The 71,128-nt window shown below is 41.9% G+C and overlaps 4 protein-coding genes and 1 long non-coding RNA gene across 10 annotated transcripts; all 5 read right to left on the bottom strand.

Annotated features, from left to right (window-relative positions):
• Positions 1-11,162: 11,162 nt before the first annotated feature.
• On the bottom strand, positions 11,163-22,805 carry LOC117970440 (serine/threonine-protein kinase ULK1-like). Its single transcript, XM_059016681.1, has 13 exons — positions 22,697-22,805; positions 20,763-20,861; positions 20,054-20,095; positions 19,277-19,309; positions 17,788-17,824; positions 16,548-16,721; positions 16,195-16,268; positions 15,662-15,763; positions 15,251-15,309; positions 14,649-14,731; positions 14,061-14,111; positions 13,354-13,419; positions 11,163-13,164 (listed from the first exon to the last, which is right to left on the bottom strand). The coding sequence occupies exons 1-13, from the start codon at positions 22,784-22,786 to the stop codon at positions 12,629-12,631; spliced, it is 1,446 nt and encodes a 481-aa protein (XP_058872664.1). The 5' UTR covers positions 22,787-22,805; the 3' UTR covers positions 11,163-12,628.
• Positions 22,806-36,971: 14,166 nt separating this feature from the next.
• Positions 36,972-43,245, bottom strand: LOC117969216 (tripartite motif-containing protein 16-like protein). The gene is made up of 6 exons (XM_059016732.1): positions 42,642-43,245; positions 40,598-40,693; positions 40,215-40,448; positions 39,901-40,060; positions 39,048-39,113; positions 36,972-37,889 (listed from the first exon to the last, which is right to left on the bottom strand). Exons 1-6 carry the CDS (start codon positions 43,221-43,223, stop codon positions 37,357-37,359), a joined length of 1,671 nt encoding a protein of 556 aa, XP_058872715.1. The 5' UTR covers positions 43,224-43,245; the 3' UTR covers positions 36,972-37,356.
• A 1,863-nt stretch (positions 43,246-45,108) lies between these two features.
• LOC117432766 (tripartite motif-containing protein 16-like protein) lies at positions 45,109-52,472 on the bottom strand. 2 transcript variants are annotated; one of them, XM_059016698.1, is made up of 6 exons: positions 52,242-52,472; positions 51,843-52,076; positions 51,529-51,688; positions 51,001-51,057; positions 47,885-47,950; positions 45,109-46,848 (listed from the first exon to the last, which is right to left on the bottom strand). In XM_059016698.1, the coding sequence occupies exons 1-6, from the start codon at positions 52,365-52,367 to the stop codon at positions 46,319-46,321; spliced, it is 1,173 nt and encodes a 390-aa protein (XP_058872681.1). In that variant the 5' UTR covers positions 52,368-52,472; the 3' UTR covers positions 45,109-46,318. The 2 variants fall into 2 exon arrangements, with proteins under 2 accessions (XP_058872681.1, XP_058872682.1); XM_059016699.1 differs by lacking the exon at positions 51,001-51,057.
• LOC117962882 (E3 ubiquitin/ISG15 ligase TRIM25-like) lies at positions 52,272-55,783 on the bottom strand. 5 transcript variants are annotated; one of them, XM_059016724.1, is made up of 3 exons: positions 55,437-55,783; positions 53,091-53,676; positions 52,272-52,337 (listed from the first exon to the last, which is right to left on the bottom strand). In XM_059016724.1, exon 2 carries the CDS (start codon positions 53,669-53,671, stop codon positions 53,114-53,116), a length of 558 nt encoding a protein of 185 aa, XP_058872707.1. In that variant the 5' UTR covers positions 53,672-53,676; positions 55,437-55,783; the 3' UTR covers positions 52,272-52,337; positions 53,091-53,113. The 5 variants fall into 5 exon arrangements, with proteins under 5 accessions (XP_058872707.1, XP_058872704.1, XP_058872705.1 ...); XM_059016721.1 differs by having other exon boundaries at positions 53,091-53,998; positions 55,437-55,777; XM_059016722.1 differs by having other exon boundaries at positions 53,091-53,998; positions 55,441-55,777.
• A 6,162-nt stretch (positions 55,784-61,945) lies between these two features.
• LOC131723210 (uncharacterized) lies at positions 61,946-66,369 on the bottom strand. Its single transcript, XR_009320172.1, has 3 exons — positions 66,285-66,369; positions 63,770-63,830; positions 61,946-63,162 (listed from the first exon to the last, which is right to left on the bottom strand). It is a non-coding gene; the product is annotated as an uncharacterized LOC131723210 (long non-coding RNA).
• Between the last annotated feature and the right edge of the window lie 4,759 nt (positions 66,370-71,128).

Here is a 71,128-nt window from a genome sequence, read left to right as displayed (position 1 = left end):
CTATGCTTTACCAGACCTCTCTGTGCTTTACAATGCTTCCCTGTGCTTTACCAGACCTCTATGTGCTTTACAATGCTTCCCTGTGCTTTACCAGACCTCTCTGTGCTTTACAATGCTTCCCTGTGCTTTACCAGACCTCTACGTGCTTTACAATGCTTCCCTGTGCTTTACCAGACCTATCTGTGCTTTACAATGCTTCCCTATGCTTTACCAGACCTCTCTGTGCTTTACAATGCTTCCCTATGCTTTACCAGACCTCTCTGTGCTTTATAATGCTTCCCTATGCTTTACCACACCTCTCTGTGCTTTACAATGCTTCCCTATGATTTAGCAGACCTCTCTGTGCTTCACAATGCTTCCCTATGCTTTAGATTTTACTGTGCTGCTGTATTACACTTTGCTGTGCTTGTACTGTGGAACACATTTATAATGCTCTCTCTCATGCTCACAAGGGGTTTTCTCTGTCCTTCTAATTAGGTAGCAGGCTACAGACACTGCAGCTATTTCTGCTGCGTATCTCTCCCCCTTTCATCCAGAAACCTCCTTCTTTTTACTGCCAGCTCCCTGAGAGTGTTTGTGTCAGGGTTACTGCTCTGTGTTTGATACAGACTGTGAAGAACGAAGCGCGTCTCACATTGATTCCCTCCACTGTAACACTGCTTACAGAGTCCGTCTCTCTGTGCTTCCTGTTTCATTCCTGTCTCTCTGGTTCACGCTCCCTGATTCTCCCACCAGCAAAACAAACTGGCGAGAAAAAATGCTTGCTTTGAGTCTCTTGTTTTCCATGGTAAATGTGTTATTTATTAACACAGTTCAGATCAGATTATTGACAGTGTCACAAGCTGTCGGAGCAGGATTGTGATAGAGACGGCTTGCTTTGAGTCTCTTGTTTCCCATGGTAAATGTGTTATTTATTAACACAGTTCAGATCAGATTATTGACAGTGTCACAAGCTGCTGGAGCAGGATTGTGATAGAGACGGCTTGCCTTGATTCTCTTGTTTTCCATGGTAAATGTGTTATTTATTAACACAGTTCAGATCAGATTATTAACAGTGTCACAAGCTGCTGGGGCAGGATTGTGATAGAGACGGCTTGGTGCCTCGTCTTGTGGGTTTCCTCTTTGTTTTATTAAGAATGTTCTTTTTGAAATATTGGATTGCTGTTGATTATAACAGAAGATTGACAAGCAGTCAAACAGACCCCTGCTCTGTCCATGGTTATGTGTTTAACTAAAATGATTTCATGAAGTGTGTAAAGTATTTGAAAAGGACGTGTTGCTTTATAGTGTGGACTTCCAAACTGTGAGACAGGGTTTAGGGGCTGTGAGGAAGTCTGGTCACACTTTATTGTAATGAACACTGTATTAGTTTATTCATTGTGAGCATCTAGCTCAGTCATTTTAAGTGTGGTTTGCTTTGTGTTAATGGTTGGTTAATGACGTGATAACTACGAGGAACACTGAGTGTACTGGGAGACATCAGCTTTACAAGCAGATCAATACCAAACAGAGTCGAGGTTTTTCTACAAGTCTTCACAGACACTCGGTCATGTGACAATAGCTTTGGACTTTTTTAAGGTCCGATATTTTAATAAAAAGACGGTCAGTTATAAGTTTTTCAAAATGAACAGTAATCTGAAAATATCTGATCAAAACAAAATGTGTTTGATGAAGGGGGTCAGGAGGTGGGGTCCTATTACCTGTAACACAGGAAGGAAGGAAGTGAACGGGGAGAGGAAACCAGTGTGGGGGCTGCAGGATCAATGGACTTCACCTGAGTCAAAGAGAGTGGAAATAAAGAAGTGTGGAAAACAAAACGAGCAACAGCAAAACAAGAAGGGACTTGAGAGAATGATGTTCTGCTGATGAGAGGGAAGACATTGATTGAAATCCTTGACACCTGTGCAATATTTCTGTAAAAAAGTTTTGTCATATGAAATCATGTTATTGTTTTTTATTTGCTCTGCCGTGCATTACTGGTAAATGTCATATTTATTGTTGTTGTTCAGTGGCCAAGAGTTGCGTCACACAGTGAAGAACTTATCTGAAGGAGCAGCAACTGGCTGTGGTTGAGACGGAAAGATTCTGGCTGGGGATCTCAAGCACAATAGAAAGAAAGCAACGCTGATGTACGGGTAAGTAAGCTGGGCTGAGTTGAGTGGGGGACGGAGGGGGGTGATGCTGGGACGCCAGTATCACCGTCGAGCCCTCTTGAGGTGTTGTGGGCTAGTTGACGAAACACAGAGGATGGAAGGTGCCCACTTGAAGACCCCAGAGATGTACCCTACTTCGCTCAATCCAGACGGTTGTCATGCTGATGCGCTGGGGAGGCCGCACTGTGGTTGATCCCCGGAGCCAACATCGCAGCCGTTGTGTGTGCTGATGCGCCAGGGAGGCAAATAAGATGATCCCTGGAGCCAGCATTACACTTCAGCCATTAACACCAGACAGAAGGATATCTACATCATCATATGGAAGGAAACGCAAATGGATAGAGACACAGCTGGATCACATTAGTTTACTGTAAAGCTATGTCTTAGTTGGTGCTTATCTTGACGAGAACCGAGTTCAAATCAGCATGAAGTTTTAACATCTACTCTCGTGTAATGGAAATCAATAATCGTTGTTTTATTGTTTTGTATTCTATAACTGTGTTTGTTTTCTAATTAATGTTCATTGAGAAACCTGATCTCAGAGCTGCTGCCCTTTTCACTATTTTTCTCAAAAGTCTGCTTTGCAGATAAGACACGAAAGCAGAGCTTCATTATAAGAATATACAACAATAACCCTGTGTCTTTGAGTGTCTGTTCTGTATACAATAGTGTCATGGATTGCAGAGTGGTGATGTCAGAACAAGGAAGTAAATACAGACACGACTGGTGAAATGAAATGATGGATGCGCTTGCTTGTGCCAGTTTATTGCAAAATAAAAGGTTTGAACACAAAACACAAGACACGGCACTTTAGCCAAAATAAACAGACAAACAAAATGAACAGACACTAACAAACAGGGACGAATACTAAACAAACACATACCACGTAGCAATTGCCTATAATTATCTCTCCTCACTCTCTCCCGTTCTTTCGCCCTGAACACACAACCCAGAGTGTACCGAGACTCGATTGGTAGTCAATCATTCAATTAGAATCTCGGTACAACTGCCTGTGAATTAAGTGCAATTCCCCGTGTTCACATACTAATACATTTTACCTGCACGTGAAGTAATGTGCAATCCTCGTGCCTAAATACAAATATACATTTTGAATCACTCGTGTTACACGGACCCATTTATATCCCGTGCACCAATATCTATACACCAACATTTACACACAACACGTAACATATAACCCACACATGCACAGAGGGGCGGGGCACATTGCCAAAAATAGTTTCAACACTCATAAAATCAGCACTGTATAAATAAGTACAGTATGTCAGTAACGTACATACCCTCTCTGATAATACTGAGCTTGTGCTAAACAATGTCAGCTTCTCAGAATATCTGGAGGGAGCAACTTTCTCTTAGGGGTGAGGGAGGGAGCAGTTCAGTCTCCATGCCTCAAGCCTGCACTGGACTCTAGGGAGCACCCTTTCTCTTAGGGAGAGAGCAGTTCAGTCTCTTTTGTACACAAGTGAAAGCCCAGTGCAGTCAATGTATATCTTTTAATAGTAATATTTGTTGGGGGATTTAGAAACGGTATCATATAATATACTGTGCTGAATCAATCTTTCATTATTAAATGAGGGACTTGGTGGAAACAAAGAGAAGGGTTACTGTGACAGTCCCACTCCTAACTCTCTCCTCTCTGCACCTCTCACACTGAATTATCAGTTTCTGCTCCCCCTGCTTGTCTAAATCTGGCCTCAGTCCAAAATCCTGCCTTAGAGCTTTACACAACTGCAGGAAATCAGCACAGTTTGTTGTCAAATCATCAATCTCTCTGCCTCGCTGCTGCAAGAATGGCTTCAAACTTGTGGTCAGAGGATCACTTCAGCTGTCCAGTGTGTCTGGAGATATTGAAGGACCCAGTCGCTATTCCATGTGGACACAGTTACTGTATGGGGATGTGGCAATGTGCCCCGTCCCTGTGTGCATTTGTGTATGTTGCGTGTGTTAATGTCGGTGTATAGATTGGTACACGGGATATAAACAGGTCTGTGTTTCACGTGTGTTTAAATTGTAGATTTGTATTTAGGCACGAGGAGAGCACAAATCACTTCACGTGCTGGTTAAATGTAATATGCGAGCATGGGGTTGCACAGAATTAATTCACGTGCTGGGATTCAAGTGAATAATTAATTAGTAATTGAATCCCAGCACAATAGTATATATAGACGCACATTTCGTTCAGTCAGGGTTGGTGTTCGGTGAGTGGAGAACGGGAGAGAGAGGAGAAACTAAAAAGTGAAAGAAAGAAAGAACGTAAATATTGCTTTACTCACCGTGTTTGTTCGTCCCTGTTTGTTAGTGTGTGTTCGTTTTTGTTTGTCTCTTTATTTTGGCGCAAGTGCCGTGTCCAGTGTTTTTTGTCGTTTCAAACCTTTTATTTTCTGTTCCGTTATTAAATGCTGAGCGCAATCACGCGCTCAGCTTTACCAAAACCCCATCTCTCTGTTTATTTATTTCCTGCATCTGGTCTGACGCCACCCACTCCGGCCGTCTTTGTGACACGTGGTGTCATCGTGGGATAGCCGCGCCTCCAAGCGTCAGACCAGGAGGGGTTTTGTTTAAAAAAAAAAAAAAAAAAAAATTATATATAATGGCAGAGGACGCCATCAAACTACGGGGCTGGTTCCTGGAGAATGCTGGGCTGGAGGCCCAGTCTCTGCCCATAGTCGTCCGTGCCCTGTGGATGATGGACAGTGAGAGATGGGAGGCCTATCAGCAGGAACACACCCCAAACACCTTGGAGGAAGGTGTGGAGTTTGTCCTCAGCTACCTGGAGGCAACCATAAACGGAACAGCAGCCCAGGTAGCAGGACCACCAGCAGAGGAGTACCTGCTGTCCCCATCTCCACCAGCAGAGGGTGAGTACCTGCTGTCCCCATCTCCACCAGCAGAGGGTGAATGCCTGCTGGTTTTGCCTTCACAGCCCAAGCGGGAGGAGCCCGAATGTCCTACGCCTGAGTGGGAGGAGCCCGAACGTCCTACGCCTGAGTGGGAGGAGCCCGAACGTCCTACGCCTGAGTGGGGGGAGCCCGAACGTCCACAGCCCAAGAGGGGGGAGTCGGTGCGTCCACAGCCCAAAAGGGAGGAGTCGGTGCGTCCACAGCCCAAAAGGGAGGAGTCGGTGCGTCCACAGCCCAAAGGGAGGCAAGTCGGGGCTTCCACAGCTCTGGGACTGTAACAGGGCGAGCAGCCCTGTACATTGTTTTGTGTTATTTTTAGAACGAGGGTTCATCCTCCGCCCCTGTGCAAAGTATTGTTTTTGTTTTATTATGATTTATTGTATTTATGACGGCGAGCGCCGTATGTTTGTTATTGTTTCGTTTATTTTTAAAACGTGTCCTGGCAGAGGCGAGATCGGTGCTCGTCCTCTGCCAGGAGTAATAATTAATAAACTCGTGCAGAAGGTGAACCATCTCCCGAATTAATTACGGGATTAATTTTGTTGCTAATTGGGAGATGGTTCACCTTAATAAAAGCCTGCAGCTCTCCAGTTCAGGGTGGGTGATAGAGACGGAGAGCGAGAGAAGGTTTATTTAAAAACGAAACTAAAGCATAGCCTACAGGAACAGTGACAGCGACTGCCCAGCCTGACCTGTATGGTTTATTTATTTTGGATTTTGTGTTCGAGATTTGTTTTTGTTTACACTTTTATTTTGCTCTGTGAGCAAGTGTTCTTTTGTTTAAATATTTATTTTATTTTTGGATTCATTAAATAAAACGGCGCCCGCGCCACTGCACAATACCTTTTTGTTTTTGTTGTCCCTTCTTCTGCCGTGACGTCAGACCACTCAGCCGTTCCTGCCACACGTGGTGTCCTAAGTGGGATTGCAGCGCCTCCAGGACGCAGGCAGAAGTAGGGTACTGCATCTTTTTAATTTTTTTTTCGTTTTTTGATTGGGTGGAGTGAAGAGGAGGAAGGAAGATGGGAGGAAAGAGGTTGGAGGAAGCTTCGTGGTGCCTGCACTTCACAGAAGTGAGGCACTACCAGAGGGAAAGTGCTCCACAGAGGCCACCTCTCCAGAGAAGGATGGAAAGGTATGAGAGCTGGCTGAGGGACCCCAGCGCCCCGCTGTGGTTAAAAACAGAGGGGAGACATCTGCGGGGGGACAGCAACCTGGATATCCTCTTGGACTTCGTTAGGCTGGAGCCAGAAGTTCAGAAAAAAGCCATCACCAGAGGATATCCAGGGCTCATAGAGGCCTTGGAGAGGATGACCCAGATGGTCGACTGGGTCTACCAGGAGCGAGAGGGGAGAGAGCGGAAGGTGAGGAGAAGGAGGCAGAGAGGGAACACGGACCTGGAGTGGGAGGAGCCCGAACGTCCTGCACCTGAGTGGGAGGAGCCCGAACGTCCTGCGCCTGAGTGGGAGGAGCCCGAACGTCCTGCGCCTAAAAGGGAGGAGCCCGAACGTCCTGCGCCTAAAAGGGAGGAGCCCGAACGTCCTGCGCCTAAAAGGGAGGAGCCCGAACGTCCTGCGCCTAAAAGGGAGGAGTCGGTGCGTCCACGGCCCGAGAGGGGGGAGTCGGTGCGTCCACGGCCCGAGAGGGGGGAGTCGGTGCGTCCACGGCCCGAGAGGGGGGAGTCGGTGCGTCCACGGCCCAAGAAGGGGAAGGCCGAAGGTCCACAGCCCAGGTACCGGCCAGCAGAGGGGGAATACCTGCTGGTGCCGCCTCCATCTCCATGGGAGGACTGTGAGTCGCTCCCACCTCCGCCAGCAGAGGGAGCATACCTGCTGGTGCCATCTCCACTGCCCTGGGAGGACTGTGAGTCGCTCCCACCTCTGCCAGCAGAGGGAGCATACCTGCTGGTGCCACCTCCGTCTCCATGGGAGGACTGTGAGTCGCTCCCACCTCCACCAGCAGAGGGAGCATACCTGCTGGTTCAACCTCCACCGCCGTGGGAGGACTGTGAGTCACTCCCACCTCCGCCAGCAGAGGGAGCATACCTGCTGGTGCCACCTCAGTCTCCATGGGAGGACTGTGTGTCGCTCCCACCTCCGCCAGCAGAGGGAGCATACCTGCTGGTTCCACCTCCACTGCCGTGGGAGAACGACGTGTCACTCCCACCACCAGCAGAGGGAGAATACCTGCTGGTGCCACCTCCGTCTCCATGGGAGGACTGTGTGTTGCTCCCACCACCACCAGCAGAGGGAGCATGCCTGCTGGTTCCGCTTCCACCACCGCCAGCAGAGGGAACATGCCTGCTGGTTTCCCTGTTGCTGCCAGAAGGGGAGGAGCCGCCTTCGCTGCCAGAAGGGGAGGAGCCGCCTTCGCAGCCTGAAGGGGAGGAAGCCCTGCCGCCTTTGCAGCCTGAAGGGGAGGAAGCCCTGCCGCCTTCGCAGCCTGAAGGGGAGGAAGCCCTGCCGCCTTCGCAGCCTGAAGGGGAGGAAGCCCTGCCGCCTTCGCAGCCTGAAGGGGAGGAAGCCCTGCCGCCTTCGCAGCCTGAAGGGGAGGAAGCCCTGCCGCCTTCGCAGCCTGAAGGGGAGGAAGCCCTGCCGCCTTCGCAGCCTGAAGGGGAGGAAGCCCTGCAGCCTGAAGGGGAGGAAGCCCTGCCGCCTTGGCCGCCTGAAGGGGAGGAAGCCCTGCCGCCTTGGCCGCCTGAAGGGGAGGAAGCCCTGCCGCCTTGGCCGCCTGAAGGGGAGGAAGCCCTGCCGCCTTGGCCGCCTGAAGGGGAGGAAGCCCTGCCGCCTTGGCCGCCAGAAGGGGAGAAGCCTTGGCCGCCAGAAGAGGAGGAGCCCCTGCCACCTTTACCGTCAGGAGGAGAGGAGCAGGAGCTACCTCTATCACCACCACCACCATTGGGAGAAGTGGAGCTCCTGCTGCCGCCTTCATGGCCAGGGGCTCCCCTCCCGCCGTCAGCATCGCCTTGGGTCGCCTGTGTCTCCCTTGCGTCTCCTAGGGTTGCTGCCGGTCCTGCGTTGCCTCCCGAGGGTCCGCTGCCATTGCCTCCCGAGGGTCCGCTGCCATTGCCTCCCGAGGGTCCGCTGCCGTCGCCTCCCGAGGGTCCGCTGCCGTCGCCGTCGCCTCCCGAGGGTCCGCTGCCGCTGCCGTCGCCTCCCGAGGGTCCGCTGCCGCTGCCGTCGCCTCCCGAGGGTCCGCTGCCGTCGCCTCCCGAGGGTCCGCTGCCGCTGCCGTCGCCTCCCGAGGGTCCGCTGCCGCTGCCGTCGCCTCCCGAGGGTCCGCTGCCGTCGCCTGGGGTCGCCAGGGATCCTGCTTCACCTGGGGTCCCTACACTGTGGTCGGAGCCCCATGGAGGGGAGCTGCCGGCCATCAAGAAAGGGGGGGAGGTCAGGAGACCAGCTCCCCCAGCCGCACTTTCGCGGCAGGATATTGTGTGGTCGGAGCCCCACGGAGGGGAACTGCCGGCTATGAAGAAGGGGGGGGAGGTCAGGAGACCAGCTCCCCCAGCCGCACTTTCGCGGCAGGAGTTTGTGTGGTCAGAGCCCCACGGAGGGGAACTGCTGGCCATGAAGAGGAGGGGGAAGGTCAGGAGACCAGCTCCCCCAGCCGCAATTTCGCGGCAGGACAGAGTGTGGAGGGAGCCCCGGAAGAGGGAGCTGTCGGCCACGAAGAATTGGGGGGTGCTGGAGATTCCACCATGGCCACCCCCCAGAAGCAACTTGCTTCCCCCTCTCCCAGGACATTGAGACTGAGGGGGGAGGTGGCCGTTGGGGCCATGTGTGCTTCGCACAAGGAGGGGGATATGTAACAGGGCGAGCAGCCCTGTACATTGTTTTGTGTTATTTTTAGAACGAGGGTTCATCCTCCGCCCCTGTGCAAAGTATTGTTTTTGTTTTATTATGATTTATTGTATTTATGACGGCGAGCGCCGTATGTTTGTTATTGTTTCGTTTATTTTTAAAACGTGTCCTGGCAGAGGCGAGATCGGTGCTCGTCCTCTGCCAGGAGTAATAATTAATAAACTCGTGCAGAAGGTGAACCATCTCCCGAATTAATTACGGGATTAATTTTGTTGCTAATTGGGAGATGGTTCACCTTAATAAAAGCCTGCAGCTCTCCAGTTCAGGGTGGGTGATAGAGACGGAGAGCGAGAGAAGGTTTATTTAAAAACGAAACTAAAGCATAGCCTACAGGAACAGTGACAGCGACTGCCCAGCCTGACCTGTATGGTTTATTTATTTTGGATTTTGTGTTCGAGATTTGTTTTTGTTTACACTTTTATTTTGCTCTGTGAGCAAGTGTTCTTTTGTTTAAATATTTATTTTATTTTTGGATTCATTAAATAAAACGGCGCCCGCGCCACTGCACAATACCTTTTTGTTTTTGTTGTCCCTTCTTCTGCCGTGACGTCAGACCACTCAGCCGTTCCTGCCACAGGGACCCAAGCCACTAGCAGAGGGAAAATGCCTGCTGGTTCCACCTCCACCAGGAGCAGAGGAGCTGGAGCTGCCTCTGCCTCCACCACCGCCAGGAGCAGAGGAGCTGCCTCTGCCTCCACCACCTCCAGGAGCAGAGGAGCAGGAGCTGCCTCTGCCTCCGCCACCACCACCGCAAGGAGCAGAGGAGCAGGAGCTGCCTCTGCCTCCGCCACCACCACCGGAAGGAGCAGAGGAGCAGGAGCTGCCTCTGCCACTTCCAGGAGCAGATGAGCAGGAGCTGCCTCTGCCTCCACCACCGCCAGAAGCAGAACAGCAGGAGCTGTCTCTGCTTCCCGTACTTCCACCACGGGGAGTACGGTGGCCGGAGCCCCAGAAAGGGGAGCTGTCAGCCACGAAGAAGGGGGAGGAGGTCTGGAGACCTGCTCCCACTGCAGCAGTTTCGCTGCCGGAGATCGTGGGGGAGGTCCGGAGACCTGCTCCCACTGCAGCAGTTTCGCTGCCGGAGATCGTGGGGGAGGTCCGGAGACCTGCTCCCACTGCAGCACTTGTGCTGCAGAAGAGACTGTGGCCAGAGCCCCGGAAGAGGGAGCTGCCGGCTACGAAGAAGAGGGGAGGTCAGGAGACCATCCCCCAAGCAGCCTTTCCGCTGCCAGGACTGCCCCTGCTGAAGGAGTCAGTCTGGGAGCTGTCGGCACGTCTGCTGACAGCATGGCCAGTAGCAGCCTGGCTACTGGCAACATTGCCACCTGTGGGCCCCTGGAAGCCTCCCTTCCCAGCCCGAGACTTTGTCCTGGACTGCTGGATTTTTAAGGGGGGAGGTGGCCGTTGAGGCCATGTGTGCTGCGCACAAGGGGGGGTATATGTGGCAATGTGCCCCGTCCCTGTGTGCATTTGTGTATGTTGCGTGTGTTAATGTCGGTGTATAGATTGGTACACGGGATATAAACAGGTCTGTGTTTCACGTGTGTTTAAATTGTAGATTTGTATTTAGGCACGAGGAGAGCACAAATCACTTCACGTGCTGGTTAAATGTAATATGCGAGCATGGGGTTGCACAGAATTAATTCACGTGCTGGGATTCAAGTGAATAATTAATTAGTAATTGAATCCCAGCACAATAGTATATATAGACGCACATTTCGTTCAGTCAGGGTTGGTGTTCGGTGAGTGGAGAACGGGAGAGAGAGGAGAAACTAAAAAGTGAAAGAAAGAAAGAACGTAAATATTGCTTTACTCACCGTGTTTGTTCGTCCCTGTTTGTTAGTGTGTGTTCGTTTTTGTTTGTCTCTTTATTTTGGCGCAAGTGCCGTGTCCAGTGTTTTTTGTCGTTTCAAACCTTTTATTTTCTGTTCCGTTATTAAATGCTGAGCGCAATCACGCGCTCAGCTTTACCAAAACCCCATCTCTCTGTTTATTTATTTCCTGCATCTGGTCTGACGCCACCCACTCCGGCCGTCTTTGTGACAGGGGTGTATTAAGAACTGCTGGGATCAGACTGATCATACAGGTGTCTACAGGTGCCCCCAGTGCAGAGAGACCTTTACCCCAAGGCCTGTTCTGTGAAGAAACACCATGCTGGCTGAAATTGCTGGAGAATTCAAGAAGAGAAGGCTCAATCCTCCTCCTGCTCAAAGTTATGCTGGACATGGAGATGTGCCGTGTGATTTCTGCACTGGGAGAAAGTTCAAAGCTGTGAAATCCTGTTTGACGTGCCTGGCCTCTTACTGTGAAACACACGTCAAGCCACACAGTGAGGTTACAAGCTGATCAATGCAATTGGAAATCTGGAGCAGAAGCTTTGTGCTGAACACCAAAAGGTTTTGGAGGGGTTCTGCAGAACTGATCAGACGTGTATTTGCTGGCTCTGTACAGAAAAGGAACACAAGAGCCATGATATAGTCTCAGTTGAGACAGAAAGGACTGGGAAGCAGGTAAGGGTTTGAACCATTTCTTTGTAGCTACCCTAGACGATAAGGATTCACCAGGATATTCAATGTGTCTATTTAAAATATTAGATCGTTTCACATTAGATCCATTAGTGTATTGATTTTTATATTCTATTGAGACATATTTTACTTTCTCAGCCCAAACTATTATGGATTAGGGTTATACTTATTTGTAGTTTGTGTTTTATTTTGATTTTATTTCATTTTGACTATTTTGATATGATGATATTACTATTTATTTTGTAACTGTAAATACAATGATAATACGAGATCAACATATTAGCACCACATTGATATTGGTATTAAATCAGCCTGCAAATGTATTTGTATGCCAGTGTAATAGCAATAATAATATATTCCTACTTACATTTAAAATAAAATATCATTACAATATAAACATATTGATATCTCAATATTATCAACCAGCAGCCACAGAGGGTCCCTCACACACACACACACACACACACACACACACAGAGGGCAATTTAGAGTGACCAATCAATCTGAACAGCATGTCTTTGGACTGTGGGAGGAAACTGGAGTACCTGGAGAAAACCCACAATGTGAACACATTGGGAGAACATGCAAACTCCACACAGACAGATCCCTAGGCAAGAATCGAACCTAGGACCCTGGCACTGTGAGGCAGCAGCGCTAACCACCACGCCACCCGTTTTAAAAAAACAGAAAGAGAAAAATGAAAGTTTCTTCAATGTAGTGGATTTCTTCTCCGCTACTCAAAGAGACTCAGGACCCCAGGCAGGTTACCAACTACAAAGTACTTTATTCAATGCACCAGGGAAGAACAGTGTACAAACTGTCTTAAAGCTGACTACAAATACAAGCACATATAAACATGTTAGTGGTGATACTAAGCAAAGAATAGGTGTGTACTAAAAGCACATCACAGGTTTGAACAGAAAGTTCTGCAAGACAAAGAGTGTTGTGACTTCAAAACTTCTTCCTCAAGATAAGTTACAAACTAGCTGACACCAGTCCTTGTGATAAGAAGATGCTGTGGAAGTGAGTACACATTCTTATTGTGGGAGACAGTTTTACTAAGCTTGAGAGTCCAGCAACCTTCCACTGAAAGCCATTGCTATGCAGAAAAAAGAAAGTCAACAGAAATTCACTCAGAAATGAACCTCTTCATTCAAACACTAAACAGATGGCTACTTCAGCTTGCAGACTCTTACACTGGAATCAGAATAAATATAAAACCCAGGATAGAGTTTCTCAGTAAATGTGGTTTGGAATCTGTGCAGGGGGGTCATTTTGTCTCCAGAGACTCCATAAAATGATAGCGTGCCAGCAGTAAAGTCCAGATACACCCCTATTCTGGGGGAGCAGAATAATTTTACTTCAGATGCATTGTTATTCTGCCAGGCAGAGTACCTGGAATCACAGCAGAACAATTTCCAGGACTTGTTATTGTGTCCAAGCTGAAAGGAAATGTCCTCTCCTTTCGGGTCGATTCCTTTATATGCGACTCCTATATCTACCCCCTCCCTGCCACTCCACTCAATCTCCCAGTAGCAGGGAGACCCAGACAAACCCTCTTTGCAAAGCACTTGGTACAATATGTCAAATCTATCTGGGTGATCAGGATATGGCTGGACCTCTCTCCGTCGTGTTACCTTTCTGTTCCCTTCAGACAGACAGAGCTCTCTATGTGCTGTGTTGGGGTCCAGTGTGAGCTGACAGTAATCTGATTGAAGAGAAGAGGAGGGTTAAAGGACAGAGATGCTTAGAAAAATCAAATCACTGAAAAACAATCTGCACTGGGTTGGAAATTGCTGTCCTCAAGCTCCACTCCTCCCTGTTCTGGAGTGTCAGCTATTCTCAAAATGGAGGGACGCATCTTTCAATCAAATGTTAGTGAAAACAGAATTCTTACATTTTAAAAAGTCAGCTCTGGTCTTTGGCTCTGGAGCCTGTCGACTTTGAATGGCAGCTTCTTTTGCTGGAGAGAAAAGAGAGAGAAATGGAATTGAAACTTCTGAATAAATTGAGAACTCCGTGTGAGTTAAAACAGATATCCCCCCCCCAAAAAAAAAAAAAGTTTGTGTAACTGAAGGAGAAGGTGGCTGGAAAGTTAAGTTTGTAATTATGCAATACATGTCTGTGATTCTCTAGCAACACAACTAATTCATTCCTCCTCCCCTCTCCCCTCTCCTCCAGTCCTCCTGTCCTTCCCCCTCTCCTCTGCTCCCCTTCCCCCTCTCCTCTGCTCTCCTCCCCCTCCTCTCCTCCCCCTCCTCTCCTCCCCCATCCTCTCCTCCCTCATCCTCTCCTCCCTCATCCCCTCCCCACTCTTCTCCACTCCTCTCATCCCCACTCTACTCCCCTCCTCCTCTCCCTCCTCTCCCTCTCTTCCCCTCTCCTCTCCTCTGTGGTCATTGACAGTGTATAACGTTCCCTTGACAACAGTAGAGAGACTGGAAGCTTTTACCAGTCCACAGTAAATGATTGGGAGTTCCACGCTGTCTCGGCTGAGTGGGACTTCATGGGAAAGAAATTCTGCTCCTAACAGCCTCTACTCTAACCAAGGAGTATAACAATTGTACCGTTATAATAATATATGGGTTCAGTAATTTCACTTACAATTTTTCTTGGGTGAGCTCACTCCGAGGAATGGGTGTCTGAAAAATGTATCTGTAAGAACGCAAGAGATTTATAAGCCTCTAGTGCAAGCAGACCGTCACAAAAAGCAGAAATGATTTTACTTGGAATCAATTTTATGAATGCAAACAATAATGATAATTGGTGGTCAATGACTAGAGATAACTGTGGTGCAGGCAATATGATGCAATATGATGGCAAATGAAAGTAAAGCTATGCAGTAATAGCACAGACTTTCACAAATTTCCCTGTCATTGTTCTCCACCTCTGGAAATTTTCTGTCGAATGCAGTTTAAATTACAAAGACAGTTTATATTAAGGTTGATTTCGGTATTAAAGGGCTAGTGTGTATGTAAAACTAGGGAGATCCATAAATCCATCCATCATCATTAACCGCTTAATCCTTTACAGGGTCTCGGTGAGCCAGAGCCTAACCCAGCATACACAGAGCGCAAGGCAAGACTACACCCTGGATGGGACGCCAGTACATCGCAGAATTAGTGAGATATATTATGTAAATTCAATGATACAACATATTGAAGAAAACTTGACAAAATAAAATTTACCCACCAAATTCAATGCGATCTTTAGGATTGCACTGCAACAGCCCGCACAGTAGGTGGCGCAAGTGAGTGGAGATCCCCTGTGGGATGCTGGCATAAAGAAAGAGGCACGTAGTTATTTAACATTTTAAATTCATTCAAAAACGGCCAACGGTACTGTTAAAAGTTTAAATAGTGAATAGGTAACTGGTAACAAATCAGTGTTTCTTTAAAACAACAAGAATACATTTGATATTTAGGATTAGTAACATATGACAGCAGTGTAGAGTAGTGGTTAGGACTGTGGACTCTTGACCGGAGGGTCTTGTGTGGGTTCAATCCCAGGTGGGGGACACACTGCTGCTATACCCTTGAGCAACTTTACCTAGATTACTCCAGTAAAAACCCAACTGTATAAATGAGTAATTGTATGTACAAAATGGGTGGCACGGTGGCGTGGTGGTTAGCGCTGCTGCCTCACAGCGCCAGGGTCCTAGGTACACAGGTAGAAGTATCGCAGTGGATGAAAATCTGATTACTAAAACATGGCAGAAAAATTGAAAAAGCATGGGTAAAAATCTAAGAGGAGTTGAGGAAAGATGTTAGGGGGTGTGAAGCAAATATACATACTTGGGAGTCAAGTTCTTGTGTTTCTCAAAGAGGCGACAGAGCTCTTGAGGGTTGCTAGCCTGAAAATTATCAACCCAAAAGTATTTAAGATGGGTGTGAAACACAAAATATCTTTAGACACATTAAAAGAAAAAAAACATTACCAGTGACTACGTTTACATGCAGGCAATACCAGAGTATTTCGAATAGCAGTATAACAACAGCCCAATAACAGCTTATGTCACTCACTTGATAAAAATACTGAATAGCACAGAGGACATTGGAAACCTAGCAGTGAACTGTTCAGGGTTCACACCGGATTGACAATGTGATGCTAGAAACTGTCCTCAGCACAATACTAATCAGCATGATTCATCTGGTATACCGGTCATAGGCAATAAGTGAACATGTCACAACAGCATGTGGACTCACCTGAAATGGGATCTGGCCAGTCAGACATTGGTACACTATGATTCCTATACTCCATAGATCAACTTTTGCATCATAGGTCTTGGCCATTATAACTTCAGGAGCCTGGAAAAAAACACAGAAAGCACAGTGAAAGAACAGTAATGCACAGAACTGCAACAGAACAGCAAAATATCCATCCATCCATTGTCATTAACCACTTAATCCTTTACAGGGTCGCGGTGAGCCAGAGCCTAACCCGGCATACACAGGGCAATGCAAGGCGAGACTACACCCTGGACGGGACGCCAGTCCATCGCAGGGCACCACACACACACTCATACAGAGGGCAATTTAGAGTGACCAATCAACCTGAACAGCATGTCTTTGGACTGTGGAAGGAAACCAAAGTACCCGGAGAAATCCCACAATGTGAAAACACATTGGGGAGAACATGCAAACTCAGCTTAAAATATTACCATCAATAATACTATGCATCTAATGCCTATGCAAATCCTAGCAATAGTAACAGCCATACAAAGTGCTAAAGCACTCACCATGTACAGAGGAGTACCACACATTGTAAGTGCCATCATATTGGTTGGCTGGAATCTGGCTAACCCAAAGTCGGCTGTAGGGTAAAAGAAAGGAAGTGAGGCAGGAATAGCAATTTGGTGTTAGTCTTTATGGGGCTCAATTTCTTGGTCCTCTAATAGTTAGACCATGTCACTAGTGATGGAGTGGGAGTGGGAGGGAAGAGAAGGAGGGGTGAGGAGGAGAGAAGAGGAGGGGGGAGGATCAAAGATGAGGAGGTGGAGGAACAGAGGAGAGGAGGAGGAGGTGGGGAGAAGGAGGAGGAAGGGGGGAGGAGGAGCAGAGGAGAGGAGGAGGGGGAGGAGCAGTAGCTCACCAATCTTCAAGCGAATGTTTCTGGGGTTGGATTTGTCCCCTCCTGTAAGGGCCAGCAGGATGTTCTGTGGTTTGAGGTCTCGGTGGATGACTCCCTTGCTCTGCAGCACTTTCATGGCAGATGTGATCTGCAGCAGGAACAGACGGATTGTGTCCTCATTTAGGGGCCCTTTGGCTATGAAAAAAAGTGAACGAAACCTCAAATAAAGAAAACCATCGCCAGGAGTTGAATCAACATGATCTTTTATTTTAGTTTTTCATCCATCCATCCATCCATTATCATTAACCGCTTAATCCTTTACAGCCGGAGCCTAACCCGGCATACACAGGGCAATGCAAGGCAGGACTACACCCTGGACGGGACGCCAGTCCATCACAGGGCACCACACACACACACACACACACCACACTCACACAGAGGGCAATTTAGAGTGACCGGTGCTGAGATCATGGAGCTAATCCACTCTCTTCTACCTCACATTAAACACTTTGATATATTAAGTCCAGTTTACTTGAATTAAGAAAATATGTAATTTCATAGGCAGGGAGTACTTCAGTGGTGTTTAAGAGACGCATGTAATATCCTTTCCTATTACTAAGTGATTTATTTACTTTGATGTCGCACTGCACCTCCGCTCGAAAATTGCTCAAAATCAGTTGATCGTTCGTTTCTGTTCACAATTGCTGTGTTGTCAGGGTACTGAGTTTCTATTTGCAAAAATACCAACGTTTTTCCACAAGTTTGGCATGTTTTGCCAGAGGGGAAATAACAGAGTGCAATATCCTGTACAATTAACCCTTTAATAAGCTATATGTTCTACATTTAACTTTAAAGACATGTAGCCTCGCATGGGTTTTCTCCAGGTATTCCGGTTTCCTCCCACAGTCCAAAGACATGCTGTTCAGGTTGATTGGTCACTCTAAATTGCCCTCTGTATGAGTGTGAGTGTGGTGCCCTGCGATGGACTGGCGTCCCGTCCAGGGTGTAGTCTCGTCTTGCATTGCCCTGTGTATGCTGGGTTAGGCTCTGCTCACCGCGACCCTGTAAAGGATTGAGCGGTTAATGATAATGGATGGATGGACATGTAGCCTGGCTTTCAGCACCTATTACAAAAATAAAAAGCAATCATATCACCTCTCAAAGGACATTTAGTTGTATTTGACACAAAAACTTAAAACTAGGAGTTTAAAAAGAGATACACAAACTAAACCAGGTATCAAAGTTTTCAAATGTAACTTACATTTCAGGTAGTCTGCCAGATCCCCTCCATTGCAGTACTAGCAAGAAAAAAACAAATCAAAACAGGATCACATCAGATAACTACCACACAGGAGCTTAAAGGGGAGCTCAAGCTGTTTACTTAATGTTGCTACAACTATTTAAGTAAGATGTGTATATTGTTTTTTATTAATATATTTTGATATCCTGATATCCACTTTGTTTACACTATTAAACTGCAGTCTACAGTGCTCGGTTTTCAAGATGGCTTTCCGAATGTATCCTTTAAAAGAACTTTTCAGAACTACATTTCCCATCATCTTCCTACTCATGTATCTATAATGGGAGTGATAGGAAGTGTAGTTCTGAAGTTCTTCATCTGAAGGGTATGTTTAGAAAGCCATCTTGGAAACTGAGTGCTGCAGAAGACTGCAATTTAATAATAGTGTAAAAAAAATGGTCAGGATGTCAAAAATACATAAATAAACACACCTTACTTAAACAGTTGTAGTGACATATGGGAACATGTAACACACAAAAGTGATGAGTGGGGAACTTTAATAATTCATCAAATAAAGTACAAAGTCAAAAATTCACAGAAAACATTGCATAGAAATAAAAGACCATTAAACAGCTTATTTTATGCTCGTTCTGAGTGTACAAACAGTATGTTTCATAAAAGAAAGATTCAAAACACACAGTGCATGTCAAAAGAAATAACCAGAAATTATCAGTATAACTGGATTATAAATGAAAGTAGGATCATGTTCTTTTTTTATAAGAAAAATCACAATCAAACTGTTGATTTTAGGCTATAACTATAAGTGATTCACACACTTTAATGCATCAAAGCTATGACTAAAGATTATGCACTATTCATTTTACAATGTACACAAAAAAGTCTGTGAATAAAGGACCATCATCCATCCATCCATTATCATAACCGCTTATTCCTTTAGAGGAGTCAATACAGGGAAATACATACATACACACATATAGACTCTATATAGAGAGACAAGGAGTCAATACATCCATCCATTATCATAACCGCTTAATCCTTTAGAGGAGTCAATACAGGGAAATACATACATACACACATATAGACTCTATATAGAGAGACAAGGAGTCAATATATCCATCCATTATCATAACCGCTTAATCCTTTAGAGGAGTCAATACAGTGAGCCGGAGCCTAACCCGGCAGACACAGGGCACAAGGCAGGACTACACCCTGGACGGGACGCCAGTCCATCGCAGAGAACCACACTCACACACACTCACTCAGAGGGCAATTTAGATTGACCAATCAACCTGAACAGCAGTCTTAGTACCTGGAGAAAACCCACAATGTGAACACATTGGGAGAACATGCAAACTCCACATAGACAGATCCCCTAAGCTGGAATCGAACCTAGGACCCTGGAGCTGTGAGGCAGCAGCGCTAACCACCATGTCAATATATTAATGAGCAAAAGCATACTAATCACACACAGATGGGAAAGGTGACTTACCTCCATCACCAGATAGACACAACTAGATGTTTTCTAAAAAAGAAAAGCAGGTAAAGATGAGTGTGAATGCCAAGCACTGTTAAAGGGAACGGCAGAATTAAGACTTAATCAATTTCAACAAAAATGATGCATGTGATAATAGTTTGCATTTGTTTTTTTGCATATGTATTACGTAAGAAATAACCCATGACAGGTTGTGTGGTAAGACCATTATTACCACATGTATATGTATATATCTACACAGAGGCTGGCATTCGTTTATTTGTCTAGACCAGGGGGTTCTAATATTTTTGGGTGTGCAGACCATTATTCAACCAAAGGTTTTGCAGAGTGACATGTAGTTATATGCCATATATGGAAAACTCCATTCATTATCATTAACTACTTATTCTTTTACAGGGTTGCGGTGAGCCGGAGCCTAACCTGGCAGACACAGGGCAATGCAAGGCGAGACTACACCCTGGACAGGACGCCAGTCCATCGCAGGACACCACACACTCACACACTCACACCACACTCACACACACACACACACACGGCAATTTAGAGTGACCAATCAATCTGAACAGCATGTCTTTGGACTGTGGGAGGAAACTGGAGTACCCAGAGAAAACACACAATGCGGAAACACATTGGGGAGAACATGCAAACTCCACACAGACAGACCTCCAAGGCCAGATTTGAAATCAGGACCCTGGCACTGTGAGGCAGCAGCACTAACCACCACGCCACCGTGCCGCCCCTATAAAATGATCAGATAAATGAAATTAATATTACCTGGAAATCATACAATCTCACAAAATTGTCATGTTTCAGCCCCTAAGGAAAAAAAATAATAATAATTGTATTGATATGTGACAGGGTGGCTGGGCGGTGTGACATCAGGACAGAAACAGGAATAGAAACTGACACCAGGTATTGCAGTTTAAAAGGCTTGCGCCCTTTTAATTAAATAATAAAAAAATAAATAAAAGGTTTGAACAAAAAGAAACTTGCTCACAGAGCAAAATAAATATTGAAACAAAACAAGTCACAAACCCAAAAATAATACGATCCCAGGTCAGGCTGGGCAGTTGCTGTCACTGTTCCAGGAATCGTTTTAAATAAAGTTTTGTTTTGTTTTGTTTTGTTTTTCTCTCACTCCTCTCGCTCACTCTCTCCTGCTAACACCCACCCCGAGTGCAGCGAGCTGCAGGCTTTTATAGTGTGGCCGAGGGGTTTAACTGGCTGGTAATTAATCCATTACCCCCCGGCCACAATCTGCACAAGCTTTTAAATTACCGTGGATGGGGCTAGCCATCCACGCTACTAAACAATACAAACAAAATCGGCTACGCCGTCATCTATAAATACAGTAATAACCCTGTTCTAAAAATAAATAAATCCGTATAGGGCTGCTCGCCCTGTTACATGATATAACATTAATTGTGAAGGAATCTATTACCATGGGCAAATACAGTGAAAACAAAATTGCCAATGTTCTTACCTTTAAAATCTGTATCTCCCTGTCTAACTGTGTCCAGTAAGTTTGATCAAAAGAGAGGTTTTTCGTGTGTATACATTTGATGGCAACTTCACCGTTTTTCTTGTAAAAAAAGAAAAATGAAAGATGTACCTCATTTACATTCATTTCATCCATGTGCACTTTTGTATATATCATCAGGTGCATTCATGTAACACTTTTTTCCATCAATCTATCCATTATCATAACCGTTTATTCCTTTAGAGGGTCACTGCAGTGAGCCGGAGCCTAACCCGGCAGACACAGGGCAATGCAAGGCAGGACTACACCCTGGTCGGGACACTGCCAGTCCATCGCAGTGTTTCACACTTTTTAATAAAGAATATTCCACTTCAATTAAAATACATTTATTTAAACTCCAAAAACTGTAAACTTTTTAAAAATGTACAGCTTTTTTTTGTTGTTGTTGTATATTTTGGACCAAATTGAATTCTCTATTCATGTTGTACCACTGCTAACAGATGTTAGACAGCACGTGTCTTTGAAACTTGTCTGTACTTGGTGACAATACTTTAAATATATATTTTTACTAAGCTTTGTATCTTCTGTGGGTTTGACAATCAAAAGTCACAGTACATATAGCCATGACGTAACAACAGACAACTGCAGAACAGGCAGAATACATGCTGCGTTCAGTGTGAATGGCCCTTTAGGCTATTGGCTCATATTTGAGTCTCAATTTGCATATTCCCAAGCAGACCACGTGACTCGCAAGCAATGCAAAGTGACTGATACATCAGCAGAGAGAGAAAGAGACCTGACAGCTGAAGTCGCCACACACTTCAGAGAGAGAGAGCAACAATGCAAGCAGTTCCTAATTAATTATCAGTTTGCAATGATATTCCAACAGCTTTAAACACTTACAAATGGTAAGAAATGTTCATATGGAGAATATGTTTTGGGGACCCATTGTCATGGGGGTGAATTGTCGACCAATTATCAGGGGGGACCTATTATCACAGGGAAGAATTTTCGCCAGGACCAATTATCAGGGGGAACCTATTATCACAGGGAAGAATTGTCGCCAGGACCAATTATCAGGGGGAACCTATTATCACAGGGAAGAATTGTCACCAGGACCAATTATCAGGGGGAACCTATTATCACAGGGAAGAATTTTCGCCAGGACCAATTATCAGGGGGAACCTATTATCACAGGGAAGAATTGTCGCCAGGACCAATTATCAGGGGGAACCTATTATCACAGGGAAGAATTGTCGCCAGGACCAATTATCAGGGGGAACCTATTATCACAGGGAAGAACTGTCGCCAGGACCAATTATCAGGGGGAACCTATTATCACAGGGAAGAATTGTTTCTGGGACTAATTATCGGCAGGACCAATTGTAGGCAACAATTTATCATTGACCCAAAAATGTCAGCACTCTTTAGTGAATAAGCTTGCATATTAAGTGACTTTCTTCGCTGTATTTTTGATGTAGGTGTATACATTTCCACTATTAACATAATTCATTAAATCCCCAGTACTCGGTACTTTTCCTGTGCATTGTTTACCTCACGTTTACTGCTTAGTCAAGGTGCGCACAGTACGAGGTAAGTGGCTTACTGCATGGCAAACTGGTTACCGCTGTTTAGTGCATGTCCCAAAATGTTCAAACTCCTTCTTAGAAATTCTGTATAGCCATAGAAATGTAGCTATACATTAAAGTAACACATCTGCATATTCTTTATGATTATCATAGATTTTTATTCTTTCCAAAAGGTACATCGATCTTTGACAGCAAACCCTATATAGTAGGCCCAGAAGATTTAGTGTACTGAATTTTAGTAATTCGGTATTGAATTGCAGTTTTAAATGACATTACATGAAATGAAAACAATCTAAAAAAAGACAATAATAAACAAATGTTTAGAAATATAAACAGTAGGCTACTTACCTCTTTGTGCCTTCCCTTAAATACCATACCAAATGCACCTTGTCCTAGGACATCTTTCATGCTGTACTCAAATTTCCCCACTGTCTCCATTTCCCTCTACTTGTGGATGCTGCAATTTGAAGGGAAAATATAAATGAGGCTCTAGGGATGTCTTCTAAGTAACCCCGGGTTGTTCCATTGTCAAACCCTCGACAGCTAGAAAGTTACCCCTTTTCCTCCCAATTCCGTGGGCTACCTTCGCGAAAAAGAAAAGTTGGTACCATCATGTGTGTCAGAGCTGTATCTCTGTCATTGTTTAAATGCTTGTGTTTTAGTTCCTGTGTGTGGGTGTCTGTGTGTGTCAACTGAGCGTATCAATCATCCATCCCATCCATTATCATTACCCGCTCAATCCTTTACAGGGTCGCAGTGAGCCGGAGCCTAACCCGGCAGACACAGGGCGCAAGGCGAGACTAGACCCTGGACGGGACGCCAGTCCATCGCAGGGCACCACACTCACACACACTCACACACTGAGGGCAATTTAGAGTGACCAATCAACCTGAACAGCATGTCTTCAGACTGTGGGAGGAAACCGGAGTACCCAGAGAAAACCCACAATGCAAACACATTGGGGAGAACATGCAAACTCCACACAGACAGATCCCTAGGCCAGAATCGAACCCAGGACCCTAGCACTGTAAGGCAGCAGCGCTAACCACCACACCACCGTGACACCCACTAACACTGATAGTCTGTACAGCCTATGCGCCAGAACATAATATTGTAATTAAAAACATGCAACACATTAAAAAATAACAAAATAAAAATGAATATACAATAAATAACATTTAAAAGTATGGATGAAATAAATAAAGCAAGGGTTAATATGACAATGATGTACTCACCCTAATTTTCTCAAATGAGCAGCTGATGGTCGGTGAGAATTTTTTTATTTTAAATTTTTGCAATTGTAATATTTACAGCTGGAATTAAAAGGCAATTTTAGTCACTATTTTATACCCTCAAGACCATACTCTGTTGGTTAGTATTTCTATAGAACTCTCTGTGAGCCCCCTTTGTTGAGTGGGGGCTATAGTCTCACTAGGTCCTTTTTCTGTCCTGGCCAAACGTATTCTAACATTATGAGTATTATTTAAATCTAAAGACACTAAAGTTTCTGTTTTCTGTCCAATCTTCTCTCTTCAGGCTCTGTCTTTTTATTGGAACAGAGTATTGATTGGCAGTGTGAGCCGAGCCTCTTTAAAATATGTGTCTCTGTGAGGAGAGAGTAAGGAGAGCTGAGCTGACAGGTAAAGTGCTCCAGGGGGAGGAGCGACCGGTTTTACTCCATGAAGCATTCGAGTCTTCATATCCCTACACTGTACTGTCTGTAAAGAGGGGAAACGCACTATTTACTGTGGTTACTCGTAATGCACATCCGTCCTTACAGTGTTATAAAATTGAACTTTCATTTACAGAAAACATTGCCACAAATTAAAAAAAAGATACAAAATATTGTTTATTTTATTGCGTATTGTATTATTATTCAAAATATACAGTCTAGAAATCTCATGGATTTTTTTTTTTTTTTTTTACACAAATAGGCTATGTATTTCAGTGAAAAAAGCACCAAAACAGTATTATTTTTCTATTTGAATAACTCCAAGATTTACTCAGCTACTTCAATGACTAAAACACTGAGAACGGCTCTTTTTGTGTCGAAACAAGTCTGTTATTGTTGTTTTCACAAATTGATTGAAATAACTTTAACAAACGGTTTGAGGTTACAATATTTTTGGAATTAAATTCACTTTGTGCCTCCAACCCAACTACACCCGTCTGTTAATGCACCACAACCCACATCCCTTACGTAACACACTGGAACAGCACTATTAAAAAAAAAAAAACTCTGTAACACAAGAATTCTAACTAAATACATTACCTTGTCTTGAGTTTAGGAAAAGAAGCAGAATGTCTCTGTGACTCGATGCACTTTCTGAAGACTTGTGTGAAAAATAAATAAACCTGATTGTCAGAAGCTGTTGTTTTGCTTTTACTTACAACCAGTCTTTCAAGATTAATTGAAACTATTTTCCATGGTAAAATTATGTTGACCCAGTTCTTCCGTTTTACCATTTATAGGGCACACATAAAATTTAAATTACTACCATTTTTCTTCGCTGATTGTATGAAAAAAAAGGCTCTAGACCAGAGTGTTGTGTTCAAATCCCAGGTGGATAAGACGGCTGCTGCTGTACCCTTGAGCAAAATACTCCTCAAGTGTCCGATCAAGAAAGCATTGTAAAATCACTTAAATGACAGGAAACTGAAACACAGTTACGCCAAGTGCTGGGTTAACTACCGAGCCAGCCCAGATCAGAGCTTAGTCTGCTGCTACATTAACACCAGATCCCCCCAACTGAGAAACTGATTGATAAAAGTATAAGTTAATGCTTTAAGTGAAAGAGTAGACCAATGCAGTATTTGCAGATGTCAGTGACATGGCTGTGTCTGTTTAACTCTTGACTCGCTTTCTGTTCTGCTCATGGTCATATTCAATCAAGAGATTTAGTAACTTGTCCAATACCGGCTAATAAGGACCTTTTGCAAATGAGGCCCCGCATTGCTAAGAATTAAGCCAACACCCTGTTTCCATAGAACAATACATGGCTTCAGGGTAAAGACAAGTTCTAACAGAAATGCAATGGCTGCTGACAAAGAAGTTCAATCAACTTGTTTTTTTGTTTTTTTACTGGAGGAATCTAAGTAAAATACCTTGCTGAAGGCTACAGCAACAGTGTGTCTCCCCCATCTGGGTTAATAATTGTAAAGGCTATTGATTCTGAAATGTGCTAACAATTAGATTTACTCTGAATTGTTTTCATTTTGATGCAATCTGTAGCGCGTAACTTCTTATCGAGTTAGAAATCAGAAATTTGCATATAAGGCAGGCGTGGGCGAGCAATGCAGCACTCCCTGTTCTTTGGTATTCCCCCTTGGTGTTTGATTAGTTTAATTTGCAATAGTAAAGGACCAGAATAAGGGTGTCTGTCAGACATTTTAAACAAAATGTATGTGTGACAGAAAGACAATGAGTTCTGGTTTGAAATCTCTCTCCTGACCTGTGAGGCGCTAAATAGCAAAAGGAGAAGGGTCTGGACGGGCTGGCCTGACGGTTCATTTCTGGGGCTGGGAAGTCGGTCAGCCTGGAAGGAAGCGAGACTCTGTTGCCGGAAGGTATTGACCTGGAAGGTAAACGAGGTAGCAGCTGCAAGTAATAAACGCAGCTGCAGTCGTTTACCAAGGGGTCATGAGGGATAGCATTTAGGGGCCAGAGAAACGCTAATCTTTTCCTTCGCTTGGGTTGTGTGCATGACCTAGAAGGACGTAGAGCCGCAGTAGTTACTGCTTGTGAGGAAAGAGTATTCGTGAGTGTTTGTTTGTTTGGTCTTGTCAGTAATTGTCTTGTTTATTCAATCACCAGATGGCTACACACGTTCCAGAGCTGTCGCTAAAGGCCAGCAATAAAACCCGGAACAGCACTTCACTGTATTGTCACTATAAACTGTATCACCCACCACGAGCACTACAGCGCGCACCCAGGACTGGTGACCGCGTTTGTACATTGTGGGAGAGATATACGTGTGTTTCTTGTTTGGGACTGTAACCCTGTTCTTATCTCCGTGCAATACACATCGTTGTGTATTTCCGGGGTTTATTATTTGGTTGCCAGACCTGGATTATAAAATAAAACCCCTTTCCAAACCAGATTACAATTGTTTGTGGTTTCTCCTGCACTGCATCACCGCTACACCTGTTCACAATCATGAGCCACTTTGACTCAATCAGTCTCTCTTTTTGTTGGTTCTGTACCATTCAAACCTAGTGGAGATTTTCTCAGTGATTTGACTTTTCTAACCGTCTCTCCTCTAACCGTCCTCTTCTCTTCAATCAGATACTTGTCAGCTCACACTGGACCCCAACACAGCGTATAGAAACCTCTGTCTGTCTGAAGGGAACAGAAAGGTCACATGGGGAGAGACCCAGCAATATCCTGATCACTTAGAGAGATTTAATTACTATCTCCAAGTGCTTTGCAGAGAGGGTTTGTCTGGGACTCGCTGTTACTGGGAGATTGAGTGCAGTGGGGGAGGGGCATCTATAGGAGTCATATATAAAGGAATCAGCAGGAAAGGATGGGATCATTCCTGTTTCCTTGGATTCAATGACAAGTCCTGGAGTTTGTTCTGCTCTGGTTCCAGTTACACTGCCTGGCACAATAACAATCACACTGCAATAACTGCCCCCCGCTCCCCCAGAATAGGAGTGTATCTGGACTTTAATGCCGGCACGCTGTTCTTTTATGGTGTCTCTGACACAATGACCCTCCTGCACAGATTCCAAACCACATTCACTGAGCCGCTCTATCCTGGATTTGAGCTTGATTATAATTCCACTGTAACAATCTGCCAGCTGAACTAGACTGTGTTGTAAGAAAACCTTTGTATTGAACTCCCTGTCTGTCCTCTCCACTCCTCGAGTGAAGGGAATGTTCAATCTGACACAACTTTGGATGAAAGTTAGGGGGTAAAACGGCGCCACCTGCAGAGCGAAACGAGGTGAATTATTTGTTTTTTGTTTTTTTTTAGCAATGAATGGGTTTCACATGAAATATGTTGATTGCCCATATATGTGAGTCAAAGTAATACTGTTGATTAGAAAGAAGTACATATCAGCCCAATAACAAGGAATAATACATTCCCTTGGTAGCCCGCAGTTTAGTGAATCCAGCTTATTAATATTGCAATGCGCACGGGCAAGCGCCTCGTCATTTTTCATGGCTAGCTGCGACCCTGTATATATACAGCTGTAGTCAAAAGTCTACATACTTTAGTTTACAAAACTATTGCTTCAAAAGATTTTTCCTATAATTTGTTTTTGAGAAATTTCTAGAAATTATACAATGCGTATACAGTATATACAATAGTTTTAAAGTATTAACAATATTTTTAAACAAAATACTAAGCTATATGATACACAGTCTTTAGTGTTTACATCACTGTTGCTAAACATTGTAACAATAACACGCATCAATATCTGTGGATATGACATGCATTGCATTATGGGTAGCATATTACTCTGGGCTCCAAACGGAGCTCTTTCTAAAAGGCACAGTCTGGTAACAAGGCGTTATTGAAATGAGAATGTGTTCTAAAGGGTTTCACTTGATTAAAGAAAATGAACGATTGATTGATTCGTGTTTAAGCTGAATCTTTAGTAATTGCCAGGGATCCTAGTTTAAAAAAACAAAAAATTCTGATAAGAAAAATTAAAAATCCACAATTAAAATAAAAAGGCTAAAATTGAGTCATCGTTCACAAACAGTGCTACTGAATAACAGTTAACACAGGAAGTGTTTATTGGTACAGTTTATTATTACAAATGTGATTAAATATAGTGATATATTTTTACCACAACTGTATTTCATCTCTTTTTTAAGAACTGTTATATATATATATATAAAATGGCATCCAACAGTCAGTGCTGTAACAGTTTTTTTTTTAAAGAGAACTTAAGTTTGCTTTATTGTATGTTTTATTTTATTTTTATTTTTATTTTTTCTTATTCTTTGATTTCCATAAAATATGGCAAACATGTTTGTTCTGGGGTTTTTTTTTATTCATTTTTTTTAATGTGATTTAATAAAACATTGAATTTAACTGTGACTTTTTCTTATTTATTAATACTCATTAACACTGTTTTTCATTAAAGTCTTTGCGGCAGAAAAACTCCCTTTTTTTCTCTGCAGATTTCAGGAAATTTGACTGCAGATTTCCGTGGGGACCTTCCCAAAACAATGGGTTTATACTGCCATCTAGTGGCTGAAAATAAAAACCGGGTTTACTATATTTATATGATGCTGGATTCAAAGTATGCTACTCTTTTTGGAAGCGCCAAAATTACGTGACGTAAAACGCGACTGCCAGCCTCCTCCTTTCTCATGAATATTAAGTAAGCCCCCCGTACTGAATATTAAAAGCGGACTGAAATAGGAGTACATTAAAATGAACGTGTTTATTTATAATATGTATCTTAAGTTAACTTTTGAAGAATTTGAATGGATGTATTAGTAATCAAATTGATGTATTTATAGTCTGTTATATTATTGCAATAACATAATGATTAATATTCATGAGAAATCAACATTAATAACTTAGATTCTGGTATATTTAGCAAACTTGTTAAATTTGCAGAGGACAAAAAAATAGGAGGAGTGGCAAATACCGTTGCAGCAGCAAAGGTCCTTCAAAACATTATTATTATTATTTATTTCTTAGCTGACGCCCTTATCCACGGTGACTTACAATTGTTACAAGATATCACATTATTTCACATTATACAGATCACACTTTTTTTTTTTACATACAATTCCCCATTTATACAGTTGGGTTTTTACTGGAGCAATCTAGGTAAAGTATCTTGCTCAAGGGTACAGCAGCAGTGTCCCCCACCTGGGATTGAACACACGACCCTCTGGTCAAGAGTCTAGAGCCCTAACCACTACTCCACACTGCTGCCCCAACTTGAACTGAAAGCTGTCCTTGCAGATACACTTTACATACAGGCTGTTAATTACAACACCGTTTCACAAGCTATAAGGTCACTGGCTACTTAATCAAGGTGCGCTCAGCTCAGCTCACTTCTCTCTTTCATTAAGACTAGTATTGGAGATCGAGGAGTCCTGGAGGATCAAACCTACACTATTGCATTATATTATTTTGTTCTCTGTTATGTTTTGATTTGAACTTAAGTTTTGCTGTACTGTTTTGAGCATTCTTTTTGTTTATGGAATTAAACCTGTATATGTTGAATAAACCAAACTAATATCTGAAGAAAAGGACTGTGCATTTCTTTCATCAAGAAACAACTAGTCACTACTTTTAAAAAAAACTACTACACGGTGAGCTGAGCATAATAAAATAATTGTCCATTCTAAATTGGGAGAAAATAATAGGCAACGACTAAATTTATAAAATAAACTACATAGATGGTGCTATGCTGCTTTTTAGTGATAAGGCTAAGACCAGGGATCCTAGTTTTTCACACACACACAAAAAAAAACATCCAATAAGAATAAATAACAATCCCCCCCCCCCCCACCCCCCCCTTCACGTTATAAGACACAAAAACAGCGCTATTGAATAATAACAGTTAACATATTTATTGATAAACTTTCAAATTATAAGGAAGTAACACGCTCACCAGAGCCATCAATCAATAATATAAACAAACACACCATTTTACTTTAAACATTACAAATACGTCTGTGTAGTTATAATAATAATTAAAAAAAAAAAAAAACAGTATTCGTATTAGTTCATCTTCGAGTTAGTCTTCGTCATCTGGACGGCTATTGCCAAACGCACTCAAACGATCTTTAAAGGTGATGTTTATCGTTGACGGTGTTACGACGAATTCAGTGCCCCCTAGGATTCATGTGTCCCCGATGGATGTGCGCATGCGCTTGAAACAAACCTTGCTATCTGCCAACGGGAGCGTGTGATTCCTCGCTCACGACGCAAAGCGCGTAATTTGTCATTGCAATCCGTGACTAGACTGTAAAGCAGCGCCTGCTGCAAAGTGAACGTGCGCTCTGCTGCAAAGTGAACGTGCGGTCTGCTGCAAACGGGAGCGACTTTATTGCTTCTGGACGGAAGATGTTTGTGTAGCTTGTGATTTCGGCGATTCTACATCCAGAATAGATTGTTTAAATACAGTAACAACAACAACAACTATATATTGTGTTTCTTCAAATGTGTATAAATGAGCTAGTTACTTACTCTTATTAGGACGGAAGTATTGAATGTACTCTTACTATATTGTGATTATCGAACTGTACATGTAGTTAAAGTTGCTCTGAAGTTATTGTATATTTTATCTGCTCTTACTGCATTGTGAAATATGTATATTTTGTGACAACTGTAAGTCGCCTAGAGTAAGGGCGTCTGCTAAGAAAATTAATAATAATAAGAAGAAAAACAACAATTACAAAACGCAAATGTAATTAAATGAAGTCTTGTGACGGATTGTACCAATATGTTTCACAGACCACAATAAACAAGTTGAAACACTCTCTTTTATATTTATTTATTATTATTACTACACAAGTAATCTACCACATGTAAATTAATCCAGTTATTTTATAATTCTGTTAAATGCAGTACAATCTTCTAAATGTTTATTTACTTATTTATTTGTAAGTAATTTAATTCCTGACAGCTTTTCACAACTGTCACACACAGATAAACCAATAACAGAAATGTTGAACTTGAAAGGAGATTAGATTTTTTTTTTATTTACCATCTCAATGCATACTCAACAACTTTTGTCACTCTGGTGTGCATTTGCTCTCAATACACAAGGGGCACCATTTTTTCCAGGGGGACAGTTTTTGGCAGTCACTGGAATATTTGGTGTCCCCTCTGTAAATCAAGCAGGAGCTTGCCAAAAACTTCCAAACTTATATTGTTAGTGTGTCTCTCTCTCACCTGCATACTAAATAGGTTTGTGTCACTCTGCTGTGCATTTGCTTTCAATAAACAAGGGGCATCATTTTTTCCAGGGGCACAGTTTTTTGCAGTTACTGGAATATTTGGTGCCCCCTCTATAAATTAAGCAGGATCTTTCTAAAAATTACCAAACTTACACTGTGTCTCTCTCTCTCACCTGCATAATAAATAGTTTTTTGTCACTCTGGTGTGCATTTGCTCTAAATAAACAAGGGGCACCATTTTTTCCAGGGGCACTGTTTTTTACAGTCGCCATAGAATATTTGGTGCCCCCTCTGTAAATTAAGCAGGGTCTTTCTAAAAAATACCAAACTTACACTGTTAGTGTCTCTCCCTCTCTCTCACCTGCAGACTAAATAGGTTTGTGTCACTCTGGTGTGCATTTGCTCTAAATAAACAAGGGGGCACTGTTTTTTACAGCCGCCCTGGAATATTTGGTGTCCCCTCTGTAAATCAAGCAGGAGCTTGCCAAAAACTTCCAAACTTATACTGTTAGTGTCTCTCTCTCTCACCTGCATACTCAACAACTTTTTTCGTGATCAAATGTTTTTATTGGAGGAGTAAACAGTACAACATAACAAAAAGGATTGCAACAAAAACTCTCCCCCCTTTTTTATTTTCACCCCCCCCCACCTTTCCATTAAAATCTAGAAACATAAGCATCTATTTTGTCCCACTATTTAGTAGGAGTTGGAAGAAGAATCATTGAACTAATACAATTTTAACAGTAATTTTACTGGCGGGGGCACGGCTCTAGTGCAGCTGGCCCAGTTGCACCGGCAGTGGAAATGAGGCATTTGTGTGTCCTCATATTGTGCATGCTGCACAAAAAAACTGACCTTAGTTGATGGCTGTCCAACAAATGTGTGGAGGAACCACCTGCTGCAGCCATCACACGCAATCTCAAAAATACAAAGTAGAGGATGTAGAAAAACTAATGTAGTGTAGAGAGTTTAATTAAGAAATCATTACGAAGTATGGAAACCATGTACATTTCATGTGCATAAACTTTTAGAAAACATCTACTTCTATTTATTTATTTTTAATTTTGATTAGATGATGTTTGGAGTTGCAGTTGAAAAAGTTTAAAAATACAACTAAAGTGTTCACTACTAAATTACCCATTCATCAAAAAATATATATTTTTTTTAATAAATCTCCCAGCGAAAACAACAACAACCTAAAATTACCCTATTCACACTGTTAGAAATATGTGATATTAAAGGGCAGGAAGAATAGAAGTTATAATTATTATTATTATTTATTTCTTAGCAGAAACCCTTATCCAGGGCGACTTACAATCGTAAGCAAATACATTTCAAGTGTTACAATACAAGTAATACAATAACAGCAAGAAATACAATAACTTTTGTTCAAGCAAAGTACAAGTGTGACAAACCACAATTCAATAATACAGCAGGTAATAGTGATAGTTACATCAGGATATGATTAAATACAAAATACTACAGGTTAAACACTTGGCAGATTACAGTATTCTGAAGTACAGGATTAAATGCAGTAAAATAGGGGGCAGATAAGAGCAAAATAAAGCACATTTACATGAAGGGTGATAGTGTCCCAGGATACAAACAGAGGAGTTCTACAGGTGCTGTTTGAAGAGGTGAGTCTTAAGGAGGCGCCGAATGTGGTCAGGGACTGGGCAGTCCTGACATCTGTAGGAAGGTCATTCCACCACTGCGGAGCAAGGGTGGAGAAGGAGCGGGCTCTGGAGGCAGGGGAGCGTAGCGGAGGTAGAGCTAGTCTTCTAGTGCAGGCGGAGCGGAGAGGTCGAGTGGGGGTGTAGGGAGAGATGAGGGTCTGGAGGTAGCTGGGTGCAGTCTGGTCAAGGCATCTGTAGGCTAGTACAAGAGTCTTGAACTGGATGCGAGCGGTGATCGGGAGCCAGTGGAGCGAGCGGAGTAGTGGAGTAGCGTGGGCGAAGCGAGGTAGAGAGAACACCAGGCGGGCAGCAGAGTTCTGGATGAGCTGGAGCGGACGGGTGGCGGATGCAGGGAGACCAGCCAGGAGGGAGTTGCAGTAGTCTAGGCGGGAGAGTACCAAGGCCTGGACCAGGAGCTGGGTAGCATAGTTGGTGAGGAAGGGTCGGATTCTTCGGATGTTGCTCAGGAAGAATCGGCAAGTGCGTGCCAGAGTGGAGATGTGCTGGGAATAAGAGAGGCAGGGGTCCAGGGTGACTCCAAGGTTCTTAGCGGAGGAAGAGGGAGAGAGTGTGGTAGATTCCAGAGGAACAGAGATAGAGAGATCAGAGGAGGGGGAGGAGGAGGGAAAGAAAAGGAGGTCAGATTTAGAGAGGTTGAGTTTGAGGTGATGCGAGTGCATCCAGGAGGAAATAGCAGACAGACAGGTAGAGATATGGGAGGAGATGGTGGAGTCAGAGGTGGGGAAGGAGAGGAAAATCTGAGTATGATTGCTGTCCACTCAAGCAATCGCGTTGCCACGCAGTTGCCAGAACTTTGACAATACATTGTCAGCGCAGTTACACGGGGCAATCCTCACGGGATTTGGTCGCAGGCGATAAAAGTTGCTAGTAAATTGACTCGTGTAACAAGGGCTTAAGGCCCTATTCTGAAATGATGTTAAAGATGATGTGGCAGGTCCACGGATGACATCCTTCCACGTCCCTCAGTTTGTGGTGGTTGAGCAGCGCTGGCTGTTCCAGCCTGTAGAGCGGCTCTTACACCAGCAGCAGCTGCGCGCTCGATGATGGCATGTGAGTTACTGGAATCCGCCAGGATGTCTTTCTGAACGAGAACCTGACCGAGTCCGTGGAGATTCACCCGCCCTTGCGAAGAATGATGACGTCACAAAGCGGGCGGATCTAATTTGCATATAAACTCCAGATTTAGCTGCCAGTTAAATATTTAGCTAAATATTAAATCTTGTTAAGAGATTTAATATTTAGTTGAATATTTAGCTAAATGTTAAATCTTGATAAGAGATTTAAGATTTCGTTAAATATTTAGCTAAATGTTAAATCTTGTTAAGGGATTTATATTTAGTTAAATATTTAGCTAAATGTTAAACCGTGTAACTAGATTTATAAATGATATCTGAATGTGCACATTTTAAAAAATATTTATTTATTTTCACAACATTTATACATCTGGGGAAAAAATACAACATTCAAGTTAAATCTGGAAAAAAAGACATGTTAAAATATTAAGGCTTTTTTTTACACATAGTACCCCATACGTTAATGATCGCGTTGCTATAGGTTTTGTGAATGGAGGCTGTTCTGCTGTGAGTATATCGGGGTGCTCTGTGCTCCCCTCGTTAATGATCGCGTTGCTATAGGTTTTGTGAATGGAGGCTGTTCTGCTGTGAGTATATTGGGGTGCTCTGTGCTCCCCTCGTTAATGATCGCGTTGCTATAGGTTTTGTGAATGGAGGCTGTTCTGCTGTGAGTATATCGGGGTGCTCTGTGATCCCCTCGTTAATGATCGCGTTGCTATAGGTTTTGTGAATGGAGGCTGTTCTGCTGTGAGTGTATCGGGGTGCTCTGTGCTCCCCTCGTTAATGATTTCAGTTGTGTTGCACAGTCGAAACACAGCTAACTGCGGAACGAGTGATTTAGGAGATACAGACACGGAGATGACTTCAAGGAGAAGGAAACAAAGATGTCTCCACAGCTGAATGGGAACCTCAGCATTTCCCCGGTTCATTATTAATAGCGGGCTGTCAAGACTTGTCAGCGGGTCGAGCGAGGTGAGATAAAGACACACACAGGATTATTTAAAGTCGTTCGTGACTCGCATGACTCTGAACAGGTCTGTGTTTTTCTCTCGTCATGAACCAGCTGCTGCCCAACCCAAGGAACTGCTTTGAAGACATTTACTTCCTGTTTCATGTGACCCGCAGTTCACTTCAGCTACAGTGAAGAGGAGCGCTTGTGCGAGTCGATGTTATACTTCGTATTGTTGAGGATAGTGGATAATAAAACTATATGCATAATAATAATAATAATAATAATAATAATAATAACAACAACACACACATAAATATAATACTAATAATCAGAGTTGAAAGTCAGCCGGTACGGCCTGGAACTGCGTACCGGCAAAACATCTTGTCAAGGTACTTCAGTATTTCAACTTATCACAATGATAGGCTACATCATTTTTTCTTTGTATTTTCCATCCTTTTCGCTTCTTCTTCTTCATTGTTCGGTTATTATTGATGTTTAAGCAAAATAACTCGACGTCACGCAGGTTCCGGTCATGTGACTTATGATGTCAGAGTATACTGACTGCCAAAGGGGCTTCCGCCTACTTGTGAACATGGAGTCTACAAAATAAGGGAGATTTTGTAAACTGATATTTTCTAAAGACACAAGCATACAACTATTCCACTATAATTTGATAAAACTATTATTGTGTTAAATACGTAAGAACATAAGAAAGTTTACAAACGAGAGGAGGCCCCATTCAGCCCAAATTGCTCCTTTGGTTCTTAGTAGCTTATTGATCCCAGAATCTCATCAAGCAGCTTCTTGAAGGATCCCAGGGTGTCAGCTTCAACAACATTACTGGGGAGTTGGTTCCAGACCCTCACAAATCTCTGTGTAAAAAAGTGCCTCCTATTTTCTGTTCTGAATGCCCCTTTATCTAATCTCCATTTGTGACCCCTGGTCCTTGTTTCTTTACTGCACAATACTGTTATTTTGGTACTGTGTCAGTGACTTGGAGAAAAAGAACGTCTTATTTAGTTTTTCACTGCAAATTGGGTAACCCTAACGACATGAACAGTGCGAGAAACTCAAGCTCCAATATAAATTTGGTCAGACACCAAAATCCAAGCAGAACAACTGGACAAAACATACAAAAAGATCATATTTTTTTTTCCTATTAAGTGCTGTTGTAACTGTTAGTATTAAACTGCATATTTAAAGTTCAAAATGAATAATTCAAAATGAAACAATCTTTATTGATACAAAATTGTTTAAAATACAATGCTCCCATGGCACTCCATTAGCAACACAGACGTTTCCAAAAACAAACCCAGCATTTGAGTAACTGATAACAAGAAGCGGTCGGGATGATTTCAAACAGCATGAAAAGATAAGGGGCCGGTCTAAAGAAAGAGAAAGAAAAATGACATTTGAAGCGCTGTACTCTTTAACAACGGACTTGTTTCAATTGTGTTGCAGAGGAGAAACACAGCTAACTGAGGAACGAGTGATTCAGTAGAGAGAGGCATGGACCTGATTCCAAGGAGAAGAAGAAGGAGTAAAGAGAATGACCCTCCTGATATGTCACAAGCCTGCCAGGTACTGAAAGTCTTTTCTTATTAGTTCACGGTGCGACGGCATGCTGAATAATACCTTTACTAAGAAGCTGTTCAGGAATCCAAATCACTGAGCTGAGTCTCAAGCCCAGGGTTAGAGTCCAGACCTCTCTGTGCTTTACAATGCTTCCCTATGCTTTACCACACCTCTCTATGCTTTACAATGCTTCCCTATGCTTTACCAGACCTCTGTGCTTTACAATGCTTCCCTGTGCTTTACCACACCTCTCTATGCTTTACAATGCTTCCCTATGCTTTACCAGACCACTGTGCTTTACAATGCTTCCCTATGCTTTACCACACCTCTCTATGCTTTACAAGGCTTCCCTATGCTTTACCAGACCTCTCTGTGCTTTACAAAGCTTCCCTATGCTTTAATAAATAAATAAGAAAGTCACAGTTAATCAAATTACTTTTATTAAATCACATTACTAAAATCTGAAAAAATAAACAGAACAAACATTTTTTGGAAATCAAAGAACAAAAACACACATACAATAAAGCAAACTTAAGTTCACTTTTTTAAAAACTGTTACAGCACTGACTATTGGATGCCATTTTTTTAAAATATACAGTATATAAAACATAATAAATCTTAAAAAATAAATTAAATACAGTTATTTTGTATGAAAACCATTTGTTGCTAAAAACAAATAATTCACCTCATTTCGCTCTGCAGGTGGGGCCGTTTTACCCCCTAACTTTCATCCAAAGTTGTATCAGATTGAACATTCCCTTCACCTGAGGAGTGGAGAGGACAGACAGGGAATTCAATACAAAGGGTTTCTTACAACACAAAACAGTCTAGTTCAGCTGGCAGATTGTTACAGAGGAATCATAAGAATGAAGCCTAAACCCAGGATAGAGCGGCTCAGTGAATGTGGTTTGGAATCTGTGCAGGAGGGTCATTGTGTCAGAGACGTCATAAAAGGACAGCATGCCGGCATTAAAGTCCAGATACACTCCTATTCTGGGGGAGCGGGGGGCAGTTATTGTAGTTCCATTGTTATTGTGCCAGGCAGTGTAACTGGAACCAGAGCAGAGCAAACTCCAGGACTTGTCATTGTATCCAAGGCCACAGGAACGATCCACTCCTTTCCTGCTGATTCCTTTATATGTGACTCCTATAGAAGCCCCTCCCCCACTGCACTCAATCTCCCAGTAACAGCGAGTCCCAGACAAACCCTCTCTGCAAAGCACTTGGGCCCATCTCTCAAATCTCTCTGGGTGATCTCGATATCTCTGGGTCTCTCTCCTCCGTGTCACCTTTCTGTTCCCTTCAGACAGACACAGCACTTCATGCGCTGTGTTGGGGTCCAGTGTGAGCTGACAGGAATCTGATTGAAGAGAAGAGGACGGGTAGAGGAGAGACGGTTAGAAAAGTCAAATCACTGAGAAAATCAACAGTCATTGTCTGCTGCATCCTCAAATCACTCCCTCCTCCCTGTTTCACCAGTCCCTGCATCCTCCTCTATGCTCCCTCCTCCCTCTTCTATGCTCACTCAACCCTCCTCTCCTTCTCCATGATCTCTCTCCTCCCTCCTATATGCTCCCTCCTCTCTGCTCCCTCCTGTATGCTCCCTACTGCTCCCTCCTTCCTCCTCTATGCTTCCTCCTCTCTCCTATATGCTCCCTCCTCCCTCCTCCCTCCTCCATGCTCCTTCCTCCCAGCTCCCTACTCCCTCCTATATGCTCCCTCCTCCCTGTTCCCTTCTTTATACTCCCTCCTCTCTCCTGCATGGACCCTGCTGCATCCTCTCTCCTCCCTTTTCCCTGCTCCATTCTCTATTCCCCCGCCTTCATGCTCCCTCCTCTATGCTCCCTCCTCCCTACTCCAGGCTCCCTGTTCCCTCCTCCCTGCTTTTTTATAGACAAGTATATTTAGACTGTAATAATTAAGATTGATAAAAATGATCTTATCAAACTTCTTCAATTGGAACTAATCAAATGCAGCTCTGCATACAATTACAGTTCACTTAATGTTCCTACAGGGTATGTGTTGCCATTTTCCCTACTCAGACCCCTTGCTTACTAAATATCTTCAATAGAATATCGTCCACTCTTCAAATATTTGTCTAATATTTTAATGAGCAATCCATCCCACAAGTGCAGTGATACTGCAATATACATTTACTACCAGCACAGGATGACTGGGAGGGATAGCTGTTCATTTTACCCCACAACTGGTTTCACATGCATTGTACATGTATTAAAAGATGGGATGATTATCTATTCAGGGATACCAAGATATTTAGGGAGAGAAGGGTCTGAGTGGAAAAACAGGCAACAAATGCCCCTCCCCTCAGTCATTCTGCATGTATTCATCTGAACCAATACTTGTTGGAGAGGAGTGTAGATTAATGGCTTCACAATTACTAATAAATAATAATAATTGCTGCCCTCAAGCTCCACCCCTCCCTGTTCTGTAGTGTTAGCTCTTCTCACAATGGAGTGACACATCTTTCAATCAAATGTTTCAGTGAAAACAGACTTACATTTTAAAAACTCAGCTCTGTTCCTTGGCTCTGGAGCCTGCTGACTGTAAACTGCAACTTCATTCACTGGGCAGAAAAAAGAGAGACATTAAACATGTGGATTAATACACAACACACACAAGACTCCAAACAGCAATCTGTAAAGAAACAAGGCTTATTCACGGCATTTCAGGATGTAAAAATCCGTACTTCAAGATGTTCACGATTACAATGAATATGTGTTCCTTCCGTATCGGTGCAGCAGCCAAAGTCAATGTGAACACGTCTGCCACTGCACTGGAGTCTTGTGTTCCTTCCTCTCCATCACATATCTTTACCCAACAGTACAGTGTCCATATTAGGACACCCTTGTGCATCAAACATACAACAGTCATTGTCTGCTCCATCCTCACATCACTCCCTCCACCCTGCTTCATCAGTCATTGTCTGCTCTATCAACATAACACTCTGTCCTCGCTCCTCCCTGCTCCATCAGTCACTGCTCCCTCCTCCCTGCTCCCTCCTTCATCAGCCCCTTCTCCCTCCTCCATGCTCCCTGTTGCCTCCTTCCTCCTTCCTGCTCCATACTCCCTCATCCCTGCTGTCTCATCCCTGCTCACTCTTAGGAATGAATGTGTTGTTTAATGTTTGAATCCCTCTGTCTCTGTTTGAATGCAATTGTGTTGTTGTCTCATGTAATGTCTTTAGAAACTCTCTTGTCACTGTCACTGTAAATGAGGTGGGGCGTTTCAACCTGGGGAAATCATAGCCAACAATCTGCAAGAGGTCTTTATTAATACATTGCAAGTCCTGTCCCTCCTCAAGCCATGGTCTATTTGAGAAATATCTACCAAGGAATCTATTTCACACCAACCTGTTGTGGTTATTTTGACTAATTCCCCCTTGCAGAATTCCTCAATATGGTCTTTAAGTTCAGATACAGCTTTCCTCACAGCCCCAAAAGAGATGTCTGTATTGACAGTAACGCTGGGTAAGTCTCCAGCTTCAGGAGGGGCACAGAGAGACTGGAAATTCTACAACAGGAAAGTGGAGAAAATGAGTTTTCAATGAAACAGAATGGGGTCCAAAACATTCCTGGAGAAAAGCAAGGATTCATTCAATTGGAGAGGTCTGTCTGAAACCGTCCCAGTTATGGACTTGAGATTTTCTAACAAGCAGTGATGTTACCTGTAGAAAATGGATGTGATCCTCTGTCTCTGAAAGCTGTTTCAGCTCAGCGTTTCTCCTCCTTAGCTCAGCAATCTCCTGCTCCAGTTTCTTCATGCGTCCTTCAGCCTGATTCACTGCATCCTTCTCGTTATCTCCAATCAGTTCAATAACCTCAGTGTGGATCTTCTCAATGGATCGGATCAGCTCAGTAAAGATCTTCTCACTTTCCTTTATTTCTATGCATGCAGATCTCTGAGTGAAAGAACACAGTAGAGGAGACATGGTTAGAATTGATAAAACACATCAGTCATAAACAGTAAACTTCTGCAGATGTGTTCCAGTCCATCTGTCAATAATAATAATAATAATAATAATAATAAACCCCTCTTTTCAATACCGACTTTCAGTGACTCCACAGCCTGTTTCAGCTCCTCAATTTCTTTCAGTCTCTTCTGGATTCTCTGTTGTATTTCTGTCTGTGTCTCTCCCAGCTGCTTCTGTGTAGAAACACAGCGACACAGTGACATTTCTGATGGAGCATTGAGTGATATCCTGTCACACCCATCACAGGCCTGTTTAAGTATGCTATTGAAACTGACAGAATCATTTTAGTTCACATATATTTTCTATTTTCTTGTCCCCTTACCTCTTTACAATGTGTGCAATAATTCTGAGTCAAATTTATTTTGACTTCAGTTCTAGTTGCAGGCCATAGACACCTGTAGCACAGGCTAGATCAGACAACATGTGTGTATAGTAGTAAGATACAACATCATCTAGTGCACAGCTGCCAGCAATACAAAAGAACACTTGATCCACAGTAGCTGTCCAGTAGATGGTACTGTTTCATACTAGTAACAGTGAATGATGGCTGATCTAGCATGTGTTACATGTTTGTTTTGTCAAGCACCTAGGAAACTGAAGCAGCTTCCTCTTTAATGGATATTTAGGGCTTCTGATTTTCGAATGTAACCGATAAACACAGAAAAAACAGCCCTGATACAAAACAATGAAATCAGTGTATACCCAATAAACACCGGAAAAACACAAGACATGGTTACTCAATTCAAATTGACTTCACCCCTTTCCATGTGAAAAAAATACAATAAAATAAACTTTAAAAAAATTACTTGTATCTATCATTGATTCATTCTGAATACTTTAAACTGAGTGGCAGCACATTCCTGCATTTCTATTGGAGGATTGCACATGCTGGTGAGATGTAAAATGAGATTACAATTAGAAACGGAGGGTTGTTCTTGCTCGTGGCATTTAAAGCTATATTACAGTTCATTAGGGAGGATTCACACACTCGTGGAATTTAAAACAGAATTGAAAATTGTGAAGAAATGTAAAAAATGCCTAAACACACAAAATCCCCAGAAGAATGAGCCCGTGACCAGAAGGACTTCACTGTGGAAGAGAGGAAAGGAAAGAGGGGACTAGTAGGGTGAGCGAAAGAAATTGTAGATTTCAACAAACAAAATGCCAAATAGATTATTACATTTCTTAAACATATCTGTTTAACTCAAGTAAAAATGTTTTTAACGCACCAAATTCAGCTACTGTTTCTGCCTAGCGGCCATCTTGAATTTGAGTTACACGCTCCACTGACTTTGAGCCTTCATAATTAAAAAAATAAAATATGTCTACAAAAAGATGAACACTTTACCAATAAAAATAATTCTTCTCAGCTAGATGGTGGTTATAAATTGAAAGATCAAACGTTTTTAGTGTACAAGCAAGCCTCTCAAAAACACACCTCTCACTGTGGGCAGACTGGCAAGAACTGCATGGCACGGGCACAGCAGCTCTGCCAGTGCAGATAGATGCGTATGTGTCACTTTTAAAGGCACGGGCACAGCAGCTCTGCCAGTGCAGATAGATGCGTATGTGTCACTTTTAAAGGCACGGGCACAGCAGCTCTGCCAGTGCAGATAGATGCGTATGTGTCACTTTTAAAGGCACGGGTACAGCAGCTCTGCCAGTGCAGATAGATGCGTATGTGTCACTTTTAAAGGCACGGGCACAGCAGCTCTGCCAGTGCAGATAGATGCGTATGTGTCACTTTTAAAGGCATGGGCACAGCAGCTCTGCCAGTGCAGATAGATGCGTATGTGTCACTTTTAAAGGCACGGGTACAGCAGCTCTGCCAGTGCAGATAGATGCGTATGTGTCACTTTTAAAGGCATGGGCACAGCAGCTCTGCCAGTGCAGATAGATGCGTATATGTCACTTTTAAAGGCATGGGCACAGCAGCTCTGCCAGTGCAGATAGATGCGTATGTGTCACTTTTAAAGGCACGGGCACAGCAGCTCTGCCAGTGCAGCTAGATAGAGGGCAGCAGTGTGGAGTAGTGGTTAGGGCTCTGGACTCTTGACCAGAAGGTTGTGGGTTCAATCCCCAGTGGGGGACACTGCTGTTGTAAATGGTTCAAACCCTTACCTGTTTCCAAGTCCTTTCTGCCTCAGCTGAGACTGTGTCATGGCTCTTGTGTTTCTTGTCTGCACACAGCCAACAAATACACGTCTGATCAGTTCTGCAGAACCCCTCCAAAAGCTTTTGGTGTTCAGCACAATGCTTCTGCTCCAGATTTCCAATTGCACTGATCAGCTTGTGTCTCTTGAAAGCTGCCCCCTCATAGTGTGGCTTGACGTGTGTTTCACAGTAAGAGGCCAGGCACGTCAAACAGGATTTCACAGCTTTGAACTTTCTCCCAGTGCAGAAATCACACGGCACATCTCCAGGTCCAGCATAACTTTGAGCAGGAGGAGGATTGAGTCCTGTCTTCTTTAATTTCTCCACAACTTCGGCCAGCATGGTGTTTCTGCACAGATCAGGCCTTGGGGTAAAGGTCTCTCTGCACTGGGGGCAGCTGTAGACACCTGTATGATCAGTCTGATCCCAGCAGTTCTTAATACACCCCATACAGTAACTGTGTCCACATGGAATAGTGACTGGGTCCTTCAATAGCTCCAGACACACTGAACAGCTAAACTGATCCTCTGACCACAAGTTTGAAGCCATTCTTGCTGCAGTGAGACACAGAGACTGACAATTTCACAACAAACAAAACTTAACTGTGCTGATTTCCTGGAATTGTGTAAAGCTCTAAGAGGCAGGGTTTTGGACTGAGGCCAGGTTTAGACAAGCAGGGGGAGCAGAAACTGCTGAATCAGTGTGAGAGGGGTGGAGAGGAGAGGGTTGGAGGGGAGTTTCTACAGAAAGATAGCCAAGCAGACAGATCAAAGGTTCTCCACATTTATGCATGCATAGACAGTTTGCTTGTTAATATTTATAACTGCCTGTTTGATCAGTTTATTACAGGTTCAGTTATTCATGCGTTGGTCAGAGTCCATTGTAGAGATACTGGAGACTGTCACCATGGCAACCAGCACAGGGCCCCTCCCTGTGGTGGAATGGCATCCAGCAGATGTTCCTGTTCCACTGCTAACATGGAGCCTCCCTCCCTGCTCTCAGTGTGTGTTTAAACAGGAGCAGAGAGTAATGTGGAAGGAGAGGATATGAACTCAAGTTACCATTTAGAAAAGATACATATTGAAATGAGTTTTAGAGCTGTGTTTTATTACTTTTGTATTTCCGTTTAAGGATAATAATCACCGTAACCTATTAGAATGTAAGGTCATTATGAAAAATAAAACATTTGCCATTCAAATATTCTAGCAGGACTTTGAGAGTGAACAGAGCAAATGTTCATGGCATCAGAGCCTCAGCTCTGCTTCTCTTATGTCATGATAACTGATTCTCACTAATTGAAAGAAGATAAAAAGAAAAAAAGTACAATATTATGGGATCAAATAAAAGCAGGTTTTTCACATCTTCAGCGTGCCCAGCTGGCACGAGCCCATGAGGCTCTGTAGTCTTCAGAGCGCGAGCTCAGGTTCAAATGATTTCAGTGGGTTTCCTACCTGGGAGCAGTGTGTTCATGAGCAGTGAGATATACACCCCTTCCCTTTACACCTCTCTCCCTCTCAAGCACTTAGATTGGGTAGACTGGCTGCACGGGGCTTTCATGTGTTTTAAATGGGATGTTTTAGTCTTTTAGGGGCTGTTAGCTTGACTAACCATCTGGAAGTGTCTGATAGCTTCATCCCAGAGTCGAGAAGCGACTGAAATCATTTGAACCCGAGCTCACGCTCTGAAGACAACAGAGCCTCACTGGCTCGTGCCAGCAGAGCGGACATTTCAGTTCTTCTATACTTCACACCCTCAGCTTCTGGGAGGATTCAGGACTGTACCTGTAGTGTTCTTTGAGCAGCTTCACAATAGTATTACCCTGCTATCATTGGCTCCTTCAGCTGGCAGGCAAACCTTTGAAAGATACAATAGGCTGAATCGCTGTTTTTTTCTTACTACATCAGACCCAGCAGTCACTGGACAAAGACCTGTATGAAATAGGCTGGTCTGCTGGTATAGTTTAGTTACAAAGACCTGTATGAAACAGGCTGGTCTGCTGGTATTGTTTAGTTACAAAGACCTGTATGAAACAGGCTGGTCTGCTGGTATAGTTTAGTTACACAGACCTGTATGAAATAGGCTGGTCTGCTGGTATAGTTTAGTTACAAAGACCTGTATGAAATAGGCTGGTCTGCTGGTATTGTTTAGTTACAAAGACCTGTATGAAATAGGCTGGTCTGCTGGTATTGTTTAGTTACAAAGACCTGTATGAAATAGGCTGGTCTGCTGGTATTGTTTAGTTACAAAGACCTGTATGAAATAGGCTGGTCTGCTGGTGTTGTTTAGTTAAAGCAACACTGTGTGGTCATTGTTATAGTAGAATATCTTTTATATGTTTTTAACATTTTCTCCAAAGCTTTTTTGTGCACGTCACGTTTCCAGAGAGCAGCTGCTGTTGATAGTCCACTTAGTTTATGTTCATTTCAGAAGTAGGTGCAGAACAAAACATTTATTGAAAATTAAAACTGTACAAAACATTTAAAGAAAAAGTACATGAAAAAAAGGTTTGCATTAGAAGTACAGAAACATAAAAAAACAAATGCTTATTAAAATAGTCCTTCTTTACATTCATGTTTTGGTTTTAATTTAAAACCTGATTAAAAAGATTGTTGACCTTAAACAGTGCTTTGAATAATAATAAACACTAAAATTAATAAACAATAAACTGCTCCCCCCTCTCTAAACAACTTGATTTAAAGCATAAAGAGTCTTCTACAAAACAGTCATTGTAACAGTCCTTAAGGTTGTGTGAATAGAGCCCTACATTTCCAATGGAACCACACCGAGTGAAAAGAATTGCTTTCAATCAGGCTCTGCGCAGCTGCAGAGTTTGTCCTGAAGAGGGCGACAAAGGCCAGGCTTAAAACACGTTTCTGCTTTTCCACTGTGGGCAGATTGCACATGTAATGCAATTTGATTGTGATTTACGATATCCATGGAAATGTCTTTTCTTGTGATGATATTTCACTCACATTATAGTTAAAATAAGCAAAAGATTATAATATTGAAACTTTGAACTGCCTGACGAGTTGACCCAATGCATCTAATTAAATGCTAGTTAGAGTAAATATGCAACCATTTCCAATGAGATAATTTACAAACACAATTATAACATGAGGAAAAGGCATCTTGTACCTATTGCTTTTCTGTATAAAGGTATCCATGAAGCCTCACGGTTTATAGATTTGCAAGCTGTACCTAAATCCCAAAAAGTTCAGCTATATACTATAAATATCCATTTGAGACACAAAATCCCATTCAAAACAAGATCATGGTTTTCTGAGAATCTTGCCTGTCATGTTTTTCAAACCTGCACATTTGAGTCCTGTGTAGCCATGGAAGTGCAATATAGGAACACATTGTGGAATTATTTAGTGAGCTACAACCACCTTAAGAGATATTTATCATACTCACGACATATTGAACGTTTTATGCTGAAACAGCTGTCCACGTGTGACTGTTACAATTACAAATGTTATGCCCAAGCATAAAAACAAATAATTCACCTCATTTCGCTCTGCAGGTGGCGCCATTTTACCCCCTTTCATCCAAAATTGTGTCAGATTGAACATTCCCTTCACCCGAGGAGTGGAGAGGACAGACAGGGAGTTCAATACAAAGGGCTTCTTACAACACAAAACAGTCTAGTTCAGCTGGCAGATTGTTACAGAGGAATCATAACCAATCCAAAACCCAGGATAGAGCGGCTCAGCGAATGTGGTTTGGAATCTGTGCAGGAGGGTCATTGTGTCAGAGACGCCATAAAAGGACAGCGTGCCGGCATTAAAATCCAGATACACTCCTATTCTGGGGGAGCAGGGGGCAGTTATTGCAGTTTTATTGTTATTGTGCCGGGCAGAGTAACTGGAATCAGAGCAGTACACACTCCAGGACTTGTCATTGCATCCAAGGAGACAGCAACGATCCCCTCCTTTCCTGCTGATTCCTTTATATGTGACTCCTATATAAGCCCCTCCCCCCCTCCACTCAATCTCCCAGTAACAGCGAGTCCCAGACAAACGCTCTCTGCAAAGCACTTGGGGCCAGCTATCAAATCTCTCTGGGTGATGACGATATCGCTGGGTCTCACTCCTCCGTGTCACCTTTCTGTTTCCTTCAGACAGACATAGCTCTCTATATGCTGTGTTGGGGTGCAGTGTGAGCTGATAGGAATCTGATTGAAGAGAAGAGGACGGGTAGGACAGAGTTAGAAAAGTCAAATCACTGAGAAAATCTCCACTAGGTTCAATGGTACAGAACCAACAAAAAGACAGACAAATACATATTACAGCAGGTTCTTTTTATAATGGCTGTTTCTGACATGAGGCTACAGCTTGAAAACAGAACAGGCATTGAGGTACAAAGGTACAGAAGGGAGTAATAGGATTATTTGTATTATTTTGGGGGATCCCTCCTCCATGCTCTCTCCTCTCTAGTCCTCCCTCCTCCATGATCTCTCTACCCTCCTCCCTTATCCCTGCTGCCTCCTCCCTCCTCTTCCTCTCAGCTCCCCCCCTGCTGCCTCCTCCCTCCTCTATGCTCCCTGCTACTTTATTGTGATTTTTAAGGTTGATAATCAATGGATTTGATCTATAATTCTTCCTTTAGATTTGTTCCTGACTTTGGATAAGTTATCTCTTTATTTTCACTTGGAACTAATCAGATACAACTCTGCATACAATTACAGTTCACTTAATGTTCCTACAGGGTATGTGTTGCCATTTTCCCCACTCAGACCCCTTGCTTACTAAATATCTTCAATAGAATATCATCCACTCTTCAAATATCTGTCTAATATTTTAATGAGCAATCCATCCCACAAGTGCAGTTATACTGCAATATACATTTACTACCAGCACAGGATGACTGGGAGGGATAGCTGTTCATTTTACCCCACAACTGGTTTTACATGCATTGTACATGTATTAAAAGATGGGATGATTATCTTTTCAGGGATACCAAGATATTTAGGGAGAGAAAGGTCTGAGTGGAAAAACAGGCAACAAATGCCCCTCCCCCAGTCATTCTGCATGTATTCATCTGAACCAATACTAGTTGGAGAGGAGTGTAGATTAATGGGTTCACAATTACTAATAAATAATAATAATTGCTGCCCTCAAGCTCCACCCCTCCCTGTTCTGTAGTGTTAGCTCTTCTCACAATGGAGTGACACATCTTTCAATCAAATGTTTCAGTGAAAACAGACTTACATTTTAAAAACTCAGCTCTGTTCCTTGGCTCTGTAGCCTGCAGACTGTAAACTGCAACTTCATTCACTGGGCAGAAAAGAGAGAGAAATAGAATTGAAACATGAGGATTAATACACAACACAGACTCCAAACAGTAATCTGCCACGCTCTTAATCTTTAAACACAAAGTGCATCTGTTCAGTTTATCAGTGTTTGCTCCAAGAGATGGCCCCCCGTCAAATTTTTAGGGGGACATTTTCTTCAGTGAGGGGGTTCATATGTTTGTCAGAACCAACCACTATTTCTTATTTTTGTTTGTTTTAAATATGCCAACAGAGTTTACTGACCTTTTGTTTCTCAAGAACAAAAAATAAAACTGTAAAGTGTAGATACAACCAAGGTGTCTCTACAATACTCACTGTCACTGTTGGGGAAAATATTGAGAAATGTGTCACAGTGACGCTGGTGTATCACTGAGTAGAGGACATTCATTGTACCAAGAACAGGGGTTTGCAATCTTTTTAAGCTGCATACCCATTTCCAAAAAATGTAGTCCACTGCATATCCCCATCTGAGATAGTCATAATAAAATGAAAACAGAAAAAAGGACTGTACAATAACATCATGATGCAACAAAACGCACAAGCCTTGGAGTGTGCGATGGATACAATTATAAAAGTTACTGTATTTACAGAAAATTTTTTACTTTTGGATAAAAATAGTCCCTCAAACAGGTTTCTAGTTGTTGGAAACATCATTTTATTCTAATTAATCAAAGCCTCTGTGCTAGCCTCAATCACTCAGAATGACAAGACTATTCCTTGATAGTAAATGGCAATCATGTATTTTTATTGCTAATACAATTACAGAAAAGCAGGCAAAGAAATGTTCACTATCCACGCATCTCTATAGCTGACCTTATTACGAAAACATGTAATTGGCATTTTTTAATTCTTGGTGACTATAACATACAGTACTGATGCAAATTAATAAAACGCTTACCTAGTATCAGTGTGATGGATGTCCCTGCTAGCTACCACACAAATCACGGATGATGGCAGGGAAATTTGAGAGCTTCAGTCACAAGACATTTTTGGCGTTTTTAATCTGACAGTATTTCGTCTTGATCGCCCTTTGCTAGTAATGTTCTAGTATTGAGCGAACAATCCGTATTTTATCACTTGATTGAAAGCTAAAAACTCTTACTTTCACACCAGAAGTAATGGCTTGTAAAATGAGACCGCATGCCAATACTTCAGTTTCTGATTGGCCATAAATTCTGTATTTTGAAATGAACCAATAGTACTTAAGTTACAATAAACTTTAAATCGGGACCTTGAAAAAAAATAAATATCGATTTGAAGGCACGAACGCACACAGGAAATAAAACGAGTTAAAGACGAGGCTTTTAGTTTATTAAAATGTATTTTTTTTTTTTTATCCCAAAGACAGACTGCAGTAACCGCCCAACTGTTTATATGACATTTAAAAAAAAACAGGCTTATTTCAAACGTACCTATTTAATATGTAAATTAGCCATGTCTGCACTGAACGCTCTGCCATAGCACATCAGTCTGGTCTTATCGATTAAATGTTGATTAAAAGACAAAAGTTTGCAGTAGATTGGCAAGTGGTACTAAACAAAAGGCGCTGTCCGCCAATTCAGAATTTTCAAAGTTTGAAAACCATTAGAAGAAACCACATTACCAACAGATCCAGTTAATAGTAGTAGTATTTAAATGCCATTATCCTGACTGCTAATTTCTTACCTTCCAGCTGCCCCTTGATTTTGACAATTTCCATATCAGAAATGGCATTTTTGTTCTTTGAGATTCTTCATTCTTAGCCCCCAAGTAAATATTTTGGACAGTTTTCAAAACAATTTTTGCTTTATTTTCACAACACACGTTGATGTTGTTGATATGATAAATGTGTGGATCTGCTTCAGGCTCTGTGTATTTTTTTTTCAAGGTTAAACGATGGCCCGTGCTACATAGAACTCTAAAAATAAAATTTCAAATATACAATGTTGTTGGTTTTGCTATATTTTAACATATTTTAATACTGCACATAATGATATGGTTTAGAAAATGCTACTTACCAAAATCGTGACTGTATTACATAATAATTTCCTTTATTCCGATTCCAGTGGTGTTTTCTCAATGCAAGATGTATTGTAGGCATATATACAGTGCTGTATAAAATCACATACACTTTTTTTTTTTTAAATCATGCCGTTATAGGCCTACTGGTGAAATGACCAAGAGCCAGTTGGTGCTTAACACATACTGAATTATTTTGGCCCTGAATTTTAGCATGTTTTGTAATAGAAAAGACATTTCACATACTTTTATAACGTTACCGTTTGCTATATATATATATTTTTTTAAATCAATGATGCGGTTTTCATTTCACAAATCTACTGCACTTTGTCTATAAACTGTACTGCAGTACGCAGAAGTACACATTTCTCCCATTCACTTGCTAGGTCCCTCCATCAGACACAGTTTGTCTAGCAAATAGATAAGTTTACAGCGGATGAATTTCACAGTATTTTTAAGCACAAATATAATTGCCTACATTTCAACAGTCACTGCCAAAGCTGATTACTTATTCTTCCAGAAGTAATGGTCGGGTGTAACACAAGGTTATATTGTGCAGGGCCATGTTGTTAACAAGCCTGATGTTGTCGTTTAGGCTTTACTGTGAAACTGTCTGTAACCAGGGAGGGTGTGAGCGCATTCTACTGGACTGGACGATAATGGCACAGGAGTTTAATTCTGAAAACGCAAGTGTAAACAAACAAGTAAAAAAGATCAGCCTGTCGTCAGACATGTCCATGTTAACACAACATGCATTAATTTGCTGTGTATTGGTATTGCGTCTGGTCTGGGAAGGGGGACACACGGGCATGTTAAGAGAAATTCAGCGGGACATTTTTTTTTTATTTCGGGGGGCATTGGCGTGAACACTGTATCAGTGTAGTGAATGACCAGCTAACTGCACCCTCATCAGGAATCTTTCACACAAGAACTAATCTAATACATCTCCAGCCACTCTTTCACTGAGGCGTTAGGTCCTTCCAAAAAGGGAGAATGTCTCTGGAGATAAAATGTTTTACTGGAAGAAAGTCTTACCTTTGAAACGTCTGTCACTGCTCCTAGACCGCAGGGTATAAACTGCTGTTGCATTCACTAAATAAAATACAGAAAACTGTTTTAAACCAAAGATTTTACTGAAGAGGATTTGGAATACAAACATGACCATGACCTCCAACTTCTATAAAACATTGATAAGAAAGTGCAGGACTATAAGTTAGCATCCTATATGGAATGAATGTGTTGTTTAATGTGTGAATCCCTCTGTCTGTGTTTGAATGCTATTGTGTTGTTTTCTCATGTAATATCTCTAGAAACTCTCTTCCTTCCTGCTATCATCACTCTGGATGTAACTGTAAATGAGTTGGGACGTTTCAACCTGGGGAAATCATTTGAAATAAAACATCTCCTTCTACCCTCCTCCCTTCTCATTCTTCCCTGCTGCAATATTCATATAGTCAACAATCTGCAAGAGGTCGTTATTATTGTCTTGCAAGTCCTGTCCCTCCTCAAGCCATGGTCTATTTGAGAAATATGAAATATCTACCAAGGGAATCTCACACCAACCTGTTGTGGTTATTTTTACTAATTCCCCCTTCCAGAAATCCTCAATATGGTCTTTAAGTTCAGATACAGCTTTCCTCACAGTCCCAAAAGAGATGTCTGTATTGACAGTAACGCTGGGTAAGTCTCCAGCTTCAGGAGGGACACAGAGAGACTGGAAATTCTACAACAGGAAAGTGGAGAAAAGGAGTTTTCAGTGAAACAGAATGGGGTCCAAAACATTCCTGGGGAAAAGCAAGGATTCATTCAGTTGGAGAGGTCTGTCTGAAACTGTCCCAGTTATGGACTTGAGATTTTCTAACAAGCAGTGATGTTACCTGTAGAAAATGGATGTGATCCTCTGTCTCTGAAAGCTGTTTCAGCTCAGTGTTTCTCCTCCTTAGCTCAGCAATCTCCTGCTCCAGTTTCTTCATGCATCCTTCAGCCTGATTCACTGCAGCCTTCTCGTTAGCTCCAATCAGCTCAATAACCTCAGTGTGGATATTCTCAATGGATCGGATCAGCTCAGTAAAGATCTTCTCACTTTCCTTTATTTCTATGCATGCAGATCTCTGAGTGAAAGAACACAGTAGAGGAGACATGGTTAGAATTGATATCAAAAACACATCAGGCATAGACAGTAAACTTCTGTAGATGTGTTCCAGTCCATCTGTTAATAATAATAATAATAATAATAATAATAATAATAATAATAATCCCCTCTTGTCAATACCCACTTTCAGTGACTCCACAGCCTGTTTCATCTCCTCAATTTCTTTCAGTCTCTCCTGGATTATCTGTTGTATTTCTGTCTGTGTCTCTCCCAGCTGCTTCTGTGTAGAAACACAGTGACACAGTGACATTTGTGATGGGGCATTGAGTGATATCCTGTCACACCCAACACAGGATATTTCAGAGCAGGCTGTGTTATTCACACCTGTCCCAGTAAAAGGTGAAATGTCCTATAAGGTTTGAATAATACAAATATTGGACATATTGAGAACTTTGTGACCTTATCAATCTCAATTGCAAAATATCACCTTTTATCCTGAAAAATGTTATGAGTATACCAAAAACAAAAAAAATAGGGAGGGCTTTTTTGTTATTAAGCTCTGGATTATGGAACGTCCGTTGCTGTCAAGGAAGATGGGACTTTAATGCTTTTTAAATGTAGATTAAAACTCATTTTATAAACTACCTGAGCTTTTAATATTTGTTCACATTTGTTATTTGACTTTCTAATTCCAAAAGATTTTTTTTTTTAAATGTTACTGTTTTTAATTGTTCTATTTTTATAAACTGGATTTTTATTTTAGTTTTTCAAATTTTACAATTAAACTGGATAGTTTATTTATTTATTCCAATTGTATAACATTTTTGTATTTTACTTTGTTCTATTTTTACAATTAGCTTTTTATCTTACTGTTTTTCAAATTTCATAATTAATACCTAATGTGTATTTATTTCATTTTTATAACATTTTGTAGTAGACAGTTTTTCATTGAAAGGTTTTTTTTGTGTGTGTGTGTGTAAAGCGCTTTGGACATGGACATGTTAAATATCACAGAAATGGTTCAAACCCTTACCTGTTTCACACTACCTTTCTGCCTCAGCTGAGACTATCATGGTTCTTGTGATCCTTGTCTGTACACAACACACAAACACACGTCTGATCGGTTCTGCAGAAGATGTCCAAAACCTTCTGGTGTTCAGCACAAAGCTTCTGCTCCAGATCTCCAATTGCATTGATCAGCTTGTGCCTCTTTAATGGAGTAACCTCACTGTGTGGCCTGACGTGTGTTTCACAGTAAGAGGCCAGGCACGTCAAACAGGATTTCACAGCTTTGAACTTTCTCCCAGTGCAGAAATCACACGGCACATCTCCAGGTCCAGCATAACTTTGAGCAGGAGGAGGATTGAGTCTTCTCTTCTTGAATTCTCCAGGAATTTCAGCCAGCATGATGTTTCTGCCCAGAACAGGCCTTGGGGTAAATGTCTCTCTGCACTGGGAGCAGCTGTAGACACCTGTATGATCAGTCTGATCCCAGCAGTTCTTAATACACCCCACACAGTAACTGTGTCCACATGGAATAGTGACTGGATCCTTCAATAGCTCCAGACACAGTGAACAACTAAACTGATCCTCTGACCACAAGTTTGAAGCCATTCTTGCTGCAGCGAGACAGAAAGAGTGATGATTTCACAAGAAACGAAACTTAACTGTGTGTCTCAATTCCAGGAGATATATAAAGCTCTAAGAGGGGAGGTTTGGGACTGAGGCCAGGTTTAGATAAGCAGAAGGTGCTGAAAGTGTGAGAGGGACAGGGGAGGAGAGAGTTGGGAATGGGACTGGAGTTTGAGAATGGCACTGTTAGAATACAAACACAATGCTGTTATAATCGAGTTCTGCACAGGTTTATAAGAAGGATGGAACTCCAGTCATGGAAGAGTTGTGTCAATACTGGAGCAAGTTAGAAGAGATCTGTTCTTTCTACTGGAGAGAAATGGAGCCACACAAAAAGAGGGAAAAAAAGTTTATTATCATAAATGATTGTATTAGGGCATTCCAAACAATGCATTTATCAACATTGTTAATAGTAATTATGCCAACATTTTTTACTAACATTCATCTGAAATTATTTTTTTTAATAAGTTAATTAAAAGTGCTTCCAAAACATAAACGCGGAGGTACAGTACACTGAACTCACACACTCAAATAGAACTCTGACAATTTACTGCTCGTTAAGCTTCAAATGGTAATTTTAACAGCAATAAAGTGAGGAAATTATAGAAATGATGAATTTATTCATGAAATACAGGTTGAAGCCTCACTGCATGTTACCTTTCAGTTCAGAGTGGTGAGCGTCGGATGTAGTAGCCACTAGAGGGAGCAAGAGGGTGCAAATAAAAAACTAAACACTTAACTCACACACTGAAAAACACACCATTCTAAGTTTCTCATCCTTGACCTTTATTATATTAAAGCAAAATATACAGAAAACAAATCTAAAGTTATTTAAAAAACAAAACACAGTAAAATACAGCTGCAACTACACTCCATGCCACAGCATATGCAACTTACACCTAACCCCTAAAATGAACCCCTACTTCTACAACTAAACATCACCCCTAACCTCTACCCCTAAACGTCACTATCAAACTATGTTACTATTATTTTAACACTAGCTCTGCTAATATTATTTCAACATCGTTTCTTTTGCACCCCCTAGCGGCCTCTAGTAGCTACTACATCCGACTCTCTCCGCCCAGAACCTATATTTCATTGACAAACCATAATTTCTGTATTTTCTATAATGCATTTGTATTAAATTCCGGCATTAAAGCTTAACGAGCAAACATTTGGCAGCATTTTCTATTTGTGAGTGTGTGAGTTAAATTCATTAACTTGAATTTGCAGAGCCTGCGCGTCAAAAACGAAACGTGTGTTACAATAAAAACAGCAATAATTGGAATTAAATACAACAGATCTTGAATGGAAGGCGGGCTCGGTGCTTCCCTTCATACAATACACTCTGTTACTCAAACACACGTGTCTGCATTTAGGGAGCTGCTGTGTGTTTATGAAATAACTCCAGTTTAAACCGCACTCTTAGAAGAATGAAAGTGTGTGGAAATAGTGATCCTTTCCAACGGTATTATCTTACACCTTTACTGTTAACTAATGCACTCTCTAATCAACATTGTGCAAATATAGCAAACCGTGTATCATTTCAATTTAACTAAGCTAGCGTTTAGAGATTCATTTACTTCACCACGTGCGTCCCTGTACTACTAGCTTATACGATTCAAATAATCAGAACACATTATTTACACGCTGAGATATTATCCATACTGGTTTCTCTAGTTCCCCGTTGCATTAATAACACGTTTATATCGAGCATAATAGAAATACACAAAGTCGGATTTCTTACCTACCCTAGTAAACACCGCGCTAGTTCTGCTTCCTCCTCTCTCGAATGCTAGGTGCGTAATTGCAGAAGACACGCCTATTTCATTACGTCACAACGCCCCCTTTACTGTGAGATCAATCCGGAGTCAGACTGGAAATTAGTTCAAACAGATGCTTATTTCTAGGGCTGGGCGACGATATGAAAATTGTATATCGTTATCATGCACGTATTTCAGTATCGATAATACCGAAGTCTTGCAAAACACAGAAAAATATAATAACGCAATTACAATATCAAACATATAGGATACAGACGCTAACAGATATTTACACATGAAAAGCAGTAACTTACTTTAACTTAGCGGTGCTTTGCTTCACAATATCCATGGAGAGAAACAAGGTATTGTTATATCGCTTTACTATTCTATCATCAGTCACCTCAACGCCGAAATATTAAATTCTAAAAGACATGCAATGCTTTTTTGTTCGTTTGATAACTAAATTAATGCACTTATCATATATAATCATCAACACATGCAATTTAGCTTTACATGTACTTAATCAAGGTTGAACGAGGCGCGCTGTGGATCTCATTCATGTTGAAACGTAGCTGCAGTTCACTTCAGTATCCAGTGCATTATTAGCACTGAACAAGCTGTTTAAAGATGCCCACAACGATAAACATCACCCCTAAACATCGGGTGAGGGAGTTTGGCAATAGCCATTCAGATGACGAAGACTAACTCGGAGATGAACTAATATGAATACTGTTTATTTATTATTTTATTATTGTAACTAGACAGACGTATTTGTAATGTTTAAAGTAAAATGGTGCGTTTGTTTATATTATTGATTGATGGCTCTGGTGAGCGTGTTACTTCCTTATAATGTGAACGTTTATCAATAAATATGTTAACTGTTATTATTCAATAGCGCTGTTTGTGTGTCTTATGACGTGACACGGGGGCGGGGACACGACTCCATTTTAGCCTCTTATTTTAATTGAGGAATAAAGAGGATTTGTATTTTTTTTTATTGGAGAATGTTTTTATATTGCGAAAAACTAGGATGCCTGGTCTTAGCCTTATCACTAAAACGCAGCATAGCGCCATCTAGTGGATACTGTCATATGTAGTTGTTACTGAAAACTCTGTGTGTGTGTGTAATGTTTCTAGAAAATTAAATAATTACAAAAATGACCTGTTGTGCACTTCAACACACTGTGTAGATCTCATATATAATATGCAGTTTTGAAAGAAGTTCCAGATATAATGCTAGACAATGTCTTTATATATATATATATATGATTTGAGTGATTTGAGAGTGATTTGTAATTTGTGCAACATTGTCAGAGAATGGGAAGGATGATAAGCAAAAGAAAATGTCAATTTGTATGTTCAAGATCAGGTTGAAGAGGTTACAGCCCAACAATACATGTAGTATAAGGGACTAAAGTTGGACATTATATTAAATTCTGGGATTATTGTTGTATTTTGCAATCAGCTCTATTCAGATGTTAGTTTAGCATTAATGGGTATTTTCATTCAAAGAAACGTGTTCAGATTTGCCCAAAAAGGCATATCCAAGAAATGCAATATTGACCAGCATTGATTCAGTGATAACTCCTTGTCCTCTCATTCTAACAGTTTTCAAAAGGATCAGAACCATTCTAAAACGTTTCCTTACAGGTTGTATTCTCAATTTGTACGAACAACATAAATAGTAGTTATATTTATTAACCACTGAATGTACCAGGTAATGTAAAAAGATGACTTCCCTTCAATGAACCCTTATGGTTTTATTTAAATTGTAAAGGGAAATGATTCACCTGTGTGCAGTACTCAAGTCCAGGTAGGTAATTCTGTTTTTCTACACAAATCTACAAAACAAAACATGTTGTGTTTAAGTGTGTGTTGTCAGCATAAAGCTGACATATTTACAACTTCAAATCTGTGAATATGTGGGTAATGTTGCTCAGCAGTCTTGCAGCATAATCGAATGTGATAGTGTTCTGCCTCTTCTCTCGCATTGGTCTGGTTGACCTTGTGAAACCTCTTGATCTCCTACAGCTCTCGCCAATGCGTTTCTGACAGTTCTTTAATCTGCTCTTCTATTTTTTCTAACTTCCATTTCTTCCTTAGCTCCTCCAGTTCCTTCTGGTACTTGGCTCTCAGCTCCTGTTCCTTCCTTTGCAGTTCCTCTTCATACTGCTGCTTTAACCTCTGTTCCACTTCCTTGATCTTTGCCTCCACCGGCAACCCTAACCCTAACCCTAACCAAGAGGAACACGTGGGGTCCTGGGGAAGACAGAGAAACACATTCCACAACCTCATGTTTAACTTTCTCTGAAGAGAGCTCTGTGTCATACAAGCCTGCGCTGTGTCAACCACAGCAATGTCTCCACCAGCAATCCTAACCATAATCCTAACCCTAACCAAGATGAACACGTGGGGTCCTGGGGAAGACAGAGAAACACATTCCACAACCTCATGTTTAACTTTCTCTGAAGAGAGCTCTGTGTCATTGTGGCAATGCGCCCCGCCCCTGTGTGCATTTGTGTGTTATATGTTGTATGTTGCGTGCGTGTGTTAATGTTGGTGTATAGAGATTGGTACACGGGATATAAACGGGTCTGTGTTTCACGTGTATTTAAAAAGTGTAGATTTGTATTTAGGCACGAGGAGAGCACAAATCACTTCACGTGCTGGTTAAATGTAATATGCGAGCACGGGGTTGCACAGAATTAATTCACGTGCTGGGATTCAAGTGAATAATTAATTAGTAATTGAATCCCAGCACAACAGTATATATAGATGCACATTTTCATTCAGTCGGGGTTAGGTGTTCGGTGAGTGGAGAACGGGAGAGAGAGAAGGAGAAAAGTGAATATAAAATAATCATTAAAATCTGCTCACCGTGTTTTGTCTGTGTAGTCCGTTTTGTTTGTCTTTTTATTTTGGCGTGTAGTGCCGTGTCCTGTTTTGTTTCAAACCTTTTTATTTTCTGTATTGTTTATTAAATGCTGAGCGCGATCACGCGCCCAGCTTATACCAAACCACATCTCTCTGTTTATTTATTTCCTGGCTCTGGTCTGACACCACCCACTCCGGCCGTCTTTGTGACACGTGGTGTCCTGCGTGGGATCGATAGCGCCTCCAGGACTCAGGCCAGAGCAGGAACCGCATTCTTGGATTAAAAAAAAAAAAAAAAAAAAAAAAAAAATGGCAGAAGACGCCATCAAAGTGCGGGACTGGATGCTGGAAAATGCTGGGCTGGAGGCCCAGTCTATACCAGTAGTCGTCCAGTTCCTGCGGTTGATGGACAGGGAGAGATGGGAGACGTATGCGAGGGAACAGACCGTAAGCACCTGGGAGGAAGGTGTGGGGTTGGTCCTCAGCTACCTGGAGGCAACCATAAATGGAACAGCAGCCCAGGTAGCAGGACCACCAGCAGAGGAGTACCTGCTGTCCCCATCTCCACCAGCAGAGGGTGAGTACCTGCTGTCCCCATCTCCACCAGCAGAGGGTGAGTACCTGCTGTCCCCATCTCCACCAGCAGAGGGTGAATGCCTGCTGGTTTTGCCTTCACAGCCCAAGCGGGAGGCAGAGACGGATAAAGAGGTGAAGGACAGGGAGGAGGAGTGCCGCCTAAGGGCCAGGCATCCACGGCGATGTAACAAGCCATCGCCGGGGTGCCTCCTCTGCGACCAGGATCACCTGTTCGCCCACTGTCCCTTCCGCAGTTATGGGGAGGAGCCTGAGCGTCCACAGCCCAAGCGGGAGGAGCCTGAGCGTCCACAGCCCAAATGGGAGGAGCCTGAACGTCCTACGCCTGAGTGGGAGGAGCCCGAACATCCTACGCCTGAGTGGGAGGAGCCCGAACGTCCTACGCCTGAGTGGGAGGAGCCCGAACATCCTACACCTGAGTGGGAGGAGCCCGAACGTCCTACGCCTGAGTGGGGGGAGCCCGAACGTCCACAGCCCAAGAGAGGGGAGTCGGTGCGTCCACAGCCCAAAAGGGAGGAGTCGGTGCGTCCACAGCCCAAAAGGGAGGAGTCGGTGCGTCCACAGCCCAAAAGGGAGGAGTCGGTGCGTCCACAGCCCAAAGGGAGGCAAGTCGGGGCTTCCACAGCCCTGGGACCCAAGCCACCAGCAGAGGGAAAATGCCTGCTGGTTCAGCCCCAAGGGCCGGAGTGGGTGGTGTCAGACCAGAGCCAGGAAATAAATAAACAGAGAGATGTGGTTTGGTATAAGCTGGGCGCGTGATCGCGCTCAGCATTTAATAAACAATACAGAAAATAAAAAGGTTTGAAACAAAACAGGACACGGCACTACACGCCAAAATAAAAAGACAAACAAAACGGACTACACAGACAAAACACGGTGAGCAGATTTTAACGATTATTTTATATTCACTTTTCTCCTCTCTCTCCCGTTCTCCACTCACCGAACACCTAACCCCGACTGAATGAAAATGTGCATCTATATATACTGTTGTGCTGGGATTCAATTACTAATTAATTATTCACTTGAATCCCAGCACGTGAATTAATTCTGTGCAACCCCGTGCTCGCATATTACATTTAACCAGCACGTGAAGTGATTTGTGCTCTCCTCGTGCCTAAATACAAATCTACACTTTTTAAATACACGTGAAACACAGACCCGTTTATATCCCGTGTACCAATCTCTATACACCAACATTAACACACGCACGCAACATACAACATATAACACACAAATGCACACAGGGGCGGGGCGCATTGCCACAGTCATACAAGCCTGCGGTGTGTCAACCACAGCAATGTCTCCACCAGCAATCCTAACCATAATCCTAACCCTAACCAAGATGAACACGTGGGGTCCTGGGGAAGACAGAGAAACACATTCCACAACCTCATGTTTAACTTTCTCTGAAGAGAGCTCTGTGTCATACAAGCCTGCGCTGTGTCAACCACAGCAATGTCTCCACCAGCAATCCTAACCATAATCCTAACCCTAACCAAGATGAACACGTGGGGTCCTGGGGAAGACAGAGAAACACATTCCACAACCTCATGTTTAACTTTCTCTGAAGAGAGCTCTGTGTCATACAAGCCTGCGCTGTGTCAACCACAGCAATGTCTCCACCAGCAATCCTAACCATAATCCTAACCCTAACCAAGATGAACACGTGGGGTCCTGGGGAAGACAGAGAAACACATTCCACAACCTCATGTTTAACTTTCTCTGAAGAGAGCTCTGTGTCATACAAGCCTGCGGTGTGTCAACCACAGCAATGTCTCCACCAGCAATCCTAACCATAATCCTAACCCTAACCAAGATGAACACGTGGGGTCCTGGGGAAGACAGAGAAACACATTCCACAACCTCATGTTTAACTTTCCCTGAAGAGAGCTCTGTGTCATACAAGCCTGCGCGGTGTCAACCACAGCAATGTTTTCAGTAGCAAACACTGTTTTGTTATTGAGGCAGCATCGACCTTAGATCTAAACTCTCTTCTGCCCAGGATAGTGTTTCCTACTGCACTCTTCCAGCCCCTGTCTTCCCAAAGAGCACAATCCTGAACTCAGGCAGAATGCGTCGGGCTTGCTCAGGGGAGGGAGTCTCCCTTTGTGTTTCTTCATTTGATTCTGCTTTGCTTTCAGACACTGCAAAAGAATAGTGTTCAGCTACTTTAAACCAGTACCTTCCACTGCAGCCCAGCACTTCAACAACTGAGCTACCTAAAACAGCAGAAACACTGCAAAAATACAACACGGATGATGTCAAAAGGGAGAGGGGGGCTATTAATATGTTTGTTTAATTTTGTGCTATAAACTCAGTTGATAAATAATTTATATTGAATTAATTGTATTAATGCATACACAATCTGTTCCATACGTAAGAAATAACCCATGTAAGACAATCCTTACCGCACGCCCTAGCTTTAAGAAAACATATACTCCCTGAAGACTGTTTGAGTGTAACATATATTTTGTACTTTTTTATTTACCATAAACATTACATTGAACATTGCCATTTATAGTAACATTTTCGAGATGAAATGGCATGTGTGAATTGAAAGCAGACTGATTTCCCTCATCTGAGGGAGGATTCATGGAACAGTTAAACACTGCACTGCACTGGCACTCAGTGGAGGGGCTTCCGAGTGTTTTTTTTTTTTTTTTGTAGGAAATGATCCTACTGAGGCTTTGCGGTCGTCAAGAGAACCTGACCAATAATTTCCGAGTCTGTTTTCACACCGATGACGGTAACCTGCATAATTTCCCTAGATTGTAAACCAGCATTAGCTGATATGTGGACTTTTGCACAGTGCCGCAGTCCTTCCGGTCCGTGGCAAACACAATAGAATTCTATGCCGAACCCGATCTTGTTCTGAAATCGGAGGGTTGTGGTGAGATGTATCTGTTGTGTCGAGTTTAAACATCGCATACTCACTAGTCAGTTTTATAAAGCGCTATTTAATTTAATAAGATGCTGCTGCTGCACACATTACATGCTGAGTGAGACTTGCGTGGTGATTTCTCAGATTGCTTTTGATTACACTATGTAACACAATTTTTGTTCCTGGGTAGTAAGTGTTATTTCCTAATTGCTTATGCCTCAAAAGTATGGAAAATGGCTATTATTCCCCACAAACTTTGCTTTTGTGACCAGGACAGTGATATTTTGAAATTTACCTATTTCCAGTGAGAAAACGGGCGAATTTGTGTCTTTTCGTTCACATAAAGTCAGAAAAAAAAACAACATATGAATCCAAATTAACATGTATTTATACTAAAGTAATACAAAAATGACTACAAAAGATTTAGAAGTGAGTAGTTTTTCGAGATTTACGATTATACTGTAAATCACTTTCACGAATCAGCCCCCAAAATGTAGTCTCCCATCATGTTCTCGTTATACTGTCCTTGGTAGCGGCGTTCAAAGTCCAGTATATCCCGGTGGAAGCGCTCGCCTTGCTCCTCCGAGTACGCTCCCATGTTCTCCTTGAATTTATCAAGATGAGCATCAAGGATATGGACTTTGAGGGACATCCTACAGCCCATTGTGCCGTAGTTCTTCACCAGAGTCTCAACCAGCTCCACATAGTTTTCGGCCTTGTGATTGCCCAGGAAGCCCCGAACCACTGCGACAAAGCTGTTCCAAGCCGCTTTCTCCTTACTAGTGAGCTTCTTGGGGAATTCATTGCACTCCAGGATCTTCTTTATCTGTGGTCCGACGAAGACACCGGCTTTGACCTTTGCCTCAGACAGCTTAGGGAAGAAGTCTTGAAGCTACTTGAAGGCTGCCGACTCCTTATCTAGAGCTCTGACAAATTGTTTCATAAGGCCAAATTTGATGTGCAGTGGTGGCATCAGCACCTTCCGGAGGTCCACCAGTGGCTCCCACTTGACGTTGTTCCTCCCCACAGAGAACTCGGTCCGCTGTGACCAGTCCCGCCTGTGGTAGTGCGCCTTGGTGTACCTGCTGTCCCAAAGGCAAAGATAGCAGGGAAACTTGGTAAAACCGCCTTGGAGACCCATCAGGAATGCCACCATTTTGAAGTCTCCTATGACCTCCCAGCTGTACTCATCATACTTCAAGGCGTCCAGCAAGGTCTTGATACTGTTGTAATCCTCTTTGAGGTGCACCGAGTGAGCCAGGGGAAGAGACGGGTACTTGTTACCATTATGGAGCAGCTATTTATATTACTGGAAAGTTCTAGAAAGTTCTAGAAGTTACTCCAAGTTTACTCAGCCTGTTCTGGAAAATAGGTAAATTTCAAAATATCACTGTCCTGGTCACAAAAGCAAAGTTTGTGGGGAATAATAGCCAGTTTCTATACTTTTGAGGCATAAGCAATTAGGAAATAACACTTACTACCCAGGAACAAAAAAAAAATTGTTACACGGTGTTAGCATGTGTAACCCGTGAGTGGGGAAAAGCTTTTAAATAAAACACAGTTTAAACAATACTTACTGGGTTATTAAAAGCTCTGTTGTGAAATATGTACACGCTCTCTTTATTCACTTTGTCTTTGGAGCATGCTGACCAAAATAAACAAAACGTGATTTTTTAAATAATTTACTTTATGCTTTGTGCATTGGGGAATAGAAGAATAGGATTCCGTTATTAAATATTGAACATTTTCTGCTTTTTCCAACTGAACATTACATGTGTAATTACGTTTGTAACACCTAAGAGACATTAATAAACACACAACAATCCTAATGTATTTTATACTGTACTTAGTATATTAATGTATTTATAACTAAGGCTCTACATTAGAATTTATTTAAACGTATTACACTTTTAAAGCAGCCTAGTTACCAGGAGCAGGCTGGAGTCTTTCAATAGCAATGTCACTCACTGTTAGGAGCGTCGTTTTCTTTGCTGTTTCTTCTTTGGTTCCTCCTCATTCTGCTCCTTGGCTGAAGAACAAAAAGCCCGTAAACAAAACTATTAAGGCTCTAGTTTTAAAACTAACAGTTTTTTTGTGAAACTATTAAATTTAACAGACACAAAATTGTTTTTAAGTTACTAACTCTCTGTTGAACCGAATACTGTTTTGTTTTTAGCCGTATTTTTATTTTCATCGGCAGACGCGCTCTGGATGCAAGAACAGTGCTGACGTGTCATTTCATAAAATTATATTAAGAGAGGTTTCGGGTAAATATAGAAAGAAAAAAGGGAGTGTATATTTGAGCACTAGTACAACAAGACCATGTACGGAATTAAAATGAATGGACTGTAGAATACTCTTTTTTTCTTGTAACTGTGATTTTCTTGTAACCCAACTGTATAAATGGGGAATTGTGTGTAAAAATAATGTGATATCTTGTAACAATTGTAAGTCGCCCTGGATAAGGGCGTCTGCTAATAAATAAATAATAATAATTGGTTTAAAAACAAACAAGATTATCCATAAACTAATGTTCACAGAAAATAAATATAAAAAGAGAATTTCGAGAAAAGCTGCCGGGAAGCACTGTCGCTGCTGATTGGTTGTTTCTACGCGCTTTGAAAGGGAGTCTCGTCTTCCAGAATATCAGCAGATATATTCTGTGTGCTTTTGACGGCGTGGATTTCCATAACAACTTTCTTGTTGAAGGCTGTCAAAAGAGGAGCACCAGTCGTAGTGTTGTCGTAGTCGTGTAGTAGTATTGTTGTAATCTTTAAATAACCACTAGAAATATATAAACTGCTTCAATAATTGACGCTGTTCAATTTGATTGATTGCCCGTTCAAAAACGAGCAATAAGGGTGGCGTTATAGTGAGGGTCAAAAAATAAATAAAAATAATATAAAAACACACACAACCTTCTATGTTTGCAATAAATTCAACCGTTTTACTTTTTTAGTTATACAATTACAGTACCTCCAGGCCATTTTAATAAAACATTCATCTTTTTTAAATCTACAGTACAAGTTCTTAACACAACCAGTAGGTCTACTAGTGACGTTTTATCATCTTTTGCGTTCTGTATGAAACACACATGGTTACTTTTGAGGAACAGTTTATACTTAAATAAATAAATAAATAAATAAATAAATCTCTCATTTAGTTTCAAATCACCCAAACAGCAATTCTGTAAAAAACAAAAAAGCGTTTTTTTTGGGTTTTTTTTTACACTGTACTGTCATTTGAACTTCACTACTTCACTGTTTGTGGCGCAGCTGTAAGCCTGCTGAACACTAACCCCCATTGAACGGTGCCGTCTATTTATTTCACAAAGCAATTTAAGCTCAACACCATTCCTTTTTAAGCAGTTAAAAAAAAACGTTGAATATGTGCAGGCAAAGACTTTTTAAACGAAAAGTAAAACAAAAAAAAAAACTATTCTGCTGTTTACAAAACGGACGCTTTAGTTTAAGTCAGCCTTCATCTGTGCAGAACTTGTTTAAAAAAAAACAAACAAAAAAAAACATTTACCGTGGTTTATAAAAGTCACTTATTTTAGACTGCGTAATTTTTTTTTCAGGTTAAACAAATCGACCCGTTCCATCAAGGTAAGCCATTTGTTTCATTAGAATGTCTCCAATTGTGCTTTGATTAACATGCCTCACTTAGGTTAGAAAACATTTGCGATGTCTTGCTGGCTTGCTTTCTTATTTTCAGATGTACACATGCAGATGTTTTTTCTTTTGCTCTGGTGTTAAATGTAGGGTCGACTCGCCATGTCGTACTTTCTGTTTTGCTTTGGGAGCGGGAGTGTTGATGACATTGGATTGAACGGTCAGTTAACAACGAATTAGGAACGCGATTCAAAGGTTAACTGCATGACTTTGTTGTTTTAATTGGCCATGATTGTTTCGTGGGCGCTACAATGAGAGAAACTACAATGCTTATATTTACGTTTGCTTGGCTTGGGAAGTTGGCGGGTGGCGGACAGCGGGGTGGAGATCTAACGGGTAAAAATAGCACTTGTTTTTATATTGGTGACATTTGTTCAGAGAGAATAGCTGGCGGCATGCAGGGGGTGGCGTTATAAAGGGGGCGGTATAACGCAGGACAACTGTATATGAAGACAAACACAGAAACATAACTTCTATTTTAACATTACATTCTAAACTCGATGAACATGTTACAACTTCAATAGAAAGACATGCAGACAAATAAAATAAGGAAAAGCATTACTAAATTATAAAACAGTTTGTTTAATATTCTAGGCACATGTTTTAGTGGTTGCCTCTGACGATAATTCCAGTTGGATTTGTAGCTTGCCTGGGGTGTTTACGCTTCAACCTGTGTAGTTTACAATTTTCCTTATTTAAATAAATAAATAAACTTGTCATTTAGAGTATTTTCTGATGTCTGGGTTTCATGTTTCTGAACAGACAGAGAAGCATTATACAAAATAAGTAAATACATTTGAAATACTCACTTGAACCACTCGATGGCGCTTTACGCTTACTTCTTGTTCTGAAACCGGAGCTGTGACGCGAGTCCTCTCCTGGAAGGTGTTGCTGCTTCTGTTGTGAGAGCTGTTGCACCCAGTGTTACTTATACTAACAGGGGCAGATCTAGTCTTGTAGATTGACTGGTTCACAAAATCCCTGTGACTCCACCCCACCTCAACACATTTATAACATACTTGAGGACATGCATTTGCAGGTCAATTTAAGTAACATACTAAGAGTACAACTATAATAAGCAATACTTGGAGTTACTAAAATATGAAAATCGTTTTTTTTTAAATGTAATAGCTTCGGCATGGGGTTTTTTTCCCACTTTTTCTGTATGAATTCAACTGCTGATGTGCACGTGTTTTAGTTTGTTGCATCACAGATACGAAATCATTGCCAAATATTACTGCTGCTTTGTGAAGATATTCTTTCGGTTTTGTAACTGCTGAACCCCAGATTTGTAAAGGACTTGTATAACCTGCCAAGTTTCTCTGCATGTTGTCCTGTTTTTCTACCAAAAACTATGCAGTATTTGCAGTCGGCTCCGTCATCAACTGCTGAATAAAGCAACCAGGTAAACTGTGTGAGCCATTCCCTCCTAAATGACCCAGCTTTGTTGTGTGAGCTCTTCTGCTTTGGGAATTCATATTTCTCATGAGGCTGCCATGGCTGCATGAAAATCTCACAGCGCTTTGCATCTGAAAGAGTGTGTGTTCTTACAATATAGTGCCCTGTCATTGAGGTGACTTATTCTTTGGTTTATTTCTATTATAATGGTATTTTTGTACAGCTATGTTCCCTCCTGTACCCTGAACTTGTGCTCTTGTCCCATGATGGCTCGCTGGATCAGTGCTGCAGTGGAGTGATCTTGGCTTCATACCCAGAGGGCATTCTTTCCCTACACTACTCTCACTGAAAAAGCCTGATCGCATATATAAGCATATAATTATTATCATTATAAATATATTTGTCAATCTTCATGTCTTAATAGTTTCATAATCGACTGATTGATGTGCATGTCCAATAAATAACTAATATTGCATCTGTTAAAATCTAGTTTAAAAGCTTAATAATTTATATATTCCAAATAAGAAAAACGTGTAAATACGGTACATGGCAAACTAGGTTAGAAAAACTAAATCAAAAGTTTGCCCTGAAGTAACTTTACTAAATTGATGCATTTAAATGTCAGGGTCATTTATTAAGAAAGCCTGAGACGTTTGCATGAGGGCTGCCAATGAGAGGTTGACAAATTGTTCTAAAGCTTAGTAAAAGGTTAAAAGTTTATAAAGGGCCAACCCTAGCAGATGAGTTGTGTGACTTCATAAAGCTTTTATCATCACAATCATTTAAACACAGTTCACAGGGCGGGAGCCCGGGCTATTAAAATAGTTTGTTAGATTGTAGATTGGGTTGGTAGAGGAGAGACCTCTAGAGAAAACATATAAAGAGGTTGTCTTGCTGTATGAGGAGAGGCGTGGCCTCCAAGACTGTGCAGAGCATCCCTTGAGGATAGAATAGGTACCGATGCAAACCTGAAAATGAACAGACAGAAAAGTAGTTACCCTGGCTATTGGAGAGCTGTTCGCTGTGGGAGCAGAGAGCCTCCCTCAGGGAATCTGAAGATCGGTAGAAAGTAGAGAGGTTAGTTAGGACGTTGAGCACTAAGCACATAGCAGGCTAAAACTGAGCCTCTGTTTTAAGTTAAGAAATAGCACATGAGCTGTGAAAGGATAGGGGTGGCCGGGAGTCAACACCTACTCGTACGATGAGAACCACTCTTTTCTGAAGGCAGAAGTGGCGTAGCCTGACCTGAGGTCACGGCAGTGAGATCACTTGCCCTGCAAAAGAGATTCCCCGGCTCCATAGAAATTCCACAAAACCATGCAACAAACAACAAAAAAGACCACGTGCCAACACATAGGAAAAACTCATGAGAGAACAATGAAAAGTTATATAGATGTATGGATTATGTGATAATATATAACTATACCTGCAAATGAGACGTAAAACTGAGGTCCTATTGTAAGTGACTCTGCATATAATGCACAGTTCACAGCCTGCCTCTGTAAAGCACTTTGTGATGGTGGTCCGCTATGAAAGGTGCTATTTAATGTATGTAACATATTAAGAGTACAATTATAATATGCAATACTTGGAGTTAGTCAAAATGTAAACACTTCAGTCTGTTGCTTCCACTTTATCTCTATAAACTGAATTCAACTCCTGATGTGCACATGTTTTAGTTTGTTGCATCACAGATACAAAATCATTGCCAAATATTACTGCTGCTTTGTGAAATTCTGATATCCTTTCAGTTTTGTAACTGCTGATCCCCAGATTTGTAACATTTTTGTATAACCTGCCAAGTTTCTCTGCATGTTGTCCTGTTTTTCTACCAAAAACTATGCAGTATTTGCAGTCGGCTCCGTCATCAACTGCTGAATAAAGCAACCAGGGAAACTGTGTGAGCCATTCCCTCCTAAATGACCCAGCTTTGTTGTGTGAGCTCTTCTGCTTTGGGGATTCATATTTCTCATGAGGCTGCCATGGCTGCATGAAAATCTCACAGCGCTTTGCATCTGACAAAGAGTGTGTGTGTTCTTACAATATAGTGCCCTGTCATTGAGTTGGCTTATTCTTTGGTTTATTTCTATTATAATGGTATTTTTGTACAGCTATGTTCCCTCCTGTACCCTGAACTTGTGCTCTTGTCCCATGATGGCTTGCTGGATCAGTGCTGCAGTGGAGTGATCCTGGCTTCATACCCAGAGGGCATTCTTTCCCTACACTACTCTCACTGAAAAACAACTTCACAACTTCATCTTAACAGCAGTGTGGCGGAGTGTCCTGCCCCTATATATATATATATATATATATATATATATATATATATATATATATATATATATATATATATATATATGTATGTATATATATATATATATATATATACACTACTGTTCAAAAGTTTGGGGTCACTTAGAAATTTCCTTGTTTTCCATGAAAACATACATGAAATGAGTTTGAATAGGAAATATAGCAAAATGAATAGGAAATATAGTCATTGACAAGGTAAGAAATAATGGTTTTTAATTGAAATAATAATTGTGTCCTTCAAACTTTGCTTTCGTCAAAGAATCCTCTATTTGCAGCAATGACAGCCTTGCAGACCTTTGGCATTCTAGTTGTCAATTTGTTGAGGTAATCTGAAAAGATTTCACCCCATGCTTCCTGAAGCACCTCCCACAAGTTGGATTGGCTTGATGGGCACTTCTTACGTACCATACGGTCAAGCTGCTCCCACAACAGCTCAATAGGGTTGAGATCCGGTGACTGTGCTGGCCACTCCATTATAGACAGAATACCAGCTGACTGCTTCTTCCCTAAATAGTTCTTGCATAGTTTGGAGCTGTGCTTTGGGTCATTGTCCTGTTGTAGGAGGAAATTGGCTCCAATCAAGCGCCGTCCACAGGGTATGGCATGGCGTTGCAAAATGGAGTGATAGCCTTCCTTCTTCAAGATCCCTTTTACCCTGTACAAATCTCCCACTTTACCACCACCAAAGCACCCCCAGACCATCACATTGCCTCCACCATGCTTGACAGATGGCGTCAAGCACTCCTCCAGCATCTTTTCATTTGGTCTGCATCTCATGAATATCCTTCTTTGTGATCCGAACACCTCAAACTTAGATTCGTCTATCCATAACACTTTTTTCCAATCTTCCTCTGTCCAGTGTCTGTGTTCTTTTGCCCATCTTAATCTTTTCTTTTTATTGGCAAGTCTGAGATATGGCTTTTTCTTTGCAGCTCTGCCTTGAAGGCCAGCATCCCGGAGTCGCCTCTTCACTGTTGACGTTGAGCCTGGTGTTTTGCGGGTACTATTTAATGAAGCTGCCAGTTGAGGACCTGTGAGGCGTCTGTTTCTCAAACTAGACACTCTAATGTATTTGTCCTCTTGCTCAGTTGTGCACCGGGGCCTCCCACTCCCCTTTCTATTCTGGTTACAGCCAGTTTGCGCTGTTCTGTGAAGGGAGTAGTACACAGCGTTGTACGAGATCTTCAGTTTCTTGGCAATTTCTCGCATGGAATAGCCTTCATTTCTCAGAACAAGAATAGACTGACGAGTTTCAGAAGAAAGTTCTTTGTTTCTGGCCATTTTGAGCCTGTAATCGAACCCACAATTGCTGATGCTCCAGATACTCAACTAGTGTAAAGAAGGCCAGTTTTATTGCTTCTTTAATCAGCACAACAGTTTTCAGCTGTGCTAACATAATTGCAAAAGGGTTTTCTAATGATCAATTAGCCTTTTAAAATGATAAACTTGGATTAGCAAACACAACGTGTCATTGCAACACAGGACTGATGGTTGCTGATAATGGGCCTCTGTGCGACTATGTAGATATTCCATTACAAATCAGCCGTTTCCAGCTACAATAGTCATTTACAACATTAACAATATCTACACTGTATTTCTGATCAATTTGATGTTATTTTAATGGACAAAAAATCTGCTTTTCTTTCGAAAACAAGGAAATTTCTAAGTGACCCCAAACTTTTGAACGGTAGTGTGTATATATATATATATATATATATATATATATATATATATATATCTATATATCTATATATATATATATATATATATATATATATATATATATATATATATATATATATGCACTGTTTAATTATTATTTGTATTATTGTTTGCGGCGCGGATAAAAGCGCCACATATTTGTTGTTGTTTTAGATTTTAAAAACCTTGTGAGGATGCATGACTGATCAGCTAGTGATTTATTTAACTAGCGAGATGGGTT

Source organism: Acipenser ruthenus, chromosome 53, assembly GCF_902713425.1.
Source record: "Acipenser ruthenus chromosome 53, fAciRut3.2 maternal haplotype, whole genome shotgun sequence".
In the NCBI taxonomy this organism is placed as follows: Eukaryota; Metazoa; Chordata; class Actinopteri; order Acipenseriformes; family Acipenseridae; genus Acipenser; species Acipenser ruthenus.
This window is presented reverse-complemented; position numbering and strand designations above follow the sequence as displayed.

Coding starts and splice junctions, on each gene's coding strand:
- LOC117970440 (XM_059016681.1), bottom strand. CDS start 22,786: ATGGAGACAGTGGGGAAATTTGAGTACAGCATGAAAGATGTCCTAGGA. Junction 20,862..22,696: donor TTAAGGGAAGGCACAAAGAG/GTAAGTAGCCTA, acceptor TTTTTTTACAAG/AAAAACGGTGAAGTTGCCAT. Junction 15,764..16,194: donor GTGGTACTCCTCTGTACATG/GTGAGTGCTTTA, acceptor GTTTTTTTCCAG/GCTCCTGAAGTTATAATGGC.
- LOC117969216 (XM_059016732.1), bottom strand. CDS start 43,223: ATGGCTTCAAACTTGTGGTCAGAGGATCAGTTTAGCTGTTCAGTGTGT. Junction 40,694..42,641: donor CAGAAAGGACTTGGAAACAG/GTAAGGGTTTGA, acceptor GTTTCTACACAG/AAGCAGCTGGGAGAGACACA. Junction 39,114..39,900: donor AGTCAAAATAACCACAACAG/GTTGGTGTGAAA, acceptor TTTTCTGCCCAG/TGAATGAAGTTGCAGTTTAC.
- LOC117432766 (XM_059016698.1), bottom strand. CDS start 52,367: ATGTCACTGTGTCACTGTGTTTCTACACAGAAGCAGCTGGGAGAGACA. Junction 52,077..52,241: donor AGGCTGTGGAGTCACTGAAA/GTGGGTATTGAC, acceptor TCTTTCACTCAG/AGATCTGCATGCATAGAAAT. Junction 47,951..51,000: donor CAGTGACAGACGTTTCAAAG/GTAAGACTTTCT, acceptor TTTTCTGCCCAG/TGAATGAAGTTGCAGTTTAC.
- LOC117962882 (XM_059016724.1), bottom strand. CDS start 53,671: ATGGCTTCAAACTTGTGGTCAGAGGATCAGTTTAGTTGTTCACTGTGT.